Source organism: Bidens hawaiensis, unplaced genomic scaffold, assembly GCF_021521415.1.
Source record: "Bidens hawaiensis isolate Kalapana, Puna unplaced genomic scaffold, B.hawaiensis_p1.1 tig00025981_1, whole genome shotgun sequence".
In the NCBI taxonomy this organism is placed as follows: Eukaryota; Viridiplantae; Streptophyta; class Magnoliopsida; order Asterales; family Asteraceae; genus Bidens; species Bidens hawaiensis.
The window spans coordinates 228,343-300,431 of NW_027494176.1; the positions used below are offsets into that span (position 1 = coordinate 228,343).

General features: G+C 36.1%; 3 protein-coding genes and 2 pseudogenes across 5 annotated transcripts; 3 read left to right on the forward strand and 2 right to left on the reverse strand.

The window, feature by feature from the left end:
* The first annotated feature begins 1,549 nt into the window (after positions 1-1,549).
* LOC143572630 (GTP-binding nuclear protein Ran1B) lies at positions 1,550-4,103 on the forward strand. The gene is made up of 8 exons (XM_077057732.1): positions 1,550-1,657; positions 1,731-1,800; positions 2,760-2,816; positions 2,904-3,021; positions 3,197-3,286; positions 3,384-3,563; positions 3,645-3,722; positions 3,813-4,103. Exons 1-8 carry the CDS (start codon positions 1,655-1,657, stop codon positions 3,880-3,882), a joined length of 666 nt encoding a protein of 221 aa, XP_076913847.1. The 5' UTR covers positions 1,550-1,654; the 3' UTR covers positions 3,883-4,103.
* Positions 4,104-14,051: 9,948 nt separating this feature from the next.
* On the forward strand, positions 14,052-14,389 carry LOC143572624 (large ribosomal subunit protein uL6m pseudogene; annotated as a pseudogene).
* Positions 14,390-19,080: 4,691 nt separating this feature from the next.
* Positions 19,081-30,822, forward strand: LOC143572631 (uncharacterized). Of its 3 annotated transcripts, XM_077057733.1 has the most exons (13): positions 19,081-19,211; positions 20,034-20,157; positions 20,282-20,336; positions 20,650-20,738; positions 21,053-21,077; positions 21,153-21,191; positions 27,088-27,205; positions 27,297-27,442; positions 27,940-28,306; positions 28,975-29,078; positions 29,226-30,060; positions 30,142-30,192; positions 30,279-30,822. In XM_077057733.1, the coding sequence occupies exons 2-13, from the start codon at positions 20,080-20,082 to the stop codon at positions 30,649-30,651; spliced, it is 2,280 nt and encodes a 759-aa protein (XP_076913848.1). In that variant the 5' UTR covers positions 19,081-19,211; positions 20,034-20,079; the 3' UTR covers positions 30,652-30,822. The 3 variants fall into 3 exon arrangements, with proteins under 3 accessions (XP_076913848.1, XP_076913849.1, XP_076913850.1); XM_077057734.1 differs by lacking the exons at positions 19,081-19,211; positions 20,034-20,157; positions 20,282-20,336 and having other exon boundaries at positions 20,649-20,738; positions 20,876-21,077; XM_077057735.1 differs by lacking the exons at positions 19,081-19,211; positions 20,034-20,157; positions 20,282-20,336; ... (1 more) ...; positions 21,053-21,077; positions 21,153-21,191 and adding an exon at positions 26,358-26,436.
* Positions 30,823-54,621: 23,799 nt separating this feature from the next.
* Positions 54,622-56,802, reverse strand: LOC143572625 (putative pentatricopeptide repeat-containing protein At3g49142 pseudogene; annotated as a pseudogene).
* Positions 56,803-69,480: 12,678 nt separating this feature from the next.
* Positions 69,481-70,856, reverse strand: LOC143572648 (uncharacterized). Its single transcript, XM_077057742.1, has 3 exons — positions 70,508-70,856; positions 70,022-70,419; positions 69,481-69,912 (listed from the first exon to the last, which is right to left on the reverse strand). Exons 1-3 carry the CDS (start codon positions 70,854-70,856, stop codon positions 69,481-69,483), a joined length of 1,179 nt encoding a protein of 392 aa, XP_076913857.1.
* Positions 70,857-72,089: the final 1,233 nt, after the last annotated feature.

Here is a 72,089-nt window from a genome sequence, read left to right on the forward strand (position 1 = left end):
TAAAGGACAATTTACGTAATTATGTCTATATAAAATTATAATTACAAAAAAAATATATAAGTATGTTAAATATATAAATTTTAATTAATAAATCCTAAATGAGTCGAGCCCGAGTCAAGCTCTATGTAAATGGAGATCAAACGAGCCGAGCTCTAGCTCTCTGTAAGTTAAACGGGCCATTCGACATGTTTGCACCCTTAGCTTTTTATATATTTTTAATTGGCATAGGTTATTCCCACACCATATGTGTTATTTGGACACCATATGCGCATACATGGCTCATATAGGGGTTATACGAGCCGTATAAGTGCAAAATTTTGTCCGTTTGTGATGAAGAGTATCAGGTGTTTGAAGCCTATACGACTCGTATGGAGCTGGTTATACGACCCGTATAGACTGCAAAAGTTGTCATCCATACATTAGTTAGTCATGTAAAGCTATACGACTCGTATAGTTCATATACAAATCGTATAGAGTTGTTAACACACCATGGGATGATGTTTGAATATAATGACCCTTTTAATTTTCACTAGAAAACATGACATATAAATTATCTATATAGAGTAAATGTCAAAGTTGACGCTTTAGATTGATATAATTTGAATAGATGTGGCTAAAATATTAAAGTCTTTCTAATGTCCTGGTGGTCATGTTGTTATGGTCATTATTATATGCTGGCTTTAATATAACTTTGTTTTAATGTAATTTTTCGTTTTTCGGGCTTCTCTCCGGGTTGTGGAGGCTGCCCTTTGGTGTTTTGGTTCTCGCGGTTTTCGGTTGTTTATAAAAGTTTATAGTTCGAAAAAAATTATTATATGCTGGCTACTCAAGTTTGAGTCCGGCTTTTGTAAATTGAATTTTTTTTAGTTGATTTTTTTATTATTATAGGTAAATATTGGTGGGCTCTATCTATTGTAGAGGATTTCCTTCATTTGTCGCGTGTTGTTTCATGCCGTAAATAAACTCGAAAACTCAAGAAATTTGTTGGGCATGCGGATTCACATATCTTACAACCGACACAATCCTCTGTTTTTGGAGCAGAAGGCTTTACATCCGTCCCCAAGGGATCATTTCTAAAACATCCGTAGGACAGGCTCGGACACATTGAGTACACCTGATACATGTATCATAATCTTTATTGAATGCGACATTGGGTCTATCTAATTTTGAACGTGATAAAGTTTCAATCTAACTCAAAGCAAATGTGAAGTTTGACATCACAACTTGATTTCCTGATTCGCTGGATTCCTATTTAGGATTTGTTTTTGACGCTAATAAACATGAGTGTTTGGTGGTGAGTTGGCTGGTTTGTTTGTGTTAAGTGTTAAGGAAGTAATTCAAAAGTGATTAGGGTTTTCCAAAATTTAAAACCCATTGTGTGATCACGTGATCGTCACCCGCCGTTCAATCAACGGCCAGTTTCAAACGAAGTTAATCCAACGGCCAAAACAGCCGCGTCAGATTAAAGCTAATAATATCCATCCATTGAATATTTATTTATTTGTGCGCACGCTTTCAAATTAGGGCTCTCACTCACAACACAACACAACACAACACAACACAGTCACAGCAGCCACCAATACATACAACTATATATATACATATATATATAACGCAGTCTTCTTCTTCTGCAGACCTTACAGCATAGCATAACATGGTACTTGTTAATTTTATTTTAGATCTGTTTTATCATTTCTGATTCTGATTGTTTATGTTTAATTTACTTACAGGCGTTGCAGAATCAGCAAACTGTTGATTATCCCAGTTTTAAGCTTGTTATTGTTGGCGATGGTGGAACCGGTATGCTTCCTTCTTACACTTATTATTATTATTAAGTTAGCTTTTGCTGTCTGTTAATATGAAAGTTGTTGTGTTAGGGTTTTAATTGTAACTAATAGGCTATATGAAGCTTTAGGGTTTTAATATATAGTTAACAGTTTGGATTCCAATTTTTGTACTTAATGTTGACTTATACACACAAACACGCACATATTTTTATATGTAGTTTTCAGAGTTTTACGCACGGCCGATTAGCAATTAATTTGACCGTTAGTTAAAATTAAGTCTGAGTACCGATTCGTTTCCGACTTTCCCAACACCGATAGTTAATGCATTTACATTGGAAAAAAAGTCCTGCATTTGATGTTGCAAATCATTATCTTTTTCAAATCATGTTTTGTTTGCTATGTGTTATATATATATACATATATATATTTGGTTATATAATTAAGGATTCAAGCATTTCGTGGGTGACGTGGATGTTCTTGATTTGTTAAAAAACACATTTTTTTATGTAACTTACGGTTTTGTATATATTTGGTTTGATTACGAGTGACTAGGCGGTTTAGTGTTTAATTTGGTCAGCTAACTAAAATTTGTTGTTGTTTGACTTCCGATTACCTATTATTTGGCAGTTATTTGTTCGACTAGGGGTAATTAGGCGGATTAGCGAGTAATTTGGCCAGTTAACTAAAATTTGAAACCTGACATCCAATTGTCGGCATTTCTTTCCAATTTCCCAACACTGATAGTTATAATGCAATAACGTGTATTTGATGTTGTAAATCATTATGTGTTCAAATTATGTATTATTTGGTATGTATCTGAATGCTGTTTTTGCAATAAAGAGCTATGAATACATTATTTGGTATGTATATGCTTGTGGATCAAATCAAGGATTCGACGCATTAGTTTACATGTGCATGTTCTTAACTTGTTGAACATGAGTGATAACGTTTTTGCACATTTGAATCGTGTAGGAAAAACTACCTTTGTGAAGAGACACTTGACAGGAGAATTTGAAAAGAAATACGAACGTGAGTAATTCATAAAAGTTTGTACTTTTTCACTGGTTTTCATATGTTACTTGGGTGATTGAATATGTCTTATTTTTTTTGTTTTAGCAACCATCGGTGTTGAGGTTCATCCCTTGGACTTTTTCACCAACTGTGGAAAGATTCGGTTTTACTGCTGGGACACAGCTGGACAGGAGAAATTCGGTGGTCTTCGTGATGGATACTAGTAAGTATTGCTTATATCAAGATTGTTTTAAGTTTTTTTTAATTAAGTTTTAGGAGAGAATATAATGTGATTCAAGTAACTTTGGAAAGTACTTATTTAAATGCTATTTGTGATGTAGTTATCTTTAATGTGAGCTTTGTATTAATTCAATTATATGATTTGAATTTTTTTGCAGTATTCACGGTCAATGTGCTATTATTATGTTTGATGTTACCGCACGATTGACATATAAGAATGTTCCCACATGGCATCGTGATCTTTGCCGGTTCGTCTACATACTTCATAAATGTTTTCCTGTTGTGTGCATCAACAATCTTTATTATCCTTTCTTGACACCCTTTAATGGTTTTTTCTGTTTATAGTGTGTGTGAAAACATCCCAATCGTACTGTGCGGAAACAAGGTTGATGTAAAGAACCGTCAAGTGAAGGCAAAGCAGGTTACTTTCCACCGAAAGAAGAACTTGCAGTACTATGAGATCTCCGCCAAAAGTAACTACAACTTTGAGAAGCCTTTCCTTTATCTCGCCAGGAAACTCGCTGGGTAACTTAACTTCACCTATTTCTCGGTAAAATATATTCATCCTGTTTTGGAAGATGTTGATTTTATTTATTTTGTTTTCAGGGACCCTAACTTGCATTTTGTTGAGTCGCCTGCTCTAGCTCCGCCAGAAGTGCAAATAGACATGGCTGCTCAACAACAGTAAGCCCATTAGTTGCTTTTGATTTCAAAGTACCGCTGTTTGATATTGTTCAATGTTAATGAATGATGTTTTTTTGAAACACTCTGCAGGCATGAAGCTGAGCTTGCTGCAGCTGCGAGCCAGCCGCTTCCAGATGACGATGATGATGCTTTCGAATAGGGTTGAAAAGTCTGAGCGGTTTGTTGGATTTTATGAGGATTTGTGTTTGCTGAGTATGTCTGAATGGTTTAAAGAACTGTAGTCAGGTTTGTGTTTGCTGGAAAAGATTGTATTTTCGTGTTGTGAAGAAATGTTTGGGTGTTGAGTTTTAACAGCTCCCAATATCTTCAATATGTTATTGTCATACATTTTTATTTGTCACTTCATATTGATTAGAGTTATCAGTGTTGTGTTTTATCAATGACGGTTATAACGTATGGTTCGAGATGTTAAAATTTAACTTGTTACCAAAATACTTGGATACCATTTTCAAATGATGTGCCAGTTTGAATCATATTCAAATGGATAGTAGTATTTCGAGCTTCTAACATAAAAGTGGTGTGTTTTAGTTCATATGTTGAACCAGAAATATACAAGCAAAGGTGTTATAACTTGATAGTAGATGGCTGTTGTGATGGTGGTAGTGATGCAGTAGAGATGAGTAGCCGTGGTGGTTGTGGGAATTGACAGATCATGAGATGGTCAGGTTTTCTTTTCTGTTGACGGAGATGTGATGTCAGCGTTTTCAATTAATTAAAGAAAAGAAAAAATTGTTTTCATTTCTTTACTTTTTTTCTCCCATTTCTTTTCAAAATGAAAACAAAACTTTTCCTTTCAACTTGATTTTTGTTTTCTTTCCATTTATTTGTTTATCTGTTTAATGACAGTTTGAAACTCACAAACACCACTTTCTTTTATCTTTTTTCATTTAAAAAAAAGCTTTAGAACACAATAATTTTTTTATTTCCTTCTACTACCTCCGTCCTATTTTAAATATTTATTTTTTCATTTTTGGTTGTCCCAATTTAAATGTCATTTCTATACATATAAATTCAATTTTCAATTATACCCTTACTATTACATATGCCAGATGTTTCCAATGGTTTTTAGCCATACTAATGTAAAGGACATTATTGTCATTTTACAGCTCATGAAAAATTATTAAACATTTCTTAATTTGTGTGTTTTGAGTCTCATGACATTTAAAATGGGACAGTGAGAGTATTTAACTTCTTTTCCATCCTTAAGCCATTCTTTTCTATTATAAGGGGCTGTTTGTTTACATCTGAAATCATTCAGAAGGAAACATGTTATTCATTCAGACTTCAGCCTTTTTAGGTTTAGACAACAACATTTAAATAGTTAAAATTAGGTATGAATCAATCATACTCTTGTTATTGCTAAATGAACCAAACAGTCTTAAGTGGTATTAAAATAGTTTTGAAAAATTAACATACAGATTTAAGATCCATCAGCGTCACAAACCATTGGTGATTTGGTGTTACTCGTCAGGGCCGACTCCGAGAAGTGAAAAAATTTTTTGGATCGAAGGCGAAAAATATCTTAGGCCTTAAATAAAAAAAGAGTGTTTTGTTGGATTTAAACAATTTGATTTTTAAATGAGCTTACTTGGTTATAATTGGGCTGTGTAAAAAACTTTTGTATAAAAATTATTTTAAACCTGTATCAGTGAGACTAGAACCCACAACCTTTTGATTGGGAGTTATACTCACTTGTCACTAGATCAAGCTAGTTGTTATGTAATTGAGTATAAACATTAAATATACATGTTTTCCATAAGAAACATATATCTTTTCTAAAAAAAAATATATATATATATATAATTCGGGCCTAACAGAGTGTCGAGTCAGGGGTCGTCGACCACCCAACTTCGCCCAGGCACCCTAGGGCCAGCCATGTTACTTGTGTGCACAACATTAAACTAAGTTTGTATATTTCAATAAATATATGAAACTAAAGAGGTTGATAGCTAGATCGTAAATTAACTTATTGGTTTTACGATATAATATATCTTGTATCAAAGATGATGATATCTAAGATCTATATTTATGCACTAATAATGAATAATGGTGAAAGTATGAATTTAGATTATAACATTAACGAGTGGCATATGACGAACTCTCTCTAAATACTCATATAGACTAAGAACGTCCGTAGTCATAATGTCGTATCTTCATGCATTTCAAAGCATTTCAAGCCATGTGATGCTCGGTCAACATTTCAACATTTTATATAAAAAAAAGGTGTAGTCATAACTCTGCAACAATTATTACTCAATCATTTATTTTATTTTATTTTTTAACTAAAATTAAAAAAATAACATTTTATTAAATAAATTAAAATTACGTAAAAAAAACTACTCAGCTCCCTCTCCCTCGTCCTCGTCCTCGTCCTCGTCCTCGTCTTCGTCTTCATTAGCACCACCGTTGTCACACCCCGACCAAAGGCGGCGGAACATGCCGGGGTGCAACGATTGCTCAAAGCGCATGACACTATTTAAAGCGACAATATTTAACAAACTCATTTCATTTCACAACATCGAAAATGTCACATAACCAAATATTCATAAGTCAAATACAACAAAATATAACAAAATATAGCAAATCAAATATTGTTCATTTTTGCTAATATCCTGACGGTATTTGTGACGTTTTCTTCACCGAACTCCAAAATCAACCTAGATGCAAACCTGTAACATTTCATAAAATAAAGTTGTCAACACAAAGGTTGGTGAGCAATTCATAAGTTTGAACAATAAATATATAGTTGAAAAGCAACAAAACTAGTATACAAAACCATAAATAATAGCTATAAACTTGGATAAATTGACAATCGCTAATAGAATTACGTTAGTGCCACCTTGCTACAAGGGATTGCCAAGTAGTCTAAGATTTAATAGAATATCGTTAATTGCATTACGTTAACGACACCTTGCTACAAAGGGATGCCAAGTAGTCTAGGATTTATAGATTTCACCAACCGAAAGCGATAAACACATAGGCATATAAGCATAGAACACCAAATCGAGCAATTATTCAAGTAAAGTATACAACAACGTTTGTGGTTTAAGACTCAAGTATAAAGCATTTGATTTGAATAAGTATGAAATGTCACCCCAAAACAAAAGATAGAAAACGGGGTATGAAGTTACTCACGTTCAAGTATAAAACTTGATCGGTAAAAGATGAATAACCGGATGGATGAAGTTTAACGAGCAAGGCCTAAATGACAATAAAATCTTGGATTTAGAATGATTGTCTTGAAGATCTTTAAATAAAATAATTGTTGCAAAAAGTAAACAATTAAAGTTCAAGGTTTAAAATGTAACTATTTAAGAATTTATAATAACAATCCTTTAAAAATGTAAGTTTGCTCGAAACCGGGTTAAAGTATCTAACCTTAATATTTACTTAACCAATGTTAAGTAATAAAGTGGGAAAAATGCTAAAATGCAAGTTCCTTTGGGACAAAGATACTAAAACGGTTTTTTAACGAGTGTTCGGGTTGTCGATTCGGGTCTTGACAAATGGTCAAACCCAAAGTCAACTTTCCAACATATTAATTGTTATGAGATAACTCATTAAAATATACTAACACTTAACCAAGTATGTAGATCTATTGTATAGAACTAACAACGCACGTTAAGCGAGTGTTCGGTTTTGTCGGTCCAAACTATGTGATGGGATCAAGTTGGATCCAACAATTCAAAGTACTTAAGAAAATAATTAAAATCAGTTTGTAAACTATTTTTAAAGAAATATACAAGTCTTGATAGCTAAAAACACACTTGTGTGTCTTAAGCGAGTAAAATTCGGTATAGTTCGGTTTGGTTCGGTCTCCATCTCACAAATAGTTCATAGATGGTTTCTACATGCCCAAATATCATAGAACTTGTATATTGGTTTATAAATGAAGAAAACTTAAATTTTACAACTAAAAAGTTAACTACAAGTCTTTTAAGCAAAAGTTTCGGTTTAGTTCGGTTTCCATCTCCCAACTAGTTCATAGATGAATTCCATATGCTTAATATCAAAGAACTTGTAAAAATGATTTTTGAAACTCAAATCTAGCAATAAACATGTTTAAACAACTATTTTAACAAAACTAGTAAATAAAAGTTCGGTTTCCGGTTTGGACTAGTTTCGAGGTTAGTCTTATACAAACCCACACCATGAACTTGCATATAAGATGAACAAACTAAAAAGGGTTAGAAGTTAGTCATAAGTGATATGTATAATAAATTATGTGTGTGTAAATATATATCAAGAACACGAAGTCCTCCATGAAGCCTTGCCTTATGACATTCGAAACTTAACCAACCAGAGTCGGTGAAGTAACAAATAAAGGAAACAAGGGGTGTGTATTATATATATGTTGTACCACCATATTCAAGTGTTAGTAATATTATATGAACAAGTTAAAATGAAAGACTATAGTTAGTTGACCTTAAGAAATCAAAGTAACAAAATGTTGAAGATGAATACTTGGATTTGAAAGAGATTTTGGAGAAGATGAACAACCAAAATGGTTTATGGAGCCTTGCTTTTATAATGGTAAGAGTATGCTTCATACAAATAGGGTAAAGATGCATGTGATAGTTGAAATGGTCAAACAAGTTTTTGGTAAATGGCAATAATAGTCCCCAAAGTTTGGTTTAAGTCATTTTAAGGAGTTTTAAGGACCAAAAAAAATGTTTTCAAGACCCAACAAATGTAAAACAATATTGTAACATAAAATCCATTATTTTGATTATATCATAAGCTTTGGTTTACAAAATGGGTCGGTTTACATGATAAACGAATACAAAAACGAATACAAACGAGACCCGAAATTGACGAATGTCACAACCGTCGCCGTTGTCCTCGTCTTCATCTTCATTAGCACCGCCACCGTCGTCTTCGTCTTCATCATCGAACTCGTCTTCGTCTTCATCGATGCCCTCGTCCTCAACTTCATTTTCACCCCGAAGGCGCCGAAACATCCAAGTATGTTGGACCAAGTCCGCCATAAGAGCGTTATGTATTCTTTTGAACGCACAAAATATGTGTTTTCTAGTCTCTACTCCAAAGTTGCGGGAGTTGGTGGTCGATCATCGTTCGGTATATAAGTTGGACATATTGCTCGACTGTCGTCTGCGATGATCACGTTATGCAATATGATACACGTATACATAGCTCTTTTCATTCTTTCCAACGAACATAGACAACATAGATTTTAAACAAAATGCCAACGTTGTTGAAAAACCACAAAATACCTCTCGTCCTTTCGCGAAGACTCTTGTACTTTCTTAAAATAATATATTTGTTCATTGATTGAGTCTCTAACATTTTCATGATAATCGCATACTCCGGATATATCCCATCACCCGAATAGTAACTGTGTCGGTAGTGGTTATCCTTACCCCAAAACGAGGCGACGAGAATGGTATTGGAGATGCAACCCTCCACCCCAAAGAACGTCGACCAAATCCAAATGTCGTATGAAGTAATCGCCTAACGACTGACTGTTGGTACTTTTTGGTCACCTCGTGTGTATTGACCTCGTCATTCGGTTAGATAGTTAGCCCATTCCGAATGCATACAATCTATACTCCCGATTATGCCGGGTAAACCATGCACCTCGTAAATCCGTTCTAGATCGTTACAATTTGGTGTTCTTAGATAATGTGGAGCATACATCTTTATTGTTCCTATATAAAACAATTAAATAAAATCAATTTACAAAAATAAAAAAAACTACAAGCGATATATATATATATATATATATATATATATATATATATATATCTTTTCAAATTGAAATATACCGTAGCAGAAATACTATAAGGTGTTTTGGATTGTTTTATCGGCCATCTTAAAGTACTCGTCATTGATGTCGGTCGTGTTTCCGTAGGCGAGAATGCTTGGATTTTGGTGAATCCTAGCATCCCTCGACCGTCCGGTTTTTGCTTAAAGTATTCAAACTCACGCTCCAAATCTTCGGCAATGCGCAAAAATAGATGTTTATACATCCGAAATCGACGCCTGAAAATATTCGAGTTCTTGTATCTCGGCGACTCATCGAAGTAATCTGAACGAGCGTTCGCGGCCAAACGGTCCCATTCAATATATGATCTTTTCGTAATCGGGGGTGGAGGAGAACGAAGGGACCTCATATAGTTTGTCGCGAGCAAAATCACACTCGTAAATGCCTCTTCCTTCACGTCGTCATTGGCTTGTTGGTCGGTCCCAAATAAAATGGTTGTATATAGTAGTGGGAGAATCCATATGTTTGATTTTGTAGAGAGTTGGTTGTGTATAGAGTTTGAGAAGAGAATTTTTTGTAAAAGTATGAGTATTGATTTGAGAAATGGATGAATTAAAAGTATGAATTGTATAGAAAAAAATTGTTTTTCTAATAGCCATTGAGCCAACATTTAAATGATTCAAAATTCATGCCAACCAAAGTTATCCAGGAAACACTTGATAAAAAAGCCAACACGGCCGGGGGGGGGGGGGGTTTAGGCTCAAAACGCCTCGACTACCAAAAGTCTAATGTAAACATCTAACAACCTAAAATATAATGTCACGTCACGTCAAAATTTGTTTCTGAACCATCATCAAATCAAGGTTAATCACCACAAGGAAAGATGTGTGCTGATGAGAAAATAATGAATTGTAGTTAAGTAAGAGGGTTGAAAGTATAAATTGAAACCCTAAATCGTATAAGTAGATGAATTGCTAATTGAAATGAGGATCAACGTATTTGAGTAAATTTTCTCTCTAGTTCTTCCTCTCTCTCTTAATCTTAATCGATCGTAATGATTTTAAACCACAGGCAAAACTCTTTATGACAAAGAGGGGCTTCGACACCCTGTTTTTAGGTACAATACTTCTAAATATAGCTCATATAATTTCGATAAATATAACCCATATGTTTTCAGTAATATATTTATGCTAGAAGTGTTTAGTATATGATTTTTGAAAATCCAAATCAAACCAATTAAATAAACTATTTATTCCTTTTTAGAAATTTATAGTATTTATTTAACGAGGAAAGACGGATTTTGTGCATGTTTCAAATAAAAAAAAGGTTCACGAATCATTCTTTTCTCACTTGCGGTTTGAATAAACCTGAAAACCAATATAAAGAAACCAAATAAAATATTCAATATTTTGTTTGTAAAGTAATATATCTATATAATTTAAGATGTATTAATTATTGTTGAAGAAAATGGTGCATGTATTAAATTTATTATAATTAAATTAAGGGAAACCAACTTTCAAAAGTGTTATAATTAGGTTATTCATGCATATTTTTTTCAAATCGGGCCACTAAATTTTCAAATTGAGTCTCACCGATTTTTTTAGGCGTTAAGAAAGAAATGGAGGATAAGATGTAGGGGTCGGAATTTGCAATATATGTAGTTATATTTTTATAAAAATTTTAAAAACGTTAATTAAATTAAAATTCAAAAATAAAAAATAAAATCCATGTCGCCACTCAACATCAAAAAAAGATAAAAAGATTTCCTATGTTAAACAAAAAAGAAAAACGTTAAAAAAACATGTTAAAACCTTTAATTTAATAATATATGGAAGTTGAGTGACATAATTTGAACACTTTTTAAAGTTGAGTGACCTAATTAAAACACTTTTAAAACTTGGTTACTATTTTATGAAATTGCCCCTTAAATTAAAATATGAATCTTATTTAATTCAGATTTAGGGGTGTTTTTATACACATAAATGCTTTTTTGTTAAATGCTATTTGCTCAATTAAAATTAAAGCTATTTATTGTGTGAATTTTAGATGAATTTGAATATATATATTTTTTTGAACGCAAAGAATTTGAATACTAATTGCAAAAAAAGTTTTGACAAAACATTTATGCAAAGGAAATATTTTTTCAACAACATTTTTAACATGGGTTCTAAAGAAATAAAAAAATAATAAATAAAACTAGGTGAATTAGAAATTGTTCTAATCTAATTCAAATAAAACTTCAAACGCCATGTAATACATAAAATTTCAAATGTCATATAACATCAAATATATAAAAAAAAATTGAAAATCAAGAATTCGATAAAATTAAATCATCAGAAATCCTTAAAGGGAGTTGAATATATTTTATTCAAATAAAAAATAAAAACAATAACTAATATCATATCTTAAATATTTATAACAGAATCATTTTTTAATAAGAAAAAAACAATTTATGATTTGTAATCTTACAAGTTGCAAAATTGAATTCAAATATTACTTCGAAAAGAAAAACAATAATATATTGAACAACACTAACTTTTACAAATCGTTACAGTTGAATGCATTATATAAGCAAATGACTGAATGAGCAGTCTCATAAAATATCATAGCAACATGGCAAAATTAACCTTCTCTTTGTGCTTTATTAGTTTCTTATTTTTCATTACCCGCTTTAATGTTGCAGAAGTAAGATCTCAAAAAACTCCAATTCCTTTGTGTATAAATTATAATCGTTTGTTTTTGTTATGTTTTTGTCATTTTGGCAATCGGATAGGGCAACACATGGTGTGTGGCACAAACCCAAGCTTCCGACTCCGTGATGCAACAAACACTTGATCGTTTATGTGGACAACTTGACTGTAAGGCGATCCAACCAGGTGGATCATGTTTTGATCCCAACACTTTGCGAAATCATGCATCTTATGCTATTGATCTCAATTTCCGAACCCATGGCGAATGTGATACCAGTTATGCTACTCCTACACCCACTGATCCTTGTGAGTTTGTTTTTTTATTAGTTCAATTTTCATTTCCAATAAAAGGATCCAATTACAATAAAGAGGCAGGTAAGCGGACAACAAGCTGCGTCACCACCTCCTTTTATTAGTTTTATAATTTGTTTAAAATAAAATTTGTAATGTAGTTTCATTTAATTTCCTTGGGTTTGTTTTGATGTAGCTTTTGGAGCTTGTGTTTACCCATAAGTAATGGAAGGTTGCTGGTGCTTGTGATGGACATTCAAGGATGCAAGGGATGAATAAATTAGTTTATATAATATTTTTGTTGAGAAGATGTAATCCTAAAAAAACTTAATTAATATAAACAAATAAAGTCCTATGTTCTTTATCATCCATCTATTATTTGTTGTACTTGTCAAAAACCGATCAAAAATCATTTAAGAAACCAATTTAAATTCGAACCGAAACCGATTATAAAACAGTTTTAATTTTTGTTGACTAAATCGAACGGGTTCACCTAAACCGTTTAATTTTTGTTGACTAAATCGAACGGGTTCACCTAAACCGGTATAAATTCAAAACGAATCATGAGTAGTAGAAAGCCTAACCAATTTTATTATTATAAGTTGACTAGTGATAAATTATTAGATGATATGACTTATGGGAACATTTATATACAGAGACAATTAATTAATAGGATATGAAATAACCATTAACTGGTTAACATTTAATTATTTAACAAGCTAGATTATGAGTGATATATATACGTTGAATGCCATTTCCAATCGAAACCCTAATCGTATCTCCTCCGGCCACACCACCTTCAGGTTTCTTCTTTTCTTTAGGCTTTTATAATTTCATCATTTGTTTCATTGCGGCATTAAGTCCAACACTTGGTGTGCGTCAAACTAACCAATTTTTCTCAAATTCTTATACTGTAATTAATTATGAGATGGATCTCATCTAAATAAAACTGTCTCGGGTGAAACGAGCGCGACCGAGCTTGAGCCTGGTACGGGAAGCTCGTTGAGCATTGTGTACTTTTAAAGTTTTAACTCTTTTGGACTTGTATGTATTAATTTCACACTTCACAGGCTCCAGCCGTTCTCAGAATATATAAAAATAATTAAAAACGTATATGAATTAACTAATTAATAATAAATGAGCCGAGCTCGAGCTTGAATCGAGCCGAGCTCTTCATTGCTCAAACAAGTTGACGCTCATTTAAGCTTTTTCTCATAAATATATTTAAAAACGTATATTAATCAATTATTAATAAATAGTAAACGAGTTGAGCCCGAGCTTTAGAAAAGAACTTGAAGCAAGCCGAGCCCGGTCGTTCTTGGGCTTTGCTCGGCTCCTCACCCCTAGTTTCAAATTATGTATTCGATCCCAATTTTCGATCAAGAACGCCATATAATACTTGTTATACATGCACAGCTGCACACACTCATTCTCACACTCCGGATCTTTGTTTGAACAATGGTTAGTTTTATAACACTGGTATTCATACAATTGTCCAAAATTTAGCAACCGTTTTACCTTTTCGGTTCTTTAAAAATATTAGCTACCCGTTCTTAATCAACATCAATCTGGTTTAGCAGAACTGAAGTGATCCTCTAGAAACACATAAAAATGGAAGCTCAATTCTTTTGGTTTCTGAAGATAGTTGGAGTTGGTTTCAAAGCAAGAGCTGAATCCGAGGGGCGGCTTTTGTTTCTGAAGTTGGGTTACAGTCACGAGGTCGAATTGACCGTTCCTCCTGCTGTTCGGGTATTTTGTTTCAAACCGAATATCGTGTGCTGCACTGGAATAGATAAGCAAAGGGTGCACCAGTTTGCTGCTGCAGTTCGTAGCTGTAAGCCGCCTGAGGTTTATAAAGGCAAAGGTATCATGTATGTTGATGAAGTTATAAAGAAGAAACAAGGAAAGAAGTCAAAGTAGGTTGCGGTTTTGTTGGTCAAACCATGATGTTATGTTGTTGGACCAGTTATTGAATAATGATGATTTGATTCATAATCATGCAACAATTACTTGTTTTTGGTTTGAAAAATGTTTGTTTTAGTCATGTTTACATAATGCAAATATGAGTTAGTTGTATGTTGAAATAGTCAACACCAAAGGTCAAAATGATGGGATTGCATGCTCAACTGATGATTCTTTGGTTCGTCTCATTTTTTGAGTTAATTACACAAATAGTCCCGGGTTGACAAAAAGTAACACCTATGAGGTATGAGGTTAAAAATAAGTATGTTGTTGTCCGTTGTTTTATATTTGCAACACTAATTTGCGTTAATAAATCAGTTAACTTAAGCATGTATGAAACAATAATAACTCATGACGTCTATGATTTACCTAGTAAATCACAATTTGTAATGGGCATGCGACCTTCAAAAGATACGAGAGGTCTAGTAAAGCGCAACTTAGTTTAGGCATGTGACATTACCGAATATTTTTAATCAATAAATTAACATGTTTGTTGATTTTATATTGACCCAACATATTACTATGTTCATTAACTTGATGGCTTGAATTAGGTCACACCAATTATTATTTGCAATTGAAATCGACCACTTTAAACATGAAGGAGCCTATTGGTTTTGGCCCATACTTGAAATGAATTGACATATGATCATATTGGTGACGATAACGATAAGTGTGATATTAATTTGGTTTATTTAAAAGAACACGAGGGAATTCATCCTAACTGCTTTCATGAATTATCAAACATTTCTCTTTTGAGTTCGTGTTCCAATTACAAGGAGTTTTGTCAACCAAACATGTAAAAAGATACTTAAGTTGTGCGGCGATGCTAATGTAATCGGCGAATATAAATATTTCAAGTTTTGGAAGGACACTAATATAAATACACTGAACTTAGAACCATATCCTTTGGTCTAGGTATTGATGAAATATGTACACTCTTCATCAAAGATATCATCTTTAGACTTTATTACAACGTTTATAGACAGACATCAAGTCCTTTGATTCTAAAACACATAACCAATATGCTTAATAATGTTCAACAGATTCCTTGAATATGCAATCAACACCTTTCTTACCGAATGTTCTACTTTTGGGTTCATGGAGTCTTACTACCGCCATGCAACACCGATCATTTAAGCTGGTCATAGGTCATGTTGGATGGCTTTCTTTGTACCAAAGCTCATATAGTCATATGCGTATTATTTTTCTTTTTTGTTTAGGAACTTTACGTGGCAAAAATCTGACTTTTAACCAGGGCCGGCTTAACGAATGTGGATGCCTAAATCAAAACAAGATTTTGGGGCCTTTTTATAACAATTGTTAAGAAAAAAATTTGATTATTATAAGTTTTGAACTCATAAACTATACTTTAACAACCAAGTCTACCACCACACCAATACATTATTTTGAGTTTACTATACCCATTATAATATATCTATATACAATGTTTTTTTGGATTTGGAGGCCTTAACTAAGTGAGGGCCTAAAGCCCTAACTTATTTTCGTTGTCCCACGAGCCACCCCTGCTTTTAACATAACCTCTCGCTAAATTTCCTCACTTAATCCTGAACATAATAACATCAAAATAATCATTTACATTGATTAGATATGTTATTTCTCTCGTACCCTCCGTTTTGTTGTAGTGTATAAAAAGTTGTGGTGTGATGCACAATACTTACTAACCGAAAATAAATTAGGATTGTAACACTCACTTCTTATGTCCATGTATAGTGTCTTTATCAAGTCATTCTTTTGCAACTCTAGCTCATATTTATATATTTTAGATGTATCTAAATTCTCATCTTTAGCATGTAGAAGATATACATAACAAAAACCTAGAGGCATCATATATAAATATGATTACATACTTGTTATTACGTATAGACAGGGGCGCATGGAAATCAAATAACTTATAATTTCTTTTAATTTTCTTAAAATGATTCATAGTTTTTAGTTAGCGTACATGATTTGCGCTTCTTATTATTCTTGCCATGAGGTAGTATTAAGCTACTTTTAGACATATCCAATAATCTTTTATAATGTACATACATAGTGCATGCCCTAATTATAGTGGGTATTAAACCACTTTTAGAGAGATCCGATAATCTTTAGAAATATTTCATACACAATTCCATCTTCTCATGTTAAGAGTCTGAAATCCTCCTAAAAAGATGGTAATCTATCATTCAACTCAGAATTAAAATGGACTCATCTAATTTGCCCGTTGTGTTGAGTAAACTGCCCAAACATTCTCAACAATTTGCTATACTGCTCCATGACTAGACCTAAAAATTACTACTAAAGATCATCTTACTTGAAGATTCTAATGAATCCTACAGTTCCTTAGAAGGTTCAACATTTTGATATACATCGAAGAGGAAATAAACATCTCGTTCATTCTATGTCCACGACATATATAGTTGTTCTCCCACTTGGACCTACTAGGCTACTAGTGACGTGTTCAAACGTTTCATCCTCAATAAACTCAGACTCAGTCATGTGTGTACCCATAACATACACCACTTTCATCGGGGTAAAATGTACGCGCATCCTATTAGGCCATCATAAAACTTGCTCGTCAAACATGTAACCAGACGGACCGTAATAATATAAACATTTGAACGTAATATACATACACATAGGGATGATATTTTTTTTCCCGAATACCCGTACCCGTACCTTTACCCGTACGTGTCTATTGGGTACGGGTATGGGTACTCAAATTTACTGATTATAGGTACGGATACTTTCGGGTACAGGTACGGGTACAAGTACGGGTATTATGGGTACTGGTACCCGCTTATAATATATAGGGGTTTTTATTAGGTTTCCAATACTCATGACTTAACTTTCAAGCATGATTTTCAAAACATAATATATATTAGTTGAATAAGTTCATTCTACATACATATGTGTATATTCATATATTGTGTACTAGGTTAGGAACCCGTGTATTACACGGGTTGGACAATGAAAACGGTATAACTGATAAATCTTTAAATACGTTATATGATTAAAATTACGTATTAAATATAATATTGAAAATTGAAATTTTCATATATAAGTCTCTAAATTACAAATAACTTGCAAATTTTATATATACAAATAAATTGTTATAGTTTTACCAAAACATTAACAAACCATACGTTATATAGCAACAAAGCATATACAATTTTTTTTATTTGAACTAATTGTTAGTTTCCCTTACCATTGACGATGCCATCTGATGTCCAATTATTGTTTCTACTATTATATGTAATTCGCAACAAAACAATAACCAAACTAACCATGATTTAATACCCGACACTTGTCTCATTCATTCAGTTCGATTTGTACATTCATTATTAGTCAATAGATCGAAAGAGAGAGAGGAAAAAAAAGCAAAGAAAGATTGGCTAAATTCATTTCAGCTTGATTTCAAAATAATAAAGCTTTTGTATTCATATGTGACACCTATATTGCTAATCAAAATACTGGACAAAGGGTGTTCCGGTTCCAACCAGTCCATACGAAATTAGTCACTTTGACCTTCTACCCAACCTACTTATGTTTTTTATCTTGTAAATAAGGCTTTTTGGTCAAAATAACCTAGAATAATCTGATCAATTGGTTTCTACCAACTCGCTAATGTTTCTTATCATGTTTTTATCATGGTAACATCCAAATTTGTCATTGACAAAGGGGATCTATTGCACGCAACTTGGAACAAAATATAAACAAAGAGTCAATATACTTCAGGTTTGTGAGAAGAGTAAATAAGTCATTAGGGCAATCATAATCAATAAAACGGGTGATGTAATGAACATGACTTTATAATACGAATCAAACTCGCTTTATTGTAATTCACAATAAGGCTAGATAAGGAATGAATGGGATAATGATAAGGCTAGATAAGGAATGTTTTAAATCTTAATTAAATTTTAGTTATAAATTAATAAATTTAATTAGAAATTATATGTTAAACATGAGAGCGCCACTTGGCAAACTATTAGACCAACTAAGGTGTTTGTGGTTCAACTAATATTTTTGTTTATTATAATAGTTGATTCGTATGATTTTATTTCATATATGTGTAATTTTGTATATTATTATTAAATAACATGTATTAGTTTTCTCTCTTGTTTTTCTATAAAAATTGAGGAAACAATAAACAAAGAAAATGAAAAAAGAAAATAAAAAGATGTCTAGCGAAGATTAAATGAATGTTGACTTTCTTTTCTTTGTATATGTTAATTTTGTCTTAAACATTTTGATAATTTTTTTTAAACTTTGCATTTGGTATTCATTACTCGATTTTGAATGAATTTTATATTATAGTTGATTTCTTTCATTTTTAGTTTTGGTATTATGTTTTGGTTGCGGTATTTCGGTTTTGGTATTATAGATCATTGATTTTCAGTACCGTACCGTTAACGATATCTAGTTTAGTGGAGATTAAAAAAAAAACAAAGAGGTACCAAAGCGAGTACCGTACCTAAAGTACCTGTACTCGTACCCGTACCATAAAATTCAGGTACGGGTATATGTACCAAGATTTACTGATTTTAAGTACGGGTACTTTGGGGTACAGGTACGGGTATAGGTACGGGTACGATCCCGATCTCATCACTGCATGCACATCATCACGAGGGGCAATTCAGTAATTTCGTCACCAGTAGAAGTAGCTAGGTCCTGCCTCTTAAGTTTTAGGTTTTCATTCGTCGTCACCGTTTTTGTGACGAGGAGCAGCAGTACACACACACACTCTCTCTCTCTCTCAGCAGCAGCTCTACAATATCTCATCATCAATATCACTAGCAGGTATATATCTATATACATATCTATATCTACACTCGCGATGTTCAATTCATTAAACATATTAATACCTCACCTCTTTACATCGATTCAATCGTTCAATTTCACTGATAAAACAATCGATTCGCCCTATCGTTACAGTTTCTCCAATCAATTTCCACATATAATGGATATTTGCATGTAGATTTATGATGTGTGCGACTCTAGGGTTTAGTGTACGCGTTTATGGAAATTTGCTATGATTAGGTTTAGATCTATGCTTTAAGCTAGAATTTGTTGAAGTTTGTATGTGAATATGGTGTAACTTATGTTATTTTGACTAACTGGACTGATTTTAGGGTTTTGTTATATTGTATTATCATTTGCTGCTAATTTTAATCGTACTTGAACTTGTAAAGTATCACTAGAGTTGTTGCTTTGCATAGAAAATACAACATTATCATTTTTAATGAATCATTCTGTCAACTGTGAAGCCGAGTTATGGTTTTTTCTGTCAATGTGATTTGTTCTTTTTTGGTAATACGTGACATGACTATTTGGCTATGTGTAGTGGAGGGGCTACATTGGGGGACGATTTTTGACACGTCAGCAGGGGGGGCGATTTTCATTTTAGGGTGTAGTGGTTTGTAGCCCAAAATCGGCCCAATAGTAATATAATAGTATTAGATTTCCAAGTTGAAGGGCGACATGTACTTGTCACCCCCCCCCCCCCCAAAAAAAATCGGCCTACTACTTTAGTTTTACATACGTTTTACTTTATCTAAGATTGAGTTTAGGTTGATGACCTTCTTTTAGCTACATTTGTTAACTGTTAAATATGTGACACAGGGTGCTTGAGGAATGCTGGAGTGACTAGTATCGGAATACAAGAAAGATGATGAGCAAGAAGAATCCGCTTGTATACCTGGATGTGTCTATCGATGGAGATCCTATTGAAAGAATGGTTTTCGAGGTGTTTTAGTTTTGCCCTGGATATTTATTATTGAACTGTCATTTACATAGCAATGCTATGAAAGTATGAATGTTAGCTTATTACATTACCTGTGAAAAACTTATTTTGTTGTATGGTTTTGCAGCTCTACTCAGATAGCGTTCCTAAGACTGCAGAGAATTTCCGGGCGCTATGCACCGGTAATGTTTACACCTTAATTGGTACTCTTGTTTTAAAATTTCTATGGAATTTCTGATCTCTTATTTCTATAGATTGTATAATTACACACACAAATACTCGGGATTACCTTGTTATTGCCTTATTGGAATAATTTTTTATATAGTCTTTAACATATGTGATTTGCTTAAGTACATTGATTTTTTACTTCATTGATGCTTTTACAGTGTAAATTTTGAAGGTTAGGTTTTAAGGCTTCTCTTGTTGTTAAGTTGATTGGCTTTGGGCTTGTTTATATCATGAACTTACAGTAATTGATGCTTTTTTAAATTTCAGGAGAAAAGGGGAATAGTCAAAAAACTGGAAGACCCCTGCACTATAAGGGTTCTTTTTTTCATCGCATAATTAAAGGATCTTTGGCTCAGGTATGTGTGTGCGTATTTAGTTACTTTATTTATATTGTTGTTTATTCATTTTCTATCTAGTTTCTTCTAGTCCCGCAAGTCATGGTAATCTGGTTAAAATATAAAAATAGTCAGCTATATCCTTGTTTACACTGTAGGATACAGGATTGATGGTCACAACTGCTTTTCTTGTGATGTAGTTTTAAGGTTGTATTTTGTTATTTTTATATGGTTAAATATCCTCACGCTGTTTTAAAGATTATCATCCAAAGCCTGCGTTCTATGAGTTTTTTTATGCAACCTCTAGAAGACTAAATTGTGCTATTTTTTTGCAGGGTGGTGATTTTTTCAAACGTGACGGTATGCATATTCTATTATTGGCTTTGTTTTATTTGTTCTCACATATGTCTGATTGTTTTTTATTTAATTTTGCAGGAAGTTATGGAGAAAGCATATATGATGGGAAATTTCCAGGTGAGAAATCTGTCTGTTTATTGCTTGTTGTGTGTTGTATTTAGTTAGGGTTTTAGCCCATATAGTTGGCTAAAGCCCATGGGCCTTTTATGGGTTGATAGCTAGCGTTTATTTGTGTATAAATAGATGTAGTTGTTTATGTACTTCTCACACCTTTAAGTAATAAACATTACTTCACTACAACCATCTTATTTCTTACATGGTATCAGAGCTACGGCTCTCAATCCAAACCCTAGCCGCCATCTGATCCGAACCATAGTCTGACCAGCCCGCTACCAGATCTGAAACGAGCTTTAACCTTGTTATACCTACTGTTTTGTCACGAAATCTTTTTTCGAGACACCTCCTACCATCACCGCCGCCACTATCGTAACCAGCAACCTTCGAAACATCATCCGTCAAAAAATCGCCGCCAGCCGCCGCCTGACGCGCCGCCCAGTCGCCGTCACTGTCTCCCACGCGCCGGCGCGTGATTGGGTTTCCGGTCACCGGATTTTTTCTAGATTTGTTGTTTTTTACTTCCGAAGCTTCCTGTGTTGTAAGTTTTCTGATACGACAACTTTTTCCGTCTGTCTCGGTTATTGTGTTCGAGTTTTGTTCAAACACTTCAGCTACCAGATCCAATGGAAGCCAAAAAGACCACTGAAAGTCAGATTGCTCCAGGTATTATCAACTACTCTGCTGCCTTCGCATTCTCGTTAAGCTTGACTCAAAAAATTGGGGTTCGTGGAGTCTCTTTGTCCAAAAGGGTCTTGAAAGTATGGACAAAGACGACCATCTCACTAAACCACCCCCGGACCCGATTACCAAAGAATGGAAAATTGATGATAGCGGAATCCTAATGGCCCTATGGAATGCTATGGATACACAAATCCTTACCATTGCTTAAAACTTTTCCACCGTAAAGGAAATGTGGGATCACCTATCTTCATCCTTTTCGGCTAGGGAGTCTATCTCTCATGCTTATTCTGTGGTTCAAGCCTATGGTCGGGCCGAGCAAGGTGATTTTACATTTACCGACTATTTCACACGATTCTGCAAACTCCAAGATGAGCTTCGCACTATGTTTCCACCCACTACTGATTTGAAGATTCAGGAGAAGCGAAACGCCAAGATGGATGTCATGACCTTCATTGCCGGGATATCACATAAGTATTCAAGCGCCCGACCCCTACTGTTGAGCAACTCCGCTGCTACATCTTCAGTTGCATCAACCTTTCACCTGTTACGGGAAATGTATGGTCCTGGTGCAACTCTACCTCCTACTGATACATCGGCTATGTATACATCTACTGGTCGGGGTACTGGTCGAGGTTCTCATATGACCCACAAAAAGGGTATTGGACGGGGCGGTGGTCTTGTTTGTCACTATTGCAAGGAACCAGGTCATACGAAATGGGACTGCCCGAACCGCCCTCCTGGAAGTCAGCCACCTCCTCGTCCCAAAGCTCGTTTGGCTGCCGCTGGTGAGACTTCAGATCCAACCGCCACTCCCACCTACACAGTTAGCGAAGAAGACTATTGTCGTCTCCAGCAGCTTCTAGCCTCTCAGACTCCTGCTCCTGTTCCTGCTCCATGTGCCAATACGTCCGATTCATGAACTAGGGACGAACCGTCTGATTGGCACAGGTTTTGAATCTGGAGGCCTCTACCGCTTAATCTTCCCGTCAGGTCCTACATGTTCTACAGCAACTGCTTCAGTCAATGAGGACCACTGTCGGTTAGGTCATCCCTCTACAGCGGTTATGAGGCAAATGCGTCCAGATTTACCACTTTCGTCTTTTAATTTTCATTATGAGTCGTGTCAACTTGGTAAACATACCAGGCGTCCCTATCCCCCTAGAGTGTCTAATCGAGTCAGTTTTTGTTTTTAACTTTTGCATTCTGATGTATGGGGGCCTTGCCCTACCAAATCTACTTTGGGTGCGGTTATGAGGCAAATGCGTCCAGATTTACCACTTTCGTCTTTTAATTTTCATTGTGAGTCGTGTCAACTTGGTAAACATACCAGGCGTCCTTATCCCCCTAGAGTGTCTAATCGAGTCAGTTTTTGTTTTTAACTTTTGCATTCTGATATATGGGGGGCCTTGCCTTACCAAATCTACTTTGGGTTTTGAATATTTTGTTAGCTTTATTGATGACTATTCTCGCACTACTTGGATTTATTTGATGAAATCTCGTAGTGAGGTTTTTTCCATATTTCAAGAATTTAATGCTTATGTTCAAAACCAATTTAACACCACCATTAAAACTTTCCGATCCGATAATGCTAAGGAATATTTTTCCACCGACTTTTCTTCGTACTTAAAAAACAACGGCATTATTCATGAATCATCATGTGCATATACATCTCAACAAAATGGTGTGTCCGAACGCAAAAATCGTCACCTATTGGATGTTGCTCGCACACTCATGATCCAATCACGTGTCCCTCATCGTTTTTGGGGAGATGCCGTTCTCACAGCTGCATATCTGATTAACCGTATGCCCATACCCGTTCTTCATGGTAAAACACCGTTTTCTGTACTATGTCCCACCGGTACTCCTTTTCCTCTCGCACCTAAAGTCTTTGGTTGCGTTGCCTATGTTCATGACCATCGTCCGAAAACAATCAAACTTGATCCCCGAGCCCTTCGTTGTATCTTTGTTGGTTACTCACGGGTTCAAAAAGAGTATCGTTGCTATAGCCCATCTCTTCACCGATACTTTACTAGTGCCGATGTCACTTTTAATGAGTCCTGTCCTTACTTTCCTGAGTGTTCCACTCCTATTTCTGACCCATTTCCTGACCTCGATATACCCACATCTCCCTTCATCCCCACCATTCCTGTGTCAATTCCTTCTACCGATCCAATCTCTACTGATTCTGACCCACCGACAGAATCTCCGCAACTGCTTTTCACATATGCTAGGCGAGGTAGGGGTCAAACATCAGCGACTCTTGATTCACACCCTGGCCACGACCCCGAAATACCCTCCGATACTCCGTCTACATCTGAGCAATCCACACCTCTCACTAATACATCCTTACCCGATCCAACAACCTCTGATACACCCGTTTATGATCCTCCTGGTGCCCCACTTCCCGATATACCTATTTCCTTTCGCAAGGAACCCCGGAAATGTACTCGTTACCCAATTCAGGACTATGTTGCCTACACCCACCTATCTCCTGAATCTCATGCGTACACCACTACCCTTGATTCCTACCCGATTCCCAAAAATGTGACGAGCTCTCTCGCTCACCCAGGATGGAGACATGCTATGGAAGATGAAATTGGGGCTCTAAAGTCCAATCATACATGGGATCTTGAAACACTTCCTAAAGGGAAGCGTATTGTTGGTTGTCGTTAGGTGTTTACGGTTAAACTACACCCGGATGGCTCCTTACACCGCTTAAAGGCTCGGTTGGTTGCAAAAGGGTATTCTCAGGCATATGGCATTGATTACGATGAAACCTTCTCTCCGGTTGCTAAAATGCCATCTGTCCGTATTTGTATCGCTCTTGCTGCCATTAATCATTGGCCGCTCCACCAGCTTGATGTCAAGAACGCCTTTCTTAATAGTGTTCTTGAGGAGGAGGTATATATGGAGCAGCCCCCAGGGTTCGTTGTTGAGGAGGAGGCCTCGAAAGTTTGTAGACTACGTCGTTCTCTATATGGTCTTAAACAGTCTCCCAGGGCATGGTTTGGTCGATTCTCTAATGTTATGGGACAGTTTGGGATGACTCGGAGTGCCTACAATCACTCTGTCTTCTTTAGACATCGGAAAGGAAAGAGGATTATCGTAGTTGTTTATGTGGATGACATTATAATCACAGGTGATGACGAGGTCGGGATTACCGAACTCAAGCAGTTTCTTCAGTCTCAGTTTCAGATCAGCGACTTAGGTCGATTGAGGTATTTCCTTGGCATAGAAGTATCCCGCTCTCCACAATACTTCTCTCCCAACGAAAGTATGTTCTTGATATGTTAACTGAATGTGGCTTACTGGGTTGTAAACCTGTTGATACCCCAATGCTTCCTACAAAGAAACTCCTCCCAAAGGAAGGAGATCCAATGAAAGATCCTGAGCGATACAGACGGTTGGTTGGTAAACTTAATTATTTAACCGTCACACGACCGGATATCTCCTTTACTGTTAGTGTTCTGAGCCAATTTATGGCTACACCATACACCGGTCACTGGGATGCCGTCCTTCGTGTCTTAAGATATCTTAAGACCTCACATGGCTTGGGTATATTATACTCCGATCAGGGTCATTGTCGTGTAGGTGCCTTCACGGAAGAGGGAGATGGTCGGATATCAGGGTTCTCAGATGCAGATTGGGCAGGTTGTCCGATTTCTCGACGATCTACCACCGGATATTGTGTGTTTGTTGGAGGAAATCTTGTATCATGGAAGAGTAAGAAGCAACACACGGTTTCCCGGTCGAGTGCCGAATCGGAGTATAGAGCCATGGCAGATGTAACATCAGAGATGACATGGGTTCGTCGTCTTCTCAGAGAGCTCGGGGTTGTTTCTAATGACTTGATGAGGTTATACTGTGATAGTCAGTTAGCCATTCACATGGTCAAGAATCAAGTATTTCATGAGAGGACAAAACATATTGAGGTCGACTGCCACCTTATCAGAGATCGAGTGGTAGGCACACAAACTGATCCTCCTTCCATTCAACCAGTTCATGTGAAGACAAATTTTCAGCTAGCAGACATTCTAACTAAACCGCTCCGGAAAGCTCAGATAGATTTTATTTGTAACAAGTTGGGCATGATTAACATCTATGCTCCAACTTGAGGAGTGTTAGTTGTATTTAGTTAGGGTTTTAGCCCATATAGTTGGCTAAAGCCCATGGGTCTTTTATGGGTTGATAGCTAGGGTTTATTTGTGTATAAATAGATGTAGTTTATGTACTTCTCACACCTTTAAGTAATAAACATTACTTCACTACAACCATCTTATTTCTTACATTGTGTATTTTTGAACTTTGATGGTCTTAAGTTGCTCTAAGTAGTTGAATATCATATACATTGTTTCTAAGGTGTATGTAAAAGATGTATAAATAAGCTTTAACATTTCTCTACACTATATTTATTTATATTTACACTATGCCACTTGTATTTTGAGAGAAAATGGGTTTCCTTTTTGCATTGCCTGTGAAGGTGGGGGCTGACATTGATCTTATACTTTGCTGCATGGGAGCTCGACCCTCACTGAATTTGGACAATTGTAGTTGTCTTGAAATGGTGGGTGTATGAATATTTTTGTTGTGTGTCTTTGTTTCTAGAGTGGTTTGAAATCTATGGCTTTTGATTTAAGTACAAAGTATATGGTTTTCATCAAGTATACATTTTTTTTTTCCTGTCATGCTTTAAATTGACGATCAATACATTCTCATGATTTATTGGTGCATTCTTGCATGCTTTGATTGTTTTTATGTATGGTAGAAGAACATGGAGAATCTTTTTAAGATGGAAAAAGAAAAAGAAACATGTTTTTTTAAGCTGTTAGGGAAGTAAAAAAGTTTGCGTTTTGAAGTTACCCTTTTTTGCTATATAAAAAGTGTATTTTTTATATTCAAATAAGGTGTAACCCTTGAGAAACTAAAACTTAACAGTTTCAGATTAAATAACCTGTAGTATTTGAAATAAGATAATATTATTTATTTTTATTACTTTAAGTAACTTGTAATAGTGATAAAACAATTATATAAAGTGGTGGTTTATACATAGCTGACATGACATGATCCTATGGTTACTCAACAGGTGGCATTTGCAGATGGCTTGTCATGATTTTCTAATTCAGTCATTATTCTAATATGTTTATCAATTTTGGTTTTTGGCTATCTTGTCCATTATATAGGGGATTAATATTAATAACCGGTTATGCCATTTCAGATGAATCCTCCAAGTTGAAACATGATGCCCCTGGTCTTCTAACAATGGCAATTTCTGATCGTGATTCACGTGGTTCTTTATTCAACATCACATTTGCTGCTAACCGTCATCTTGATAGGTTTGTTAATCGTTAAACTTACTGTTTTTATCCCTTTTCTTAAATAAAATATGTTCGTTGAATTTAAATTAAGCCAACATTTCTTGAACAGGAAGTATGTTATTTTCGGAAAGCTTGTGCAAGGAGTTGATGTATTGAAAAAAATTGAAAATGCTGGTGATGAAGATGGCAAGCCAACTGTGACAGTGAAGATCATCTACTGCGGTGAAATAAGTGAGAGTGAGAATCAAAGTTCCGGTGCGTCTAATGAATTTATCATATGTTGTCTCAGAATTTACATTTTTGTCCTTTATATATCAAGTCTTTTCTGGTTTAATAATTGATAATCTATCATGAAATGTTCATGTTGTGTTTGTGAGTTTTTATTTTAAGAATGAAAGAAGCGAGATAAATCAAAAGATTTTGTGTCACCAAGTGTCATTTTGGAAAGAATGAAGTGGAAGGAAAAGAATAAATATGAAGAGAGATTTGGTTTCTTGATGTTTTAAACTTTACCAAAATGCCCTTATAGTATTTTTAGCATGATTTTTAAGTACCAAAGTTTAAGGGTGCAGCTGTAAGAATGCCAATTTGTCTTCCTTTCTCACCAACATGGGGACACAAAAGAATAATAATACTTTTCCAGCTCAAGAACACAATTTGTTTCGTTTTTTGTTTTAATCTGTCTGTTTATTTTTCTTTTCTTTTTTTATTTACTTTTTCCCCTCTTTATAATTTGTTTTTAATACTCATAGATAAAAATACAGCAAGCAAAAAATCAGGCAAAGATGTTTCATCAGAGGTTCACAGTCATGAAGATAAGCGGAAGGGAAAGCACAAGAAGTCTTCGAAAGATCGAAGAAAGAAGAGGAAAAGATATTCTTCAACTGAATCTGACAGTTCTTCAGACTCGGATTCTGAGTCCTCAGATTCTGACAGTGAGTTTGACTCTGATATATCATCGTCGTCATCGTCTGATATTAGTTCATCAAGTGATGAAAGACGTAAGAAAAAGAAGAGATCTTCTAGAAGGGACAGACACAAACGCAGTAAAAGGAGGGACAAGAGACGTGAGAAGAAGCGCAGGAAGCGTGATAGGAAGTCCAAACGCAAATCAAAAAGGTTATTTTATAATTTTTATAAAGTTTCTAACAATGTGTCTTATACTATATATCATTTTTTGGAATGATGTACATGAGGCCATCCAAGTATTCATGTTCTTTTCACTTTATTTACCAGGGTCACACTTATTTTTGTAACCACCCTATAGGCTACTTAAGTCAGTATGTTGTCACATTTATACCAGCTTTGGCCAAAAACTCGTCTGGTGACAGATTGTTTCTAAACTTCTTGGAAGACAAAATATACCTTCTATTAGGTGTCAATACATTACTGGTTTAAGTTGTTTTTTCAATAAAATAAATGACATTTTAGGTTTTTGTTCTAGAAAGAGGCTCTAATGGATGGGTGGCCTTAATAGAAAAGGGTGATTATTCGTCTTTTTTTTTGCGTACATCAAGTTCATTATATACTCACCTTGTTTTAACTATTGGGGGATATCTAAATACTTCTTTCGATGACATCTAATGTGCAAAGGGTATTTTTAGATTGAATTTCACCATGAAAGAAAATGTAACAATAGTTCATGGACCTTAACAAAGGGTATATTAAATATTGATAGATACACTAGTTTTATTAACAACGGACTATCAAAGCATGACATTTTTGTGGAGAAAATAGTTCTGTATATTGCACAATAGCCTTATTCTTCTGTCTTGTTCTAATTTTAGGGCTTCTGATATTCTAAGCGGGAGTGAAAGTGAACATGGTTCTGAGGATAATGGTGATGCTAGACAGCCAAGTCAGAAGCATAATAACTCGGCTAAACTCACTGGTTTGTGCACTGTTTCTTAACATTAAGTTTTGTAGAAGACTACCTAGGAAAGATCAACAATTTTTGAATTTACCTTGGAATTTCCGTTTGGTTGCTACAAATTTATTATTATTATCGCTTATTTTCTTCATTTTCTAACATATCCAGATGGCAATCAATCTCCATCGGCTGAAGTTGAAGACAGTGCTGTTCGTCACAAAACCGGAGATGCATACGAAAGAGAGGATGGTGAATACCCTAAGGAAAATGGTGATCGTCCAAGCAATGGTGTTGATGTGGCTAAGGTTGCCGAGAGACCTAATGTTACGAACGACCACCCTCAAAGGGCCTCAAGCAAGAGCATGAGTATCAGCCCTAAGAGGAGCCCAAGTGTGAGCCCAAGGCGCAACATGAGCAGGAGCCCAAGTGGCAGTGGGTCCCCTAGACGTCCCACCTTGCTAAAAAACCGAAGCCCGGTCAGAAGTGAAAGCAGCAAGAGTCCAGTCAGAAGCATTAGCAGAAGTCCAGTCAGGGGCAAAAATCTCAGAAGTCCAAGCCGAAGCCCAAGTCCGGTTAGACCTCGAGTCAGAAAAAGTGTTAGCAGGAGTCCTACACCATCACCATCGCCGCCTCGAAGTAGAAGGTCTTCACGGAAGTCTGTGAGCAGAAGCCCCGTTAGATCTTCTAGAAGAAGTTATAGCAGAAGCCCAGTGAGATCTTCTAGACGAAGCTTAAGCAGAAGCTCGGGTCGGGTTCCGCTAAGGAGAAGCCCGAGCCGCAGCCCTATCAGGGCACCTGTGAGGGGCGGTAGGCGTAGTTATTCTAGAAGTCCTGTCGGGCGCAGGGATAGGTCACCTTCTCGAAGTGTTTCTCCCGATGGTTCCCCTAAGCGTATCAGAAGAGGGAGGGGTTTCAGTAATCGGTACTCTTATGCACGTAGATATCATTCTCCAGATCGTTCACCAGTCAGATCTTATCGCTATGGTAGGAGTGACCGTGACAGGTAACAAAACTTTGTAAATAGTTGAGGGTTATGATTACAACTTACAAAACTTTATTTTTACAATAATAATTTTATTTGCAGGTTTTCAAGCTATAGGCGCCGCAGCCCGTTAAGGGACAGGAGTCCACCAAGGTATGTGGAATACGTGAATAATTTTTTTTAATGTTATGTAAAACTTTCTCATTAATAATGTTATGTAATGCACTTATTTACTACAGGTACAGAGGTAGAAGAAGCAGGACTCGTAGCCCAAGTCTCTCACGAAGCCCTATTCGCCGCCGCGGTCGTTTTAGTCGCAGCCGCTCACCTGTCGAGAAATCACGATACAGGCCTTCGCCACCTGTCGAAAGGAGAAGGGCGCCACGCAGCATAACTCCACCTTCTAGGAGCAGGAGCCCCTATGAACGAAAGTCTTCACGCTCACCATCTCCAAGAAAGACCATCAGATCGAGGTCGAGGTCAAAGTCTAAGTCAGTATCAAAGTCTAGATCTAGGTCGAGGTCGAGGTCAAGGCTGTCTTCTGGAAGTCCGCCTGCGAAGAAAGGATTAGTGTCATATGGAGACGGTTCACCAGACTCTGGTCAGAAGTGAGACATGGGTTTTTGATATGGTTGACTTATCCTTTTAAGTATTTATGCTTTTATTATAGACTTGGCATGTAGGGTGTGTTTTGAATAACAGACTGTTTTCTGCGCTTGTTTTCTTGTTGCTAGACCGACTAGTAAGACGATTGAATGTCTATTCAGAGGCTTGGACTTTTGCTTTTAAAGCTTCTTTTGTTATCTTTATTGTTATGCGGATGTCATGCTTTTATCGTTCTAGAAAAGGCATGACATCAATTGCGTAAGAGTGAGCCGAAAGAGTGAGAATTGTTTCAGGATAAAACTATAAACAAACAAGGCCGTGAGCCGAAAGATTTCTTATGGTTACTATTGAGATTTTAATATGAAGTTTTGGCATATAGGTACATTACTAATGAATTCTACATTAAGTTGTAAGGTCACATAGAATTTTTAAAATTTTAGCTAGACAACTAAAATATATTTAGACTGTTTTATTGTGAATGATATAAGAGGTCACATATAATCATACTAATAAATTTTTGAAAATAAATGACTTAAGAGATATGGTTGTACCAGGTATTTTGAATCCAATAAAAGATCGTATCCATGTGTTAGCAAATTTACAGCCTAATGTGTGTGATAGATTTTGGACCAATCAAATACAAGAGACATCATCAGAGACAGACGATTATTCTTAACAGAATGGTTCCCACTCAATAAGAGTGGCGTTTACCCACATCAACTATATATATATATATATATATATATATATATATATATATATATATATATAAGGTCTTTGATCAAGACAGGATCATCTTCACTCAATACTTCTCACGCTAGAGCCTGGTTACATAGAGAACCTCCTTCCTGTGACAAGACTAATGGTGGTCGGTTTTGTAGGTCAAAAGTCACGAAATACATATTTCATTATTTCAAGTAGAGCTCTGCTACAACTTACTCCCACAGTTATTATGGTTTAGTGTTTTTCCTGATTACAAAATAGACACACTTGTAAGAACCGCCTTTGTGAGCTAGCCCACACGATAGAGATGAAAACCTCTTAAATATGAGGTATCGGGCTCACTCCAAGCAAGTAGTAAATTTGGTGTAATATATAGACAATGAGTAATAGTAGGAGTAACATTTGTCGTTAGAGAAAAAAAAAAACAACAGATAAATTGAAAACTTGAGACTAAAAATCAGTTACCAATTATCAAGGGGTCTATTGATATTGAATTTAAATGATTACACACAATGAATCAATGGAACAAATGAAAAATAAAATGTATTGCATAATTCACTTAACATGTTATGTATCTATGTAATTTTGCATAATTCACCTTCTAAATCCTACTCTTTAATCTATTCCTTTGTCAAACACCAAGGGGAGATATCTTCATTAGCACACCCTGATACTACTGCTATGTTATATGTCGCTGGGCTTAGGTGTAGACATAGTACATACGTATAGGGGTCGGGCAACCCTTGAGAAAAAAATTTTAGTAGTATATATAAGCTAAAATCCTGATCAACCCATGTGAAAATTTTGCGCCGACCCCTCTAGAGTTTCGAGAACAAGTCCTTCAAGACAGTAGTTGAAAAGGTAAAAAAAAAAATGGTCACTGGAAATTTTAGTTACATAGGGAGATTGGGATGGAAAGGTGATATGAACAAGATAATGGGCGTTTGGAACTTTGAATATATTTCTAGGTAACTGTGAAGTGAACTCTACTCGTTTATGTTTTTTATGTGTTTCAAATTTGACTCTTTATAGTCTTTTTTTTTTTCACTTTTAACTTTCGATATACAATTTAAATTTAAAGTAAGTTTTGTTCTTTCTTTATTATTTATATATACGAATTTTTTGTTTTCTGTTAATCTAAGTGATCTTACACTTATTTTATATATGCTTTTATTTATTAGTTGATTTAAATTATCTTTAACTAATTTTTTTATCATTCGGTTGAATGTTTCTTTATTCCCTCGCTGTATGAAGCTCTCGCCACTAACAATGTTTAAATTTACCTTTTGATATTTTGATTTCTATATCCGATTTTGTTCAATTTTAGTTTTTAGTTTGAATTTAAAAATGTTAAACTTTTTATTTATATTTTATATAGTTTGACATGTAGATAATTTTTTTTTAATGTTTGGGACTCTCGGTTCTTTTGTGTTATCTTATTTTTTTCATTTTTATTATACCGGCCTTTCAAAAAAGAAAATATTATTATGAATGTTGATGATTTGATTTGAATTTTGTTAACCTGCCAAGAACAAATTTAGAAGTTAAGATATATTGTATTTTTTAGTTATGCATCTATACTATACTAGCTTTAGAAACCCGTGTATTACACGAGGTAATTTAATGTATAAATTACAATAAATTTGATGATTTTTTATTTTTATTTTTAATTTTGGTGCAACAACCCAATATCGACCGAATTCACGTCATGCTTTTAACATTTTTTTATCATAGGTCTATACAATTGTCAATACTATTCTAGGCTCCTACTGATTTGTTTTTTAGGTTTATTGTAGTTACAGTAAGGAACCTAAATGATACCGACCGACCACGTGTCGTTGCCCCCACCGCAACGCGGTGGGTTTATTTCACCAAGTATTTTTATATTAATATTTATTTTGAAATAAAATGTAAAAGAAAAGTGAATATGACATATATTATGATCAATTAAGATCTTGGTTTTAGACGGAAAAAAGTTGTGAGGTTGAACCACAAACTGATATGTGTCACAGTTATTTTCTTTTATCAGAATATGTAGATATAATATAAGAGTTAGGGACCTCTTAAATTTTAAGATGTACCACTCTTATTGCATGTTATACAAGTAATAATGCATAGAATTTTAAAAATGTAGGGGGAAATTAGTCTTTGCTCATTTAAAAATAAATTACAACAATAGTCCTTCAACTTTAATCAAGTTTTGTTAATTTATTAAATAGTTACACATTTCCTCCTAATTCTAAACCAACTACCCCCCACGACTCTTTAATGACCGTATCTTTTTACTCTTTAATATTTTTTCTAAAAAAATACACCATAAAAACGAATATTTTATTCTCTTTAATTTGAGTATGGTATTGCTATAGTTTATTAATTTTTTAAAAACTAACATGTTACGCGATTACCATTTATTACCGGCAACTGGTCGGGCATGTTCGGCTAATGGTGTTGGAACGGGTTAGATTGGAACATGTTGATACAAAAAGGGTTAATTTAGTTCATGCTGAGATGAGTTTAGATCGAAAAGGTTCATGTCAAAACGGAATTCGGGTCGGAACTGGTCCGTCAAAACGGATTGGGTTAAAAATAGATTATTTGAAATTACTATACATTTCATCTTTGCTTCTTGCTTGTCGCCACCAGTTACGCGCGTTTAAGCATCAGTTACGTGGATGGCATACCGAGTTGCTCACGTATAGGCGTTATGTGACGCACTTACTGGCACCGGTTACACGTCCGATGCCACGTTAAATGCATACCACCGTCGAGTTACGTACGTACCGTTGCGAGGTTACAAACATACTAACACCAATTACATTTGTGCGTACACCGTTGCATCGCGCGGGCAACTGGCTAGTTTTTAATAACGCTTCACATATCTTTTTTCTGTTTGTTATATAATATTTTATTTGATCATCTTTTTTTAAGGTTTATTGGATTTAAATAATCCAAACTTTGGTCAATTGGCCAATATTAATCTCAACTTAAGAATTGGCTCACATTAATCCTAACTTTCATTGTATTGACTGTCAACGAACTTTTTCCTAACGGAGTCTAACTCCGTTAATTTTTGCTTACGTGGCTGCTTATGTGGCACAAAATAACATTAATATTTTAAAAACACTCTTTTAACACATATATCAAAGTTCATGGACCATTTGTAAAAATTACTCATCACCATCTAACATCTTATACCACCACCACACCATTACTACCAGTCTACCACCACCACATCAAGCTACCATCACCTCACCATTATCACCACCATCACTACATAAGCATGGCCACCACACCATTCTATTCAGAAAAATCAGAGTATGTGGATCTGAACGAAATTTGAACATTGACAGAAATTTGATCGGAACAAAATAAATATGTTTTGTAGAGTTATTCTGCCGTCGTACAATTCGTAACACATTGTTTTCTTATACAAACCTGCTGGAAAACTTAATCATGGTCGGAAAAAACGAAAATAACCGGAAAAAAGTAGTTAGGCCACCAGAACAACAATTTTCTTCACCGAAGAAATATGATACAGTCGGAACTTGATGTGTTATTACTAAATCAGAAAATGACACTAATATGGCTTGCCGAAAACGCGTCCCCAGAATGGCCTCACCCGGAATATCCAGTTTCTTGTCGTAAAGAAAAACGGTTACGAGATCAATTAACACTCTACAAATCATCAAACAATTCTGATCATGCTCACATCCATGGCATGAACGTCGCCGGAAATTTCTGTTGTTACAGCGAAAAATATGGTTACCTTGCCGGAAAAACCGTTTTTAAGCCGGAAATCTTGCATGAATCGTCAAAAACATCACCGGAAAATATGGTAGCCTGATGTGGTAGTGGTGGTAATGGTGTGGTGGTGGTATAAGATGTTAGAGAATGATGATGGTGATGGGTAATTTTTACAAATGGTCCATGAACTTTGATATATATGTTAAAAGAGTGTTTTTAAAAAATTAATGTTTTTTTGTGCCACATAAGCAGCCACGTAAGCAAAAATTAACGGAGTTAGACTCCGTTAGGAAAAGGTTCGTTGACAGCCAATACAGTGAAAGTTGGGATTAATGTGGGCTAATTCTTAAGTTGGGATTAATATTGGCCAATTGACCAAAGTTTGGATTATTTAAATCAAATAAACCTTTTTTTAACTAGACGGGTGCCCGCGCGATGCAGCGGGTGTTTGAACCTGTTAATCACGTACAAATATAAGTGTTTATGGTTCGGTTAAAAACTTGAAATCGTTTAAATCGGTCATTGGTTTGACTTCTTTTTTCTTTTTCTTTTTTTACTTTCGGTTTGTTGGTCGGTTTCAAAATTTTCAAAACGTAGTGAACGGTTGGTTCGCAGTTTATATCGGCAACCGGCCATATGAAACCAGAAAAGACTGTAAATTAACCTAATTGCAATATGATTCCTTTTGTAATCTTTGTTATTATTTCACGTCCTAAATCTTCCATTAATATTTACCGTTTATGTGACTAAAATTATCATTTTTTATTTATGATCATCTTAAATATCATATTATGTTGGTTTTAGTTAAAATTGATGGTACATTAAAATTATTAATTATTTTAAACTAAATTTATTATTAAAGTTTAAACTGTGAAACCAAACTTGAACCATGACGTTAGTAACGATTCGGTTTCAACTTTCAACGGTTGAGTTTGGTTTGGACGACAAAAAATCAGTATTACGGTTGGACTCACAAGTTTAACTTAAAAACCATCAAAACTGACACTGAACACCCCTACGTAACATATTAATTTATTTAAAATGAAAAAAAATTACGACAATATCATATCCAAATTAAAGAGAATAAAATGCTCGTTTTTATGGTGTAATTTGTTTATAAAAATATTAGCGTATAAAAAAGCTATAGTCATTTAAAAATCATGGGTGAGAAGTTAGTTTACAAGTTAAATTAAAAACATAATATGGTTAAAGATGAGGGACCAAACTTGTAAGTTGAATGGATTGTGTTTAAAAGACATGTTTACCCCTGCTAGCTGAAAAAGTTATATATATAGCAACTTGATCCGACCCGAACGGTTGTACCGGACAGGAGAAGCAGGAAGGAACGGTTACAGAAGGCGAACACCATATTATTCCCTCCGGTGACTGCCGCCGGAATCCGTTACAACTATTAATTACCTCAATCGACGGTGACTTATTATTATTATTATTCCTTCCTTTTCATTGATTGATTTTGAATCCAGAAAATAGAATAGTTGAGTAATATACAATGCTTACTAAACCTAATAAGAGGCGCAGTGTAGTGCAGGTGACATAAGTATAAGAATATGAATATATTAGGTCTAACTTTTTCAATACACTGTTGCTTGTTTTCTTCTGTTTACTCTCTACTATCGATTTAATCAACATACCTTCTAACATTAATACCTGCAATGCTCAAGAGTTAATGTGGATATATTATTATTATTATTTTTTTACACTTTGTGTTCATTGTTGCAGCCAAAATTTCTTCAAGATGAAACTTATTTTGCTTGCTCTGGAGTCTACCATTCACCAATTCATCTGGTGCTTACTTAACCTGTTTTTCAAGATACAATCTGATCCAGTAAACCTTGATTTTTTATTTAATTCATGGTTGGATAACATTTATATTTGGTGACCTAAGCAATTAATGCGGAAACATATCGGATATCAGTCAATGACCGGTATCTGAGATATCAGTTATCGTAGTAAGATATCGGTAATTTTAATATCATGTAAAATTCATTTATATAGCAATTTAACATAAATAATTCATTATAGTCTCATACCATTAACAAAATAACCTTTTGCAAATTGCAAAACACTAAGGGGGTGGGGGTGGTCCAATTTTCATCACTCACCAGACCCAATGGCGATGTGCCACCCCACCCCACCACATTTCATCACTAGTGATGGAATTTAGTGGGGGTGGTGGTAGTGTGATGAGTTATGATATATATATACACACACACACACACACATATATATATGTATAGAAATAGGTTTTTTGTGTGAGTGAAATAATGATATTTAGGGGTGTGTGTGTATATATATATATATATAGAGAGAGAGAGAGGGAGATAGAACATCCATCACGTTTTTGATAGATTCTGTGATCACCATCTCGTTTATTCATCCATCACCCGTGATGAAAGGGGTGGCGGCGGTGTTCCACCCTTCATCACTTGTGATGGGAGCCCCATCACAGACCACCCCCACCCCCTAACAATCGTAGCAAGTAATAATAATTAAGACTTAAAACACTAACATTGAACACTAAAAATTGATAATTAAGACTTAAAGCACTGATATCAGGAATATCGGTGATATATCGGTCAAATATTTGTCCAATATCGGTTAATTATCGGTCAATATCGTTGATATTATCGGTACTGATATTCTGAACCGATATTCTGATTTATTTATCGGCAAGGGACCGATAACCAATATATCACTGATATATCGATGATATATCTGCGATATCGACTGCATAGTTGGTGACTATAACTTCTGTAATCTTTGCAAGTTTAAGAATCTATTATACCATAACAAAGATAAGATTGATAAGTGATGGTAGTGTTAGAATGGTACTTGGTTAGTTGATTCACAGGCAACCATTGATCTTGATCTTTATTATGTACTATGCAGTTTGATATGCATCGAACAATGCTGCAAGGCCTTCCAGTATATGGTGATTATTACAAACCAAAAGCATTGGAATCATCAAAAAAGTATGTTTCCATCTCATATATAACTTAACTATTTTTCAGTAACGCTTATAATGGAAACTAGTATGATTAAGAACACCATTTCTGAGTGCATCTCCTAAATTCAATAAGACAAGGATGATGAAGCTAAAGAGACGGCACTTTAAAGCAACATAGTTATGCAGAATGGTGATGTCATCACCGTCATTCTTCGTGTACTCGAGTCCTCCTCTCGTACTCTTGGAAAACTTCAACTCATTATACTCTGCAGTCGGTCATAAAATATTAATCTCAAATCGACCCTTGTTGACATGGAAACCGTTCAATAACTCAATACTATTATCTCTTTAATGATAAGTGCTGAATTTATCAAAAAACACACACCTATTTTGTCTTTAGATGGGGACAGTACGTGGACTAGGCCTATAGACAAACTATTAGCATGCGTAATTGTCAAAGGCGCACTCACGGATCAAAGGGTGAGCCTTGGGCCCAAGCGCAAGGTGCTTAAATAGCGTGGGCCTGAGGTTAGCAAAGCGCATAGCATAAACATACTAGGGCTTTTGACAACATAGTTATAATGTTAAATAATACACACTTTTTGGATACAAGTATTTTGTGCATCTTTAGCGTGATCATATGATTTTAAATTATCTTTTTTGTGATAGTGGGTTACAAATTAGAAAATAGGATAATCATGTGGTAAGAAAAATGGTTTTTCACTAACTTCGGGCACACATAGTTATATTTAATTTACATAACGCATGTGTGACTTCTTTGATGAGAGCTTCGCAACGAACTAAGATGTGCCCCAAATGGAGCTAATATGAATGATATATATATGGCAAAAGTGGCGCGTTTGAAGTGAAAGTGCTGTGAGAACTGAGAAAATGGTTGGAACCTGTCTCACATAGGAAGATGTATAAACTTTGAAGTAGTTTATAATAAAGGAGTGAAAATTTCTTGTAAGCATCTTGAGTTGTGTTTTACTTCAACTCGCCCGTGATGTGTGGACACGAATGTCTGACCAAAGAATAAAGTTCAAGGATTAAGAGGTCTATGGGTTTCTCCACTCAACATATTACTATACTCTACAAAGAGTGTAAACCAAGTCTATCATTAATGAGAAAATTGTTTAAATTGCTATTAAAAACCCTTAATACAATATACATTTTTCGTTTTATACAGTTAAATAATTTGAGAATTTCCGAAAAACTAACGTCTCTCTACCTTAGTTCATTGCACGAAAAAAACGAAATAGAAACACACTATCATTTCTAGAATTTTTTACATACATGTTTCATGTTAAATTTCTAGCTTTTTGATTCTCTTGCGGTACAACTATTGTTGGGTTATGAAGGCCTTTGGGCCGGTTTTATTAGAAGGCCCGGTTTTGGCTCCTAATTATGTTTAACCCTAATCTTGTTTATTATATATATCCCATCATGTAATTGTAATCTTGGTTCTGAGCTAATAAGAAAACCTAGTTGCAGCCCGTGGACGTAGGTCCCCTCGCGGGGACCGAACCACGTTAAATTCTTGTGTCGTTTATATTTTCGTTTATGTGTGTTTATCGTTGTGCATGTGTGTGCTGTTTCGCTTCCGCGCGCCGCTTTGTTCCTAACAAGTGGCATCAGAGCTTTGGCTCGTTGTTTACACACGGTTTTGCACGGGTATCGATCGAAAAAAAAAAAAAGGTAGAAGAGGCTGGTTTGAGAAGGGCTGCTACAGTGCCGCCGCTACAGTGCCGCGGTGAACAGTATCCGGCATGAACAGTGTTTCCGGCCGTGAACAGTGATTCCGGCGGTGAACAGTATTGTCAGAGATCTTCGTTTTTCTGGTTAACAGGGCTGTTCGGGGCTGTTTTTCAGGGCTGTTTGGGACGGTTTTCCGGGTGATTTTGCAATTAGAATTCCTGTTTTGGACTTCTTGGAGTTGCAGGTTTCACTCGGGCGTTGCAGGTGAAGCACCGGGTCGGGTGTTTCGGGTTTTAGGGTTTTTCTTTGGAGGTTGCTCGGCTTCAGGGAACCGGGTTTTGTGAAGACCATTTAGGTTCGGGTTCAGATTTGTTTGCAAGAGATTAGTCTGAGTACTGGTGATGGATAAACTTGGAGAAAATGGAACCAGCGGGTGTGCTGGTGACGGCATAAGTGAAAAAAAAAAAAATGAGGTTAGTGGCAAGTCATGTTAACTATTGCTCGTTTGGATGATCTTTCGGTTAGGGTTTGAGTTATCTGATCGTGTGTACGGTCATAGAACCCTTGGTACCCGCTTGATTTCATGAAAGTTCTACTGTTGTTATAACTGTTTGCCTGTTAGCTGGTTCGAAACTGTGATTATTACTTCTTGTTCGTTTGGAATTGTGAAGTTATATCTTGTTTGGTGGTGATCAGTGGTACACCATTTGAGAGGTTCATAATCTCGTGTTGGGTAAAGTTATTTGCCGGGATAGTACGAGTGGGGTTCATCTCATGGAGTGTTGGTGTGGCATGGGTTGGGATAACAGGAACAGTGGGAGCTGGGCATAGTCGACTTGGTAGGTTGCGTAGAGGTGAGACATTTTAAGAGTCGATGTCGAAAGGTTTGGAATTCTGCTTTTGAGAATGTATCTGGGGTTGATGCATTGAGACTCAGTGAAGGCGGTGAAGACTCTTGGGTTCAAGATTCTAGTTTGCTTTATTTCTTGTTACTCACTTCAATGAAGCATTTGTTGAATCTTTTAGTTAAAGACTTTTGGAAGATACGGTCTCTGTATCGTCGGAAGAAGTGAACCAACTTCCGAGTTATAAGGTCTTGGCTCGCTGAATCGGGTAGAGCTAAGGGGTTTCAGTTTGCAGACATGAAGCCTGGAGCCACAGTGATGTTAGCTTGAGCGTATTCGGAGGTCTGAACATGTTCGGGGTTTTGGTAACAGTGGGAGCACGCGGTGTGTTCTAGGTTTGTTTCCAAAGGGACGTTGAGTTCGGAAGACTGGGAAATCCGAATGTGAAAATCTCTCCTGGTATAGTCTGCTGATTTTTGGAGAGTGATTATCCTCTGGAAGTCTTTGGAGCCGGTAGTGTGAGTAAGTGAGGGCCGGTTAAGATTGAGGATGAGCCATTGGCGGGTTTTGTCATGGCTGGGTCTGTGATGACCGGATTGGAGCTCTCGGGAGCTTCAATGGGCCTTTCAGGTAACTGATGGGAAGGGGCGCTGCAACTGGTGTGGATTGGTAGAAATCTTAGTTTGTTCCTAGAGAACTGGAGGCTTGGAGAACTTCTTTTGTTGAAGTTTTAGCTTGTTCTTGGAACTGGAGGCTTGGTTGATTTCTATTACTGAAGATTACTAGAGTTACTGGATGAATGAGATTGTTATATTTACTTGGATGGCAGGCTGGAATTTATCGCAAGGCCTTCAAGTGGGAGATTGTTGGGTTATGAAGGCCTTTGGGCCGGTTTTATTAGAAGGCCCGGTTTTGGCTCCTAATTATGTTTAACCCTAATCTTGTTTATTATATATATCCCATCATGTAATTGTAATCTTGGTTCTGAGCTAATAAGAAAACCTAGTTGCAGCCCGTGGACGTAGGTCCCCTCGCGGGGACCGAACCACGTTAAATTCTTGTGTCGTTTATGTGTGTTTATCGTTGTGCATGTGTGTGCTGTTTTGCTTCCGCGCGCCGCTTTGTTCCTAACAACTATCTGTTCCGACTGCTGCACAGTGGGGGACAGACACGTTCTCATAGTAGCTTGGTTTTGAAAAGCGAGAGGCAAACATAAGTGACATGGTCTAATACTGAAGCGCAAGCCGCCAAGGAGCAAAAGTGCACACTTTTCGTACGTGAGGCGCATAAACTTTTTATTTATATCATAGGTTTTAGCACCCCCAACCCAAAATTTAGTTATAGATAAGCATTATATATGATTTAATATATAAATTACCTACATGTACAACCTAAAAAGCATGTGGTATAACGTTTTGATGCATAAAACCATCTGCATACGAAAGGCGCACACCTCAACTTTGCCTTAGGCCACTTTTTGCTTAAAAGTCACGCCCCACTCTCGCCTTATGAACTTTGGTTGCGTTGAGTAGCCAAAACGATGAGGTCTCTCCTTAGGCCACCTCTCGCCTCAGGCACACTTTTTTAAATCCGAGCATAGTAGAGACCGAACTCTATATTAATGGAACCATGTCGAACACAAGGCCTCAACCATTTTATTTCTTCCTATATTTTATTCATTTCATTTATACATATTGTATCTAGACTAGTTCTATTGTACTTATTTCCTTTTCTTTCATATTGTATTTTATTTTAGTTATAAATTTGTATTCTCCTACAGTGTTATGAGAATTTAGATGCTTTAAAATTGTGAACCTTACGGTACATATAATGCTGTGGCATAATCTATATATTTTGAAACTGCAAACCCACGTGTTTCAAAACATGGCACTTAAGTGTGTCCTTTTGGAAACCAGATTGTGTCAACTTTTGTAATTATCAAATAAAATTGTGAATGTTTTGAAAAATTGCACTTTTGTACTTATAGTCAAAGTTGGGCACACGGAGGAAAGTAATTTGCATCCATAATTGGTTTGCCTTTTCTCTCTTGCCGCAGCTGTGCCGTCTCGCCTTCATTGTGCTCTCGACATTGTTTATTGCTTTAAACGCCGTCGAGGGTTGTACGTGCTATTGCATCCTTCTATTCTGGTGTTGCTCAAGAGCTCGCTTATCGCATTGAAATCAAGGTATCTTCTTGGAATATGTAATGCTTAGATCTATCATGGGTCCAAATTGATTATTCAGATTTCTTTCTTGCAATGCTTTAGTTATGTAGTTAATCTTACAGATCGGAAGAATTGTCTTCAATTGGTTGAAATAAGTGTTTATGTGCTTCCGTTTATGCCAACATGTTTTCTTTGTGTTTCGATAATAGGGTTAATGGCATAAAACTTCATGTATGGAATTTAATTATTTATGTTTAAATTTGATGGCGAACAATGAATTTATTAGCAAGTTCAATGAAGTGATTCGTCACTTAAGGTGATTTTTATTATGTTGGAAAAATGATTATTGTTTGTGGAGCGTTACTAGAATGGTGACGTTGCTTAGATTATGAGTTATGACGTGTGGCTATTGAATCTTATGCGTGATCACTTGTTATGTGGTATTAAGAAGAATGGCAAGAAACCTAATTTGGGTTTACGTAAGGTATTGGATCCAATTGTTTTTTTCTCATTTCGTAACGAATGATCAAGATCTCAATATGGTTTGAACTATAGAGTCTCTATATTTATTAGGAAAAGGTTTGAAGGCATCTAGCTAGAACTTAAGTTATTGTGATATCAGTAGTATGGCTATCTCTTCGCAAACGTTGTGTTTGAGGGATTCTAGAATCTATTTGAAATTTATCTAATTATGTTTGTTCTCATATGATATCATTGTCTACATTTAGGGGACTCATTTGAGAAGTTTTAGGCTATATATAGTATGCCAGGGCACCTTTATGAGAACTCGTTAACTTACTGTGATATCGCTAGTATGCCTATCTCTTTACAGAAGTTGTTTTTGAGGAAATCTAGAAGCTTCTGGAAATTTGCAAAAGTTGTTTTTAAGTGAATCTAGAAGCTTCTAGAAATTATTCAAATTATGTTGATCTCATCTGATATCCTTGTTATATAATACAGGGACTCATTTAAGAAGTTGTAGGCTATATATGTTGAATATGGTTATATATAGTATGCCAAGGCATCTTTATGATCTTAAGCTAGAATTTGTTAACTTATTGTGATATCAGTAGTATGCCTATCTGTAACATCTGGTCCCTTGTACCGCCATTATTGTCCACTTTTCCACGAGGAGCTCACAATTTGTTTTTTTGGTATCCGGTGGAGACTTGGAGTTCTCTCATCACTACCATTAAGGCCAAAACGTGTCGGTTGTTAGTTAATCTTGAATAAAAAGAATAAATTGAATAAATCATGGGTCAATAAAGAGTAATTCTAGGAGGAGTGATCCTAGGAGCAAGATTAGGTTCTGTTATTATTTAGTCTTTATGGCTGAATAATTTTGTGTCTTATTTTTAGCAAATTTCCTTTCTTAGTTACCTAGCCTACCTAATATAAAAGGGGCAGTCCTGCAGCATTGTAATCAACACAAACACAAAAATACTTTTGTTTGCTTTCTTTCAAGCAATAAGAATCGGGCTGTCTGTTTTGTTTTCTCTTGTTCTTGATTTGTGGTTTTGATCCAATTGTCTTCAATTGGTATCAGAGCACCATGTTAAGAGTGTTCAGTTGCTTGAAGGCTCAGTCTTTTTCGACGGACAGAAGAAGAGAGTATCTCAGAAAGCAACAGAAAAGGCATGGCAAATCCAGCAAACCAAGGAGGACCAAGAGAAGCAATCCATGGAGGACCAAGAGAGCATACCTTGTCATTGCAATGCCCGATTTTGACTCCCTCAAACTACACTATCTGGGCTGTCAAAATCAAGGCTATTTTCAATGTACATGGTGTTTGGGAAGCAATCGAACCAAGGGCTGGAGTCGAGGTTGATCCGAAGAAAAACAGCCTTGCGATTGCATACTTGTATCAAGCAATCCCAGAAGAACTAGTTTTGCAGCTTGCTCATCTTGAGCAGGCAAAACAAGTTTGGGATGCTTTGAAGGCAAGATTCATCGGAGCTGAACGAGTTCAACAAGCCCGTTTGGGGCTGTTAGAAACAGAGTTCGAGGCATTGAAGATGAAGGAAAGTGAATCAATAGAAGACTTTGCTGGAAAATTAGGAGAAATCGTATCTAAAACAAACAGCCTTGGAGGGGAGATGGAAGAAAAGAAACTAGTTCGCAAGTTTCTTGGGGCTGTTCCTGATCGGTTTCTACCAATCGTAGCCTCAATCGAACAATTTGCTGATCTGGATACTATGTTATTCCAGGAAGCAATCGGGAGATTGAGAGCCTATGAAGAAAGAATAAAATCAAGTACTAAAGGTGGCGACCAACTCCTATTATCCTATGAAGATTGGCAGAACAGAAACCGCGATCAAAAGGGTTCTGGTCGGGGACGTGGGACTGCTGGAAGGAGTAATAGAGGCCAAGGGAGAGGCAGAGGTCGATCATCTTCGAATGGTGCGAAAGCTGAAGAACGACAGCATTCAAAGGGGAGGGATAGATCAAACTTGAAATGCTTCCGATGTGATGGGAAGGGCCATTTCTCGTCTGATTGTCCCACAAAACGAAGAGATGAGGCAGCAAATCTTGTACAAGAAGATGGACCAGCACTGTTGATGACAGTTCATTCAGAAAGCAAGAAGGAATTTGTTTTTCTAAATGAAGATAAAGTGATTCCACAGCGGTATGATCAAGAATCAAAGGAAGATCACACATGGTTCCTTGACAATGGTGCAAGCAACCACATGACGGGTAATCGTGCAATCTTTTCCAAACTCAATTTCAACACGGTTGGAAATGTTCGATTTGGAGATGGTTCATACGTGAACATAGAAGGAAAAGGAATGATTATCTTAGCATGCAAGAATGGTGAACAAAAGATTCTTGAAGATGTCTATTACATACCTTATCTAAGAAGTAATATTCTTAGTTTGGGCCAATTTACAGAAATTGGATATTCGGTTCTCATGAAAGATGAGTACTTATGGATGCGAGATGCAGAGGGGAGACTCATCATGAAGGTGCTAAGGTCTTCAAACCGGCTGTACAAGATTGATTTGAAGGTGGCAGATCCGGTTTGTTTGCTGTCAAATTTGAAGGACGAGGTTTGGGTATGGCATGCCCGACTCGGGCATCTCAATTTTGACGCCATAAAGCTGTTAGAAAACAAGAATATGGCAATAGGAGTTCCAAAGATTGAGCACCCAAAACAGGTATGTGATTCTTGTCTTATTGGGAAACAAACTCGAACCCCTTTTCCTAATCAAACAAGTAATCAAGCCAAGAAGCCTCTTGAGCTAATTTATGCAGATGTGTGTGGTCCAATCTCTCCCTCCACAAAAGGTGGAAACCGGTATATGTTTCTAATCGTTGATGATTATAGCCGGTTCATGTGGGCTTATTTGATCAAGACAAAAGATGAAGTCTTTGAATGTTTTAAGAGATTCAAGAATCAAATGGAATTGGAGCTTGAAACAAAAGTTAAGAATTTGAGAACGGATAATGGTGGTGAGTTCGTTTCTCGTGCCTTTGAAGACTTTTGTAATCAAGAGGGGATCACACATCAATTCTCCGCACCATACTCACCACAACAAAATGGTGTGGTGGAGCGTAGAAATAGATCCATTTTGGAGATGACACGGACTATCTTGAAGGCTATGGAACTTCCACAAGATTTATGGGGAGAAGGAATAAGGCACTCTCTCTATATCCTAAATCGAGTTCCTACAAGAGCTTTAAAGGACAAGACACCGTATGAAACTTTAAAGGGCCGAAAACCAAACCTAGATCAACTCAGAATTTTTGGGTGTGTATGTTATGCAAAAATAATGACTACACATCTGAAAAAGCTGGATGATAGAAGCCGAAGACTAGTGCATCTTGGTGTTCAACCAAACACTAAGGCATATCGACTTCTAGATCCAACAACAAATAAGATCTTGGTGAGTAGAGATGTGGTGTTTGAAGAAGATACAAAGTGGGATTGGTCAGAATCATCAAGCAACAGTGCACCAGAAGTTACAGAATTTATTGTGCACACTGATTCTGAAACAGAAGACTTCTCATACTTTGATGCATCTACGGCTGACCTAAACCAGCCATTGGATGATCAGAGTCATGAAGAAAACAACTCTTTTGTTGATTCTTCAACTGGGTCAGATTCCAGCAGCCCCATTATGGCAGTAACAGGTAGAGGACCTATCCTACCAAGGGAACCAACTGATAGTGAAGGCGTGGGAGACCCATCTATGGCTGAAGATGAGGTGTTTGATGACACTCCAATTCGGGGTTATAGATCTATTGGTGAAACTTATGAAAACAGCAACATAAATTTACTCCTAATGGAAAATGAACCCAGAAACTACAATGAAGCTGCAAATAAAAAGGAATGGGAAGTAGCAATGCAGCAAGAATTGAAGTCGATTGAGAAGAATGACACGTGGAAGTTGACTGATCTACCACAAGGTCATAAACCCATCGGTTTGAAATGGGTATTCAAAGTAAAACAAGATGCAAATGGAGCAGTTACAAAACACAAAGCACGCCTGGTCGCAAAGGGGTATGTACAACAGTATGGGGTCGATTTCGAGGAGGTGTTTGCACCGGTTGCAAGAATGGAGACCGTGAGATTGATCCTCGCATTGGCAGCCTACTTTGGGTGGGAAGTACATCATTTGGATGTAAAATCTGCATTCCTCCATGGAGAATTAAAGGAGGAGGTGTATGTAACCCAACCGGAAGGCTTTGTGAAGAAAGGAAAAGAAAACCAAGTCTACAAACTAAGGAAGGCACTCTACGGTTTGAGACAAGCTCCTCGAGCATGGAACACACGCCTAGATAACACCTTAAAGTTGTTGGGTTTCATAAGGTGTAAACATGAGCATGCTGTGTACAAAAGGGTGACAAACAAACAATTGTTAATTGTGGGAGTGTATGTAGACGACATGATTGTCACCGGGGGGAGACAACCAGATATAGCAACTTTCAAGAAGGAAATGGAAGGCCGTTTTGAAATGAGTGATCTAGGATTACTCCAATATTACCTTGGCATCGAGGTAAGCCAAGGAAGTTGTGGCATATCTATAAAACAAGCTGGGTACGCTCGCAAACTACTGAATCTAGCAGGACTTGCAGATTGCAATGCAACAAAGTTTCCTATGGAGCCTGGTTTGAAGCTGTCAAAGAAAGATGTTGGAGCTGAAGTTGATGCAACCGAGTATAGGAAACTGGTGGGGAGTCTTCGGTACTTAACCCACACCAGACCAGACTTGAGCTACTCAGTTGGGTTCGTAAGTCGTTTCATGCAATCGCCACAACAAACACATATGCAAGCTGTCAAACACATTTTAAGATATGTTAAAGGGTCGACTGAACTTGGGATACACTATCCTAAGAATGGCGGCAAGGAAATTCTCGGCTTTAGTGACAGCAGTCACATGACCGATCTAGATGATGGTAAGAGCACAACAGGCCTTGTTTTCTTTTTCAATAATGCACCGGTAGCATGGAACTCTCAGAAACAGAACACTGTAGCTTTATCCTCGTGTGAAGCTGAATTTATGGCAGCCGCTACCGCAACTTGCCAAGCACTTTGGTTGAGAGGCTTACTTGCTGAGATAACAGGCTGGAAGGAAGAAATGGTGACCATGAAAGTTGATAACCAATCCGCCATAGCACTTATGAAGAATCCGGTGTTTTACGGAAGGAGCAAACACATTAACACGCGCTACCATTTCATACGGGAGTGCATTGAGAAAGAGGAGATAAAGGTTGAACACATCAGTGGGAAGTTGCAGAAGGCAGACATTCTTACAAAAGCTTTGCCAAGGCAACAATTTGCTGAAATGAAAGAGCTGTTGGGAATGAAGATTATTCAAGATTAAAGGGGAGATTGTTAGTTAATCTTGAATAAAAAGAATAAATTGAATAAATCATGGGTCAATAAAGAGTAATTCTAGGAGGAGTGATCCTAGGAGCAAGATTAGGTTCTGTTATTATTTAGTCTTTATGGCTGAATAATTTTGTGTCTTATTTTTAGCAAATTTCCTTTCTTAGTTACCTAGCCTACCTAATATAAAAGGGGCAGTCCTGCAGCATTGTAATCAACACAAACACAAAAATACTTTTGTTTGCTTTCTTTCAAGCAATAAGAATCGGGCTGTCTGTTTTGTTTTCTCTTGTTCTTGATTTGTGGTTTTGATCCAATTGTCTTCATCGGTGATATATGAGGCAGGGCATTCCCTATGAACCAAAAATCTCTCCCGTCCATGACTTTTGTGGGATTTGTCTAGGGTGTTACACTATCTTTTAGCAAAAGTTGTTTTTAAGGGTATCAAGAATCTGTTTGGATTAATCAAATTATCTTTAATTTCATATGATATTCTTGTCTGTATATAGAGACTCATTTGAGAATTTTTTTGGCTATAAATTTTGGATAAGGCTATAAATAGTATGCCAACTCATATTTACGATCTTAAGGCGAGTCATGATTTTACTCCCACAATTTGGCCCATATTCCTGGTTAGTTTTCTCATTATTAGACCACTGGTTCTTGTCCAAGTCAGACCTTTTCTTTTTTCTTTTTTTTTTTACCTTTTTATCTTGAACCTCATTGTTCACCATCCAGTCTAGTATGTAATTACGGGTCTTGATCGAATTAAATCTCCTCTCTAGCTTCAGGATTTGGTCCAAGGTTTAAGCTTTTTCAAAAAATAAAGTAGCTTTCAGAAAAATACCCTTTTACTGTAGTCACCTATCTAATAAGTATTTGTGTGTGTCATCTAACACTTTTCAGCTACTGCTGCAAGTCTGCGACTACTTTTAACAAACACTGCTATACAACTAAAAGCTCACAACTATTTATACCAAGGATTCCCTAGTAAGCCTCGTTTTCGCTTAATTGGATCATCTTTGTTATCTCAAATAAGGCTAGCTAACATTCACATGCTTCGTTTAGGTTATCCTTCTAACATGCAAAAGTTCTCATATAGATGTCAAATTCTATCTGCTTGCACATCATGGGTTTTTCTAGAGTTTCATAGATCGTTTTTGTATTAAATAATCTTACAAAACTCTTATTAAATAATGATATAATTTTTTATAATAGGAGGTCCTAAACACTTGATTATAATTACCTTTAAATTTTTTTATCTTGTTTCCTTTTGTTTTACCCGTTTGAACCTGTTTGCAATGAAATATAACCCTAATTGACCCATTCTCAGGTAACTGACTAAGTCTGACCCTCTATGTGTCATTCACAAAGAGTTCATTTGGTTGATCAAATAAGTAAATTTCTATACAAGGTTTTGCATGTAAAAGGATTGCTAAATATCTAGACTATTCATGAAATGCCAAAATTACCCTTTCTTTAAGACTGCAGTTATGGTCACACATGAAATTACTTGTTATTCTACCTTTATAATGCTTTTAAAGCTACTTGTGTGAAAATATGTGTATATTTGTAAAATATTCTCTTAAACTCTTTAAAGACCTAAATTTCTGAATATTATCCTTGCAAATTTTTATTTTTATTTTGGTAATCAACAGATGGAAAATATCATGATAGAAGATTGGGTTTGCGGGACATGTGAATGTCCAAACTTCCATTGGAGGAAAACATGCCGAAGATGCAATGAACCACTTGCCAACCCAAGTCAGGCCCACACTCCTGCTCCTGGGCCGCGGGTCCGTGACCTTAGGCCCGGAGACTGGTTCTGTCATATCTGTCGGGGCCACAACTTTGCAAAGAAAAAAATATCTATCATGTTTCAAATGCGGGGCAGCCAGAAAAAATCTATTTTATGGCGCTACGGCTGGGTACTATAACCCGTATGTTCATCATATCAGTTATCATATCTTTACTGAAAGGGTTGCAAGCATCACTAAGCATGGATGGCACAGTGGAGACTGGTTTTGTATCCGGTATTTACGCGATCCTCTTTTTTATTTTTCTAGTTTAATTTTTAACATAATGTTATTAAGTAGATAATATTAGCATCTACTTATGACTTAATTTATACAGCACTGACTGCAATGCTCACAATTATGCTTCCCGAGTCCGATGTTACAAGTGCAAACTCATGAAGGAATTGGCTACACCTTGTGTTGTCGCATCTGGTAATGACACACATATATTTATTCACTTATGAATATCAGAATATGTATGATTTACGTTTTGGGTTTAATAGATTTGTAATATTTCAGGGATGCAGTATGAATGAAGTTGAGGAGGTTGTTGTTTTGACCATTTTGCCCCTGTGGTTTACGATCTTCTGATCCTCTTATGTTCTGTTTTATTTTGTTTTGAATTGCTAAAAGGTTTGGATGACTTGTGAAGATAGAAGGATATGGCTTCAATTGCTTTTCTTTTTTAGAATAAAATAATATGAACCATGGGGTTTTTTTGACAGTTTCATTTGTGGGTGTTTTTTTGTTAAACAAGTTATGCTTAAGCTAATAACAAAACTCATTTCATTGCATGTGTTGGGTGTTTATTGACTTTGTATATGTTTTACTAGGGGTTTTCTCTTGGTCTTACATTTTTAAGGTATATTATTATTCTCATCAATCTTTAACAAGTTAATATAGTTTGGAGTGAACTGCAGTTTTCGTTCTTATGGTTTGTCCAAATCTGCGGTCTTAGTCTAAAGTTTTCAAATTTGCGGTTTTCGTCTATGTGGTTTCATTTCACTTACAATTAAACCCGAATTCATTAACCCCGTTAAGTTAGATCATTAAGCCCATCATCATGCCCCTCACGTGAGGGGCATCTTTGTCCTTTTTCTCCCCAAATAAAGCCTAACCGTAATTCGCAAGCCCCCTTGACGTGAGGGGCTGGAGTGTATTTGAGGAAAAAAGGACAAAATTGTCCCTCGTGTGAGTGGTACGCTAATGGGTTTAACGACCAAACTTAAAGGGGTTAATGACTTCGGGTTAAATTGCAGGTGAAATGTAACCACATGGACGAAAATCGCAAATTTGAAACTATTGAACTAAAACTGCAGATTTAGACAAACCACATGAACGAAAACCGTAGTTTCCTCTAATGTCAAGATCCGGTCCAAATATTTTAATAAATGCTGAACACCAAGTAGCTAACTAACAATTAAGGTAAATGGTGTCAATCCTTGTCAACTTGGTATGATCCACGTCAATGAACGAACGTCTCAACACCACCCCCATTCTCTCTTCAACCTTCCTCACATACACGTCTGGACTGCCAGACAGACTTCATTTACCCTTTCACTACCATATCTCCTTCACTTGGCCATTACTTTATTCAGATGATCCTTGAAAGACCTTCCGTTGAAGATGCTCTCACAATTTCTATAATCACTTTATTTTAAATATGTATTTAACAAAATCATAAAATACTTCAAATGTAAAGCTAAACCTAAAATTATATAGAGAAACAAATACAGGAATAAAAATTATCAAAAAGTTTAATGTAATAATATTTCCATAAATTTTTATAGGGAAAATTCCCAATATAGCTATTTGAAGTGAGACTTTTGAATAAGTTTCGACGAGATTTCTATACCAATTATAATCTGACACGTGTAAAAGAACATAACAATGATGATGATAATTATTATGTTCTTGGGACTGATTACCTCGTTTGGTTTATGTATCTCGTGAAAAACGTCTGGGCACAAGAAAGCCGGTGCCATGAGTGCTTTGGCCTGTAATTTTGTATTCAAAATGGGACTTTTGCATGCTTGATTGTGTATTCATGCAATGCTTATATATGCATTCCAGTTTCGGAAAGAAAACATGCTATGTTCAGTTCCCTCAAAGATTCGATGGAATTGATTTGCACGATTGATATGCTAATCGCAATATTGTCTTCTTTGACGTGAGGAGCCAAGTTCTGGTTTTTTGTTGACTTTCAAAAGGTCAACACATGGACTTTGTTTGCTAAATTTTCATAATATTAATTTGATAGAAATAAACAAGATCGAGGATGGTTGGCCCAATTCGAGAATGATTAGGTCTCCGATCAAAAAGGTATAAAAACCCGTAATTGATAAACAAAACCCCGATATCCATAAACTAAAACATGAACACTTATACAAACACAATTTTATTAATAAATGTCGTGGTTACGTAGACTGTTCAGTGTCCTCACCCATTTATCTCCCTTGGACCCTTCAGCTTAAGACGGGTTCGTATCAGAAGCTATACATGTTATTAGCTGTGAGTATGAGGATAAAACCGAGTGGGGCAAAGAGGTAATGTTACATCAAAATGACTATTTTACCCTTCTGGACTCCAGTAATCATGTTCTTGGTTTACATAATCAGATTGGATGGATTTACGGGTCGCTGACTGAAGATATGTTAACGGGCTTCCGGATGCATGCAAGGGGATGGATATCAAATACTGCATGCCACCACGTCCTGCTTCAAGGCAGCTTGTTTATATAAATGCCGTCGTCTATCCTCTCACGTCACTTCCGCTGCTTGCTTACTGTGTACTTCCGGCAGTCTGTCTGCTCACCAATAAGTTTATTATTCCCTGAGGTATGTCAAATGTCAAGTCATATACATTGTTGACTTTTAAGGGTCAAACATCTTATTTTGAACTCTAGATATTGATGAAATTACTTACTAAAAGATATAACAAGCGTTTGAAGTTTGAACTAGTCGTTCATCTGCAATCAACAGTGGATACCAGTCGTGGGGCCCGCTGTTCGGGAAGCTGTTTTTTGCGATATGGGTCATCGTCTATTTATAACCGTTTCTTAAAGGTTTGTTGGGGAGACGAAACCGAACCCCGACCATTGTTATCGTGTGGTCGATTCTACTGGCTTCGATTTTCTCACTTTTGTGGGTCCGGATTGACCCGTTTACGACAGACGATAAGCTGAATTCTATTAGAGGTCAATGTGGGATAGATTGTTAAACATTAGTTTGTTCCCACTATTTTTGGAGTTTGTTACCTATGTAATGAATCCGGTACAGTTATTGAAGTTAAAGTTCCATGGTTCTACCGGTTTTGAAGATTGCGAGTCGAAAGGATAGCTAACGCTTCGAGGGTTGGGTGTCGGGGTGTAAACGAGCCGAGTCATGCCCGCGCTTGCCTAAGGTTCAGCTCAGCTTGTTTAACTTACAAGTGCTCATGCCGCCTGCTCAGCTCATCTTGAGCACTTTTTCAAAAGCTTGAGTACGGCTCAGGCTTGACTTGTTTATATCTTATAGATTATTAATTATTATATATCTTACAATTTTTATTTATATCTTTATAATAACAATTTGTATATATAATAATATATATTTACTAACTTACTTTTACTGTAATTTTGTTGACAATAATAGTTATTTATAAATTCACACTTACGCATTAAATAAAAATTATATAAATAATAAGTTTATGCTCAGGAAACTACTCGAGTTCGATATATAAAGCTTGCACTTGGGCCTGTTTATTAGATAAGCTTGTTTTTAGATTTGGGCTCATTAACCCGGCTCAGTTTGAGTTTTTAGCGAGGCGCTCTCGAGTAGCTCATAAGCGTCTTGGTTCCTTTACACCCTAGTTGGGTGTGGCATGGTTGGACCAGCCAGTTTTACTGGTTGGGACTGATTTGTTTTTGTTTTAATTAAAACTAAGATCATTTTTAACTATAATACACATATATATAACCACATTCAAAAACGAACAAATAATATAAATAACAAAGGTTAAATGGCTGGTTAGGTTTACACATCCGGTTTCAAGTTTTAAACCAAATCAAAATATTAAACTGTCAAAACCTCAAAACCGTTTGAATCTCAAACTAGTCAAACCGATCAGCTTGTTTCGGTTTAGGCGGTTCAGGTTGGTTTCAAGTTTCAACTGTTTATAAATACCTTAATAGAAAGTGTTGTTAAACAAGACAAGAACGGAAGGCCACTTTTCATTGGTATATTATAAGAAAGGAGAAAAAAAGTGCCAAATACTATACACAATGCCACTTTTTTTCCCGGTTTAATGGGTTAACTACATCAAATGAATACAAAATTTGTAACATCAAATGGCAAAAAAACAGAACAAAATTTACATGAAAGTTTGTTACTTTGTCTGCAATAAAGGTACTTATAAGTTAGAACACTCACCAATAATCACCACACGAGCAAAAACCGTTCTTGAAATGATGAAATCGATTTGTATCCCGAAGAATAATTTCTCGTTCAACAATCTTGGAAATGAGCTTAGCAGCTATATGACAATCTTCACAAACACGCAGATTCTTGGTAATTCTTATAGGCGTAAACGGTTCAGTATTTATAATAACAAACACAATAGCCAGCTTTTCACTATGAACCGCAAGATGGTTTCCTTTATCTTCATCCTCAATGTCATGAAGTGCAGAATCTGTCTCGGGTACATACCCTAATTCTCTCATTTTCCCTACGATCACGTCCAATTCTTCATAAATCTGTTTAGACTGTGGATGTGATTGATCACCAGCAAGAAACGAGTGAACTTGATTATTAAGCTCAACATTACTAACACCAGGCTCCTTTTTGACTCCTTTGACTTTCATCATTGACCGAATAGCTGTCACATCTTTCCATCTGCCTGCTTTCGCGTATATATTTGACAACAAAACGTAATATCCAGCTTGTTCAGGAACCGATTTAAATAAACGATCAGCTGCAATAAGACCAATGTCCATGTTAGAATGAATTTTACACGCACTCAATAACGCTCCCCAAATTCTATCATTTGGTTCCATTTTCATGTTTTTAATAAACTCATACGCTTCATCGATTCTCCCAGAACGCCCCAACAAATCCACCATACAAGCTAAATGTTCGAGCCTCGGAGCAATTTTATATTCATCAGTCATTTGTTTAAAAAACTGCTTTCCTTGATCTAACAATCCGGCATGGCTGCAGGCTGATAAAACCGTAACAAAGGAAATGGAATCGGGCGTGAGACCTGACTGCTGCATGTCTGAAAACACGGTCAACGCAGTTTGACCGTCACCAGTCATGCCATAAGCGGAAACCATAGAAGTCCACGACACAACATCTCTCCTAGCCATTTCATCAAACACTTTTCGTGCATCGTTTAAAGATCCACATTTCGCATACATATCGATCAACGCATTCTCTACTGTTAGATTAGGAACAAGCCTCCTCCTTTTCACATATTCATGAATCTTTCTACCCAACGTTAAAGCCGAAAGATCCCCACAAGCCGGTAACACACTAGCAACTGTTATCGAATCCGGGTCAATCCCGCAACTTTCCATTTGCAGATAAAGATTAACCGCATCCGCAGGCTTTTCATTATTAACATACACAGCTATCATCACATTCCACGAAACCAAACTATCCCGCGCGTGGCTCATAAACATTTCCTTCATAAACATTAGATTTTCTGACTTCGTCGAACACGTCACCGCAGGGGCAAGACTAGCCATCGTGCCCGCATCAGGCTTCAAACCCGAACACTCCACCATCGTCCGACAAACCTCCAACGCATCACAAAACATCCCGTTTTGCGCATACGCAGCGACCAACGAGTTCCAGGAAACGACATCTCTGCTAGGCATTTCATCGAACACTTGACGCGCATTCACCAAGCGGTCACATTTGGCATACATTGTAACCAACCCATTTCCCACATACACATTTGAATGCAAACCCTTGTTAAAAACAGCAACATGGGTCTGTAACCCGACCCGTAAACACCCGGAACCCGAACACGCTTTCAAAACCTGAGGAATTGTGAAGTGATCTGGTATAATGCTAAGCCTATGCATGGTTATGTACATGTTAATTGCTTGGTTATAGAGTGTATTGTTGACGTAGCTTCGAATCATGACGTTTAAAAAGACAACATCTTTGTGAGGCATTTGGTCGAACAGTTGGCGGGTGAGTGTGATTTGGCGGCAATCGGAGTAAGCTTTCATTAGTTTGAGAGCAATGTGTGAGGCTGAGGCCAGATTGTTAGCAGTGATTAACTTGCAGTGGATTGTTTTCAGTTGTTTGATGTCTGGGCACTTGTCCAAGATTTTGATGCAAAGGTCTTCTATTGTGAACATGATCTAATTAATATTATTATTATTCAGGCATTATGATTTCAATGAAACTAGTCATGTGCTTCTAATTTGTCTTTTCATTTTTTTTTACACAGTTCCTGTTTAATTGGTATGTATTATTAATAAACATATAACCGATTTGTCACTATTTGAATATGAATCTTGTCAGGGTTTCAAATTGATGTTGTTCCAATATGGGCCTTGTTCATATGTTAGCCTATAATTATTGGTTTTTAATAGATAACGAATTATTTGAATATTATTTGAATATATATACAAACTATATCCCATATTTTAGGGATAGATCTCCAACTAAATACAAGATCAACATAAAGTGACACCAACGGTTGGGTCACCCGGGTCCAGAGTCGTTAAAGTCCCTTAGGAAGTTTGATTTTATTAAATGTAATAAGATTGATTCGAAACTTTATCAGTCATGTGTGTTTGGTAAAAGTGTTAGACTACCTTTTCTTAATTCCATTACTTCTACTTTTTTACCATTTGATTTAATACATAGTGACTTGTGGACTTCTCCCATTATTAGCACCGGTGGACATCGGTTTTATATTTTATTTATCGATGATTACACCAATTTTCTCTGGATCTACCCACTTAGCCACAAATCTCAAGTTTTCTCTATTTTTAAACAATTTTCTAATTTACTCGAAACTCAGTTTGAACGCAAAATCAAACAGTTTCAATGCGATAACGGTAAAGAATAAACTAATAACTCGTTTCACACCCTTTTGCAAACAAAACGGCATGATGTTCCGGTTTTCTTGCCCATACACCTCCTCCCAAAACGGTAAAGCGGAACGCAAAATCCGCTCGATTAATAATATCATTCGCACTCTCTTAGCTCACTCCAATCTTCCCAACAACTTCTGGCACCATGCACTTGAAGTTGCTACATACCTAATAAATATCCTCCCATCCAAAACACGAAACAACCTTACACCGACCCAACTCCTCTATCACCGTTATCCATCCTATGAACATCTTCGAGTGTTCGGATGCCTTTGCTACCCTCTCATTCCTTATAACACGATTCATAAACTCCAAGCACGGTCCGAACCGTGCGTTTTTCTCGGGTACCCCAACCAACATCGCGGGTACAAATGGCTAGACCTCACCACCCACAAAGTCATCATTTGTCATCAAGTTCAATTTGACGAGACTAGTTTCCCATTTAAATCCCTTAACCAACCCTCCAAACAAGACTATCGCTTCCTAACCGAAACCCTACACCCTACCCTTTGGCCACATATAAGCCATAATCCCACAAACACACCCTTTCCACCTTTGGCCTCCCCTGCCCAGCACACCACGACCCAACACACCCCCCTCCACATCAGTTAACTTTTAGCCCTGTTGTTAAACCGGCCACAATACGAACCGTCCTATCGTTGGCACTCACTCAATCATGGTCCATTCATCAACTTGATGTGACCAACGCATTCCTACACGGGATATTACACGAGATCGTTTACATGTATCAACCGATGGGGTTCCGCAATCAAGATTATCCGGACCACGTCTGTCGCTTAAAGAAGTCATTGTACGGTCTCAAACAAGCTCCACGAGCATGGTACCAACGGTTTACGGACTTCGTTACCACTATGGGATTTGTTCAAAGTCGGTGTGACAATTCTCTGTTCGTCTATCATCACGGTAACGACACGACGTATCTCCTCATATACGTTGATGACATAATCCTCACCGCCTCTTCCGACGCCCTTTGTACTCACATCATGGCAAAGTTGGCTGTCGAGTTTGCAATGAAAGATCTCGGGGAACTAAGCTATTTTTTGGGCGTATCCGTTAAACAAACCGGGAATAACCTATTTTTGTCTCAGCAAACTTACATGGGAGATATCCTAGATCGAGCGGGAATGTCAGATTGTAAATCGGTACTTACACCAGTCGACACAAAGCCAAAACTCAGCACTCATGACGGAATCGACTTTCAAGATCCGTCACTATATCGGAGCTTAGCCGGAGCACTTCAATACTTGACTTTTACACGACCGGATATATCGTATGCGGTTCAACAATTGTGCATACACATGCATGCGCCGAAAATGTCCCACTGGCATGCTTTGTTACGTGTTTTACGTTACATCAAAGGCACACTATCATACGGTATCACTTTGGGTTCGACATGGGCATCATCGCTTCATGCATATACCGACGCGGACTGGGCGGGCTGTCTGGACACAGCGTCGCTCAACATCCGGGTACTGTGTCTATTTTGGAGATAATCTACTTACTTGGTCATCCAAACGACAATCTACCGTATCTCGATCAAGCGCAGAAGCTGAATACCGAGGCGCTGCGAATGTGGTCGCAGAAATTTGCTGGTTACGCAACTTGCTCCTGGAACTACGACGACCTCTCACGGTTGCTACACTCGTGTATTGTGACAACATTAGTGCTATCTACCTGTCGGATAACTCGGTTCAACATCAGCGAACTAAACATATTGAACTCGACATTCACTTTGTCCGTGAGCAAGTCCGTCGGGGAAGTGTCCGCATCGTCCACATGCCCACATCGTTTTCAAGTGGCAGACATTTTTACGAAAGGCCTTCCCAAGATTTTATTTGAAGACTTCCGCTCCAGTCTTGGCATTCGTCCTCCTCCAGCTTCGACTGCGGGGGAGTAATAGATAACGAATTATTTGAATTATAAATTTATGTTGATCTTGTATTTAGTTGGAGATCTATCCTTAAAATATGGGATATAGTTTGTATATATATTGAGTTGGGAAGAATCAATGTTGTTGTGTTTTAATATCTTTTTCAAAATTTGGGTTATTAGGTTCATGCAGAATATTATCATTGTCTCTTTGATGCTGCAAGGGTTTTTGCAATAAATAATGAGGTGAACATCTTCGGTAGGTTTTCTCTTTATTAATAAATATCATTGTACTCACAATGGTTCCTTGAAATATAATGATTTTTTTTGTGCTATTTTTGGACAGTCAAGGGATAACTACGCTGATTTCATTTGTACAAGTTAATAACTGGGAAAGAAACGACAACAAATAAAAGCTTCATCAAAGCACCGGAGAATGCAAAGCAAGACTATCAATTCAGTAAGGTATATAAATTTTTGAAGTTTATGGTTTTAATTTGTTTTTGGCATTGTTATCTGGTATGTAAAATTTAGTTTTATGGTTAGTGCAGGTCCTGGGCTGCTTAACGGTTGTTTTAACAGGTTGGCAGGGTTGGACCCGGCCTGAACCCAAAATCATTTCACACAAAAACCCGAACACAACTTGTTTTTACAGGCTGACACAAACACAACGTGTTTAACCTGAAACAGTTTGTACATTATGCATACTAATATGCCATGTTTTTAAAAACTTTTAATTTCCAGCAAAAAAATCTCTAGTAATTATACTAAAACATTAAATCAAAATAAATAAATGGGTTAAATGAGTAAACTCACAAATCTATTGGGTAGATGCGAACACGAACCGAACCTATTTAGACAGAACATTGAAGAAACCTTTGCATGTAAATTTGAGTCTGTAGATGTGGATGTGGTGAGTTAATTTTTAATTTTGGTGTTTTTTTAGGTTTCTATTGTTTATTGATGTGGATGATAACTTTTATTGTTTATTGATTTGAATCATAAAGCTTTAGCACTAAACCTAAGATTAGTTTGTTAATGGTGACCAGAGGAGTATTCAAGTTTGAAGTTAAGTGCGCTGAAGGAAGTTTCACACAATGAAGGTATAATTACATTTGAAAAATTTTTAAAATAGGTCAATCTGTGTTTAGTTTTAATGCAATAAATTGTATTAGTTTGACTTTTAATAGCCAATATGAGGCAATATCTATATCTATACTATTATAATACATATAGGAAAGGCAAAATGGTAATTTTACAAAATCACTTAAATTTAAGAGTTGTGCATAATTTAAGGCATACCGTACAACTTCTAATGCTTTAGTTTTTCAAACCGGCGGTAACAACCGATTAGGCGACTTCAATAGGACTTTGATGCTTTAGTTTGACTTTGAAACTTATTGTAAATGTTTCTGAATTGTTACAATTATTGGAAAATTACTTATCGCTTTTACTTGGCCTCACTGATCAAGCTTAAATTTGATGAATCGTTTATTTTTCATGTTTAACGTTTAAGCGTATTTTTTTTTTGAATTAGGATTTCGAGAAATGATCGATTACAAATGGAAAAGTCTAAGCGATGAACGACATGACATAAGTGTTGCTGATTCATGGTTGAATTACATATGTTTGTTCATATGATGGCTATGCTGACATTAATAGAGGCAAATTCAAAATATAGTTCCTCATCAAACTATTTGCAGTTAAACATTTGTATCTTTCAAATAAATGTCAGTTGCTACATTTGCTAAGGGGTGACTGGACTTGGAAGGACAGCTAACACCAATACTGGTATATTGCCTTCTATTTGTTATTATTTTTTTATAGTCGAATGTGCATTGTTTAAGTTTTTGGCTGAGTGAAAAAAATATAGTATTTGTGATGCTTTCATTAGCCAGAAAAGACTCTTTCATGTTGGATGGACTTGATAATGCAAGTTTTTTAAATGGAAGAAGCTAAGGTTACTTTTATAAGTTTAAATGAACACATTCGGCTCTTATTTTTTTCATTTTATATAGACTTGTATCCTGAGTTTTCACATTGAAAAAAACCTGATCAATATTGGTTTGTATTGGCATCCATGATTAATTATTTTGTACTCCTTTTTTTAATCTAATTCATATATATTTTACTTTAGGCTGGATAACGAGCTGATAGCATCTGTAGTCAAAGCGACTACAGCAGTGCAAACAAATGGATCGTTGAAACAATCCTGGATAGCTATCGGGGCTGCACTTTCACTTAACGCTTCTGAGCTTCTACCTGCACTGGTAAAATTTTATAATCAATCTGTTATATAACCAAACGATTAGTAAGTCACAATCTTGACGGTCAATTAATTTTTTTTATGATATAATTTATAATCATCTGTTAGATATTGAAACATGGTTATTAGTAAGGTGCAGGACTGTCAAGTTTGTGGCAGTCCGCATTCGTGTCTCCGGTTTGCGTTTGCTGAGTTCTGGATGAAAAATATCCAGCCAAAAACCAAAAAAATAGAAATTAAAACTGAAAAACTTTAGTCAAAGTGAAACAAAAATCGAAATTGAACCAAAACGAAACTAAAACCTGAAACCGAACCGAATCCAAAATTCGATATATTGAAACTAAACTGAAATGAAACAACTGAATCCGAATTGAAACCATATAAACAGAAAAAAAAAACTGAAAGCCTTTAATCGAGTGAAACAAAAAACCGAAAAAAAAAGTCAACTGAAACCATAAAAAAGAATTAAAAAACTGAAAGCCTTTAATCGAGTGAAACAAAAAACCGAACAAAATACCGAAAAAAAGACGAAACTGAACCGAAACAAAACTGAAACCTGAAACCGAACCGAATTCAAAAACCGAATATATTGAAACCAAACTGAAACAAAACAACCAAAACTGAACCGAAACTAAAAACCGATTAATGGTGATCATTTTCTCCAAGATGCAACCAAAACTAAAAATCGAAACCAAAACTGAACCGAACTATGTTTTGGTTCCTTTCATTGGTGCAAAATGCAGACAATGTATTGACTTGAGGAGTGTTCACTCTTTAGGGGTAAATGAGTCAATTTGGTATACTTTCCTCAGTTTGGTATACACAAAAAAGAGATAAAAAGCATATCTATGAAACTTATAAAAACCTTACTTTGGGTGTTTCTTGATCAATCTATAGCGTCATTCATAGAAAATTAGCAATACTAAAGCCATCTACATCAACTACCAACCCATGAACTTGAAACTAATGCAATATTATTGCAGCAAGCTGCTGCCATAAGTTTCATGGATGCATGCAGCACTGCATAAGAATGGCTGCTGCAACAAGTTACAGGTGTGGGGCCACACTTATATTTGACACGAAGCTTAATGCGGTTAATGGGAAGGACGGTTTAAGGAGACAAATGGGACTTTTTGTTTAGTAAATATGGAATTAGTAAACAATTAATAGTTGAATCTTGGCGGCCAACTTTGATGTTTTTTTCTTCTTTTTCAATAGTAACAATAGTCGTATGAGGCCCTAAACAAGTCATAATTAAAAATTGTGAAACCTTAGTGTTGTATTTGGGTTGAGTGCTGACTATATGCTGGGTTGGCTATATGTAAATGACAACTTTTTTTTAGCAACATGATTAAAACAATAAACAAACCAACATTAAACAATAAATATGGTTGTTTTGCACATATCTTAATGTTTATTGTTGTTGCTTTGTAGCACATTAAACTTCAACGGATTATAAATTATATGTGAGAAACCTTACCGTAACACGCGTTTTTTTTAATATGAACGAGTATCATGTTGGAACTTTACGGCTCTGCCGCATCGCGCGGGTACCTACTAGTATGTTTAAATTTCCTTATAAGATTGTCTTGTTATTGTAGATGGCAACCATGGAATACAAGGCAAACATGGTGCATCTGGTTCGTACACTATTCATCAACCGGCGTATTGTAAGTAATATATGCCTCCTTAACTCATTCACAATAATAACTGTTATAATATCTTACATAATTCTTTTTATTTTCTGATGCAGACACTAGAAGATTTACGATATACCGATAGAAGCTTAACCCGATTTTGGGTTAAGTTAGGCATCACCCTCGTTGCATTTTTCATATTTAGTTTTAGGAACCGTCTATTTAGGTAGTCACTGTGGAATTTATGTAGACAAGTTTGGCATGCCTGATATGTATGCCAAACCAAATACAAATAATAATGTCGTAGGTAATTATAGCAACACTATTAGTTTTAGGGGAAAGGGATCATATGCAGCATCCTTAGACTCGGTCACATACAGTACTATTGTCACAGCTATAGGGTGTCCAAATGTGACTGCTGCTTCAACCTACACCGCCACGTTTCCACTCTTCAACGTTGAGCAACGGATTGCAATGTATGTTCGATGTTGACTGGATTGCAATCCGTTGCATTGCAATCCGTTGCTGTGACAATAAACTGTATGTGACCGAGTCTAAGGGGCCTCAAATTGCAATGCAATATGTTGCTCAACGTTGAAGAGTGGAAACATGGCGGTGTAGGTTGAAGCAGCAGTCACATTTGGACACCCTATAGCTGTGGCAATAGTACTGTATGTGACCGAGTCTAAGGATGCTGCATATGATCCCTTTCCCCTAAAACTAATAGTGTTGCTATAATTACCTACGATATTATTATTTGTATTTGGTTTGGCATACATATCAGGCATGCCAAACTTGTCTACATAAATTCCACAGTGACTACCTAAATAGACGGTTCCTAAAACTAAATATGAAAAATGCAACGAGGGTGATGCCTAACTTAACCCAAAATCGGGTTAAGCTTCTATCGGTATATTGTAAATCTTCTAGTGTCTGCATCAGGAAAAAAAAAGAATTATGTAAGATATTATAACAGCTATTATTGTGAATGAGTTAAGGAGGCATATATTACTTACAATACGCCGGTTGATGAATAGTGTACGAACCGGATGCACCATGTTTGTCGTGTATTCCATGGTTGACATCTACAATAACAAGACAATCTTATAAGGAAATTTAAACATATATGCTTATTTATTTTTTACTTATTTAAAAATTTGTTTCATTTGCTAATCCTAACTCAACAGACACAACTTGACCCGATATGTTGCATAATGTCATAATCTTAGTTTTTTTTGTCACAAATAATCTTTTTAAACACGTTAACCTTTAATGGAATAAGTTAAAAGTATATAACCTGCACCGTTCGTCAACAATTAAATTAATCTGGTGTTGTTACAATTAATATATTTGTAGTTGATTATCCTAAAAAATTCCTAATTCAAAATAAAAAACTTAAAATATCGATAGGACCGAAAACCTGTTCGGGTTCCGGTGTATTATTCGACTTTTAAGTGAAGAGATGAAGAAGAAGACGATGATGATCATTAAGAATATCAGAAAATCTTGGCCAATTAACCAAACTCTAGTCCATTACCTTTGAAGGTGAAGAACGAACAGAGCCGGTGTACGGTGGCAGCGGTGTCTTCCGGCAGCTTTTGGTGCTCCGTTTTTCTTCTACAGAAGTTAGCATGAAATGCATATATAGGCAGCATGTCACCTTCTATGTATTCAAATTTAAAATAGCAACATTACACGTTTTAATAAAAGTAAAAGCATTTTTTCCTACTTAAAATTATTGACAACTAAAAACCTTATAAATACAGTTTATATTTAAGTAATTTGATGATCTATAAATTCTTGATAAATTCTTGGTAATTTATCAAGTTCCACATTAAATTTTAACACTAACGTTAAAAAATAGGTGTTACAAGTAAATTCGATAACCAAACATAAGATAAATATATAACAAGGTTTTAAATTAAATAAAAAATAGATTCAAAATTAAAACGACATTAAAATCTAATGGAAAAGGGGGCACAATACGGAAATGGTTACGGATTTAACTTATTTGTTTTAATTTAATGAGATTTTGTTTAGTTATGAAATTTAAATTTAATTATGAAATGATATATTAACTAGGAGGTTTACCCGCGCTTCGCAGCTCGGGCGTGGTATTGTCAGTTGTCGATATGTGTTAACAGGTGTGAAATTGTCAGTTGATACGCATTATCGTCTCATTATGTTGCATGCCCCCGACATCAATCGTTCGTAATCAAAATTTTCAACTCCACACACTCCAACCCATAGTGCGTTTTTCGATCACACCACCGTTTCTTTTTGAAAAGGAACTATTTCCTTTAATCTGACTTTTTAGACTTGGTTAACCTTTTTTCCTCAATAAGCATTCTTACAACCAAGTAATATTGCCTTTCTTTTAAGACCAATCAAAGGCATATTTGACAGAATGATAAATTTATCACCGCACATCCTTTTTTCGTTGGTGCCATAAGCCCAAATTTCATAGTAGTAATCATCAAATGAATTTAAAATTTGAAACCTAAAAACGAACATTAGAACCATAACATATCATTATAAGAATTCTGCCGAAACCAATCAAACAAATCTAAACTCAAAACACCAAACTAAAAACAACTCATACAAACCAAGTTACAATGAAAAAAAAATCAACGAAAACTATAACAAATACACACATAAAAGATTTCAAAGAGTAAAATTTAAAAGAAAGAAACTAGAATGAAAATTACAAAAAAACACATATAAGTTCATACAACTAATTAACACATAGCCTTTAACATACAAAACCACCTCTCAGACAAAGCTATTCTTATAGGCGGCTCCGATAAGTCTTATGAGGTATCATCATAGCCTTTAACATACAAAACCACAGTCATAGACGGTGACAACGGCAGGGTAGCGACCAGTCAAGCTCTTACCATCATGGACTCAAACCAAAGATTCGAAGTCAGTAACAGACAACAACAAAAGGCGGCAGTCATCTAATTCCGCTTTCACCATAACAGCAGGCGCTGGGCCACGTTCTTAGATAGATTCAAAGGCACTAGTGCCATAGACAGGAAACCAACGAAGGGATAAGTGAACACGTGTCATTAAACGTGTCAACAACTTTGTGCATATTTGACTTGTAACTTCTGCATAAAAGAAAGTAGCGGTAGAACAGTAGCCAGATGTGAGTGGTGCTTAACTTTCAAATTAATATATATATATATATATATATAATTGATCATACATTAGCTTCATTCTTCATTTTGTATTTCTAGTTTTCTTTATATACAACATGTATGCAATAACATTTAAAAAAACATGTTGTTAATACAAATAACCGGTTATATATTGATAATTTCAATCTCATTCTCGGTTATAAAACCAGGTCTCATAGATGACAGGTATCTGTTACTCATTGTCTCTCGTTTCCGCATGACTATTACCTTAAATCCGATCTCAAACTCACTTCAAATACCAAGAGTATACTTCAATAGTTTTAATAATTTCAAGTATTTATTATATTTAAAGATTATAACATATACTGTATTAAATATTCTGTTTTAATGTGGCAAAATGTAATCGGGCAGGCAGATATCACCTAATACAGTACCTGTAAACTTATTAAAACCAATCCAATATCTAATGTCATATCCAAATACATGCCCCATATTTCTCAGGTTTTCCTAGTAAAATTTGGGTTCGTTTACATTCTTAATTACAAAAATAATACTTCGTATTTAATAAATACCCAAAAGTCAAACCCATGTTAGACATGGGTTCTTTGTATTGGGTTGTTTCGGTGTTTCCGGGACACTTTTTCGTTTTGATTTTCTTGTGTTGGCGTTTTGTATTGGGTTTTTGTTGTGTCTAGTCTAGTCTAGCCTCTTGCTAGTCTAGGCTTTTTTCTTTCAATAACATCAACTGTTCAAAAATAAAAAAGATATATGGGTTCTTTAGCCCAATAATTCAGCAAATTTCGTACACGTCATTTACTATTATCTCAGTCAAATTGCAAAACATCAAAACCGGACAGTAATGATTCAAGCCAACTTTTGGTCCAATCTTACATATATAGGGGTCAATCGTGTCGTGTTGGCGGTTGATAGGTTTCATATTGGTGGTTTGAATTTATTCAACCATAACCCGATCCGTATCTTTATTCGTGTCGTGTCATGTCAACCCCATTTTTAAAATCGAGTTTAATGTTTCTTTGCCAACACGAGTAATAATAATAACTATGTTGGAAACGATGAGTTGATGAAATGGTTCAAAAGGAAAAACTAATTTCACTTTGAGAAGTTAATAGTTAACTGAAAAATTAAATCAAAATACAAACTTTAACTATTATCATGCTTCATTTCTAAAATCTGAACATAAACTTATTTGAAAACGAAGGTTAACCCACTTATAAAACTAGTCATGCTCAGGGTTAACACGTTTATTATATAGTCATGATTTAGCCAATCAAAAACTGTTTTTTCGTGTCGTGCTCAGGTCGTGTTAGGAATTGCCACCCCTCTCTTATAAAACATAATCTTTAGTCTGGATTCTGGACATCATATGTGAGTTATCCACTTATATTATGAATTACCAAAGATAACAGACAGGTGGTCAAAAGTTGCATTAACCTTACAGTTCCATACTTTACAAAAAAATAAGTAACTAAAAATCATGCATGACTCATTTTGAGCACCATTAGCTTGTTCTGTTATATCTTTTCTAATAATATAAGGTCAGGCTTGAAATAATGCCTTGGTAACAGGATTAGCCCGCTGCCCGGAAGGAGTTGAAGGTTTGCTACCGATCAATGGAGTCTCGCAAACAACACCATAACCATCCCTCAACTGTTTCTTCCTTAATGTCTCGGGTTTGACTTTCGTCAGCTTTGACTGCTTTGGAGCCCAAACCCGTTGCAAATCAGGCATTTGCCTTGTGTAAGAGGCAAGCCTTCTAGCCCTCTCTCTTTTCTCTCGAGCATCGTTTAACTTTCGGACATGGTCCTCTTTTGTTTCATCTTGTTGGCTCGAGTTGACCTTTTTAGGTTCGTGTATTAAAGATACTGAATCTTGAATCATCTTACCTGCTGACGTGTCATTTCTCATGAGTTTCTGTCTCCAAGATTGATAGCTATCCTCACTGTTAAACATAAACGCCTGATCTTCATCATCGGTTTCACCAAACGGCAAGAGGTCCATTTGATCATAGATTTCGTCGATCACGTCTCCTAGAGTCTTTGAATACCTGAATATTTATACTTTCATTTTAAAATGCTAGCTGTATCATCTTTACATATAACTACTAAGTACCTTGTTTTTATGGTTCTCTCAACATAATCATAAAGAATCAAATCGCCTTGAAAGCCTCCTTCCACAAGGTACTGAATGATCTCCAAAAGATTGCAAATTTGTTTCACAAGTTTCATCTTCATAAACCGCTTCATACTTCCTGCATATTCTGACTGAAATATCTCCAACCGAAGCAAAATTTGTAATTCATATCTTAAGTTTGTTAAAGAAGCTATTAGATTATATAAAGACATAATATTAAGAATAAATAACAAATTAAAGAAAATAAAACAACTGAAGGATACTCTCGGACTAGGTATTTAGAGGTAGAACTTGGATTATAATCTTTATGTTCCTTCAAATCCCGGGGCTCGAGTAGTAATAACTTAATGATTTCAGCAACTTGCAATTGCATGGTGCAAGATTCATCAAGATTCTCCATGGTTTCGTGCTTTCTATGTAGCCAATAAAGGGATGAATGTACAAGTCTCTCTGCCAATATCTTTAAATCTATTCCAGTAGATTCAACCCCGAGTTGAATCTTCTTAGGTAAATTACTGAAAAATGATTCTGAAGTTTCTGAACATGATACTAAACCATCATCATCCTGCATTATTGTCTGATCAGAACAGGCAAAGGTTTAACCTTTTCTTGATAGCTCGCAGCCAAATTATCATTACCGTCAGTTTCTTTCTGTTGATTTAAATCTGGACCCGTTTGGCACGATCCAGGTGGCATGCTGTTCAACAAAAAGCTACGTTTTTTCACTTCTTTCATCCAGCATTTCAGAAACTTTAACTTCTTAAACTTTTTTATGCCATGAGCAAAGTAAACCTCTGCTAAATCCACATCCAAATACTCATACGCTGCCTTGCAGAACGAGCTCCATGTGAGCTCCCGATATGCATGTTTTTTCATCCTTGTTCTCTCAAAAGGGAATACGCCCTTTTGAGTGGAGCTCCCGATATGCATGTTTTTTCATCCTTGTTCTCTCAAAAGGGAATACGCCCTTTTGAGGATCAACGTCACCTGCATTATTTGTTTTACAAGAATTTTGAACTAAAATATGATTATTATCTGCAAGCGAGAGCATAGCTGAATTAACCGTGAAGGGTTTGAGAATTCCCATGTAAGAATCCCGATTACTGTTAGATAATGATAACAGAGCCCAATAGCCCTCCTTGTACAAAAAACTAAGAAATATCTGCCAAGTTGGCACACAATGTTTCCCAAGTAATTCAAAAACCTTGTCGGTAAACATATTATTCAAACCGTCCTTCCCTTTTTTTCCAGACTCTGCAGACTTAACCAAGACAAATTCAGAAGAAAATTCTTCAAGATATGCATACTCGGTATGCTTCTTAACGGACAAGACACAATTTCATAATCTCATCATTAAAACTACCAAAAAACGTGTTCAACAAACTGAGATGTTGAGCTTGTGAGCCTTTAATAATGTCAGATGATACCTTCAAATGCAGCAACTCAAGATCACAGCATTTGCACTGTAAAGGCTTACCACTAACATCCAAAACTTCAAGCACTAATTCTCCATGAATCCTCTTATCCAACCCACAACAATCTAGCAACTTACACGACACCGCAATATTCTGATACATCAATCCAAAAGGAACAAGAGCAGAGCCTAAAACAATCAAATCGGCCAAACAAAACCCCCAACCAAATCTACCAATCTCATCTTTAACAAAACCACACGCCTCCTCCGATTCACTAACTTCACGTTCTCCAACACCGCTACAAACATCAATCCAACAAAACTGAATATCCTTACCATTAAATACATCACTAACATCACCAAAACAATCACGAAACCGACCTCGACAACCATCCAAATCCTTATTCACATCTACACACATAAAATCCGCTAACGACTTCACCGATCGACAAAGACAGCAATACAATCAAATTCGATCGAATTCTCGTAAGATCACAACCTGAACATTTCTCGGGTTCGGACTTCCATTCGTACGCGTTACCGAGCTGAATCAAAAATCTGGCTAACTGAGCACAATTTACGGGTGAAGAGGTCGGTTTGTTAGAGCGAATGGATCGGAGGGCGTTGGAGAGTGATTCGAGAGTGTGTTCGGGTGAATTGAAGGGGATTGAATTAGAACTGAAGAGGAAATTGAATGAGAAGAGTGAAGAAGAGAGTGAATTGAAGGATAGAAGGAGTTTTGAGGTGGTGAGAATGGAGTTGATGTAATTAGGGTTAGGGTTTTGGGATTGGAGGTCTATGAGAAGAAGTACGCGGTGAGTATTCGAGAAATCGATAGCTTCCGCCATTGAAGGTCATGAACAAGAATTGGAATTAGGGTTTGTTTGTAATGTCTGAAGAAGAAGATGTTTGTTGCAGATCAATGATGTTGTTTAGAAATGGCGGGAGAATTGTATGAGTTTTTGAATATAGATAAAAAAAACTTTTGTTTTATATTTAAGAGAAATACTTTATACTTTTTCTTATTATAGTCCGCCAACACTTTCTTTCACATAAAAGTCCAATAGTCCTTGTATATGCTAATTTTAAACAACGATAAAAAAAATAAACAATTTATAAGTGATTTAGTTATCGTTTACTTGAATGACCAAATATGAACACATGTTTTGTTCGTTCATTTATGTTCGTTAGTGGTGTTCATGATTCGGTATAAACCGTGAAACCATCCAAACAAGTTATTGGTTTGGTTTTACGGTTGGTTTTTACATTTAACTTTCGGTCAGTCGGTCGGTCGATTTCAAAACTTTTATGTCAGAAGCCTGTAGGATAAAACAACTGTAAGATTAATATATATTTTACTTTTTTTATATTCTGTTTATTACGTATAATTAACTAATTCTTTTTATACATTTAAATTTAATGGCATTAAAATTTAAAAGTAAATGAACATATTTAACCCCAAAATCATAAACACGCTGCCATCCATCATTTCCACCAAACACTTCATATGCTATATGTTATATTTTTGTTTCCTTAGTTGAACCTACTATCCACAACAACAAACCCATACAAACTGACACATCATCGCCACATCTGATTCCAAACTTTTCTTAAAAACCCCAACTTTTTTCCACAACAACAAACCTATACAAACCTCATTAAAAATATCAAATATGTATTTATATTGTATATGTGTATATATTATGTGTGTATATAAGAGGGGTGGGGTCTACACTATATGTTTGCTGCAACTGCAAGTTTGCAGCCATGGACTTGAGCACACTATGGTGAATTATTGTCACCTAAAGTTTGTTATATTGACACATCATCCAAACAAATGAAAATTTTAACCATTGTGGATGAAGCATCTTCTTTTCTGCATCAGTATGACAGTATTTGAACTAATGAATAATTGTACAGTATTTGAACTAATGAATAATTGTACCTTTCCAATAGATTGAGTCTATTAAAATTAAAAATGCTTCAATCTGTAAACCCAAACAAAACCAAACCGGTACTAATGGTTCAGTACACAATAAATGACCTTTTTTTAATTTTCTTTTTTCATTATTATGTTCAAA

What these genes read in the sequence shown, in the direction of transcription:
- LOC143572631 (XM_077057733.1), top strand. Translation starts at nt 20,080, where the DNA reads ATGATGAGCAAGAAGAATCCGCTTGTATACCTGGATGTGTCTATCGAT. An exon ending in TTTCCGGGCGCTATGCACCG is followed by an intron (nt 20,337 to 20,649) that starts GTAATGTTTACA and finishes TTTAAATTTCAG; the next exon opens with GAGAAAAGGGGAATAGTCAA. An exon ending in TTAAAGGATCTTTGGCTCAG is followed by an intron (nt 20,739 to 21,052) that starts GTATGTGTGTGC and finishes ATTTTTTTGCAG; the next exon opens with GGTGGTGATTTTTTCAAACG.
- LOC143572630 (XM_077057732.1), top strand. An exon ending in CTCGCCAGGAAACTCGCTGG is followed by an intron (nt 3,564 to 3,644) that starts GTAACTTAACTT and finishes TTTTGTTTTCAG; the next exon opens with GGACCCTAACTTGCATTTTG. An exon ending in GACATGGCTGCTCAACAACA is followed by an intron (nt 3,723 to 3,812) that starts GTAAGCCCATTA and finishes AACACTCTGCAG; the next exon opens with GCATGAAGCTGAGCTTGCTG.
- LOC143572648 (XM_077057742.1), bottom strand. Translation starts at nt 70,856, where the DNA reads ATGGCGGAAGCTATCGATTTCTCGAATACTCACCGCGTACTTCTTCTC. An exon ending in CGAACCCGAGAAATGTTCAG is followed by an intron (nt 70,420 to 70,507) that starts GTTGTGATCTTA and finishes TTATGTGTGTAG; the next exon opens with ATGTGAATAAGGATTTGGAT. An exon ending in TTGAGTTGCTGCATTTGAAG is followed by an intron (nt 69,913 to 70,021) that starts GTATCATCTGAC and finishes TTGTCCGTTAAG; the next exon opens with AAGCATACCGAGTATGCATA.